Source organism: Periplaneta americana, chromosome 1, assembly GCF_040183065.1.
Source record: "Periplaneta americana isolate PAMFEO1 chromosome 1, P.americana_PAMFEO1_priV1, whole genome shotgun sequence".
Lineage (NCBI taxonomy): Eukaryota > Metazoa > Arthropoda > Insecta > Blattodea > Blattidae > Periplaneta > Periplaneta americana.
This window is the reverse complement of record NC_091117.1, coordinates 209,593,298-209,647,070: the sequence shown is the minus strand read 5'-3', so window position 1 is coordinate 209,647,070 and position 53,773 is coordinate 209,593,298. Positions and strand designations below refer to the sequence as shown.

Sequence of the window (53,773 nt, the reverse complement as noted above, 5' to 3'; positions counted from 1 at the left end):
AAGTAATCAGGTGGTGAGAGATCAGGAGAGTATGGTGGGTGATCCAAAGCAGTTATGTTGTGCCTGGCAAGAAAATTCTTTACAATAATTGCGCGATGAGCAGGTGCATTGTCATGCATAAGGAACCAGTTGTTTTCTACCCACTTTTCTGGACGTTTCCTTCTCACTGCGTCCAGGAGGCGACGGAAGATTTCTACGTACAATTCTTTCGTTACAGTACGACCTTCTGGAATGAACTCATGGTGGATGAGACCCTGAGAGTCGAAAAAAACTTCCAACATAACTTTGCCTTTGGAAGTGTCCCTAGGAAATTTTTGCTTCCGAGGAGATGTTTTCGATTTCCACTCAGATGACTGTCGTTTAGGGACTGGGTCGTACAAGTAGTACCAAGTTTCATCACCAGCAATAATTTTGTTTAAGAAATCACCATCTTCATCAGCCATACTGATCATGTCCCCAGCAAGAGTCATTCTTGTTTCTTTCTGTTCTGCCAACAACATTTTCGGAACTAACTTCTGAGACACGTAATGCATGTTGAGATGCTTGTGAAGAACATTGTGTACACTTCCGACTGATATTCCGACCTTTGCTGCTATCTCTTTTATGGTTTTACGTCGGTCGTCCCTCACTACATTACGCACACGCTGAGCGATTGCTTCATTTGTTGCAGTTGTTGGTCGGCCGCTGCGTACGTCATCTTTGATGCTATCGCGGCCACCAGAAAAGCGTTTATGCCAGGCATACACTTGAGCTGCTTCGCCATATGCTTCTTCCAACAATCTTAATGTCTCTGCAGGAGTTTTGTGTATCAAAACACAGAACTTGATGTTTGTACGTTGCTCTGTGGACATAATTACAAAATGCGACGAACAAACAAAACACTATGATAAACAATTGCCTACAACTCAAAACCAACTATCGCCATTATCAACACACTTAAAGAAAATGACATCATGAATGTTACCAGCAAAACAAATGTATAATATCCCTTGTTATATATTAATACGAAAAATGGTAGTAAAATTCCGGGAACTTTTTGAACCTAGTAGTATATTTGAATAACAGTGACATTAAAAGGTATGCTAAACTGATCAGTAACTGCATTTCTAAGATCGCTGAGTGTGGAGAAACGTGTATTATTTGAAATCAAAGAAGAATAACATTTCCATAAGACTGGCTTTATTACTATTACACCACGAAATCAAATAGGTATCTGTACACAGGAAGGCGTGTACCTGTGTATACTATGCATCGTGTAAGTCAACAACGTGGGGCAAACAAACTGCAGTCACAAACCTGAACTATCCCCACTTGACTTACACCAAGAGTGTACACAAATCCTAACAGACCAATATATAAATACTTTATTTTATTCTGTGGATGTATATACATGGATGCATATGTACGAGTGTGTTAGTGTGTGCAATGTATAGATCATTTTTAGATTTTAAAGTTTCTAACCACCGTCTCAAAATGTGTGAGAGAAATACACGCATTTGTGTATATATATTATGTAGTAATATTTCACCTCTGAAAACTGCCATAGTTGTATTTAGCTGAATGATCAGTCTGTATGTTTGATGTGTACATTCCTGTAAATAACATTAAAGATCAGCCTGTGAACACTTTGTTACAACAAACAACAAACTGAATGTACAGTCAGTCGTCTGAGCAGCTAGAGTTATTGTACATACATAGACAATATACATATATATCTCTCTCGATGATGAGAATGGTTATTAACATAGATAATTTACTGAAAATTATGAATAATAAATACTTGTCTCTTATTTTTAGCGACGTCTAATATGTCGTGTAACTACCTACATCCATCCCAATTTCCCCTATGAATGGTAATTTAGAACATTAATTCTTACTCAATCAAACCATTTATTTTCAGATCAGATACATTCATGATGTAAGCACAAAGTACGAAGCCAAGATAATTCCCGACAATCCAACGAACACCATCCAGTAGCGAGCAAGAAATGAACGAGTCTCTTGCTCTTCATGTTGCCGTCTTTCGCGATGTTTCTTGCGGGCTTGGAACTTTTTCTGGAACTTCTCCACTTCTTCCTGATTTCGTCTTTCCTCTTCTAACTGTTTCTTTAACCGCTCTTGCTCCTTTATCTGGAGGAGAATGAAAAATCACTTTCTCTTAAACAGTCGTCGTATCAAAGATAACAGCATTATTGTACAACTTCTATTAAACAATGTATAGCTAATATTATGGTGCTATTTATATTTTAACTAGTGGCTTGTAGCAGCAACTGCTGCTTGATAGAGATTGAAAGCCACAATAAAATACTGGTACTTATGATGATGGTGGTGGTAATAAATAAATAACCCATGTACCTTTAATACGAAGTTACAATAGTCTCTAGTTTCTCTCAGTTACAAACAATATTATTCCTACATAGTCGTTTATGAGTTCTTGATGCAGTTACATGTCTTAAAGTTCTATCACGTTTTCTTGGTCGATCAGCTACACTCATAATAATGAACTATTAAAGAAGAACTAAATTCACAACGTCACAACACTATTACTTTCTTAGTAACACCAGATAAAAACACACATGTATATTGAAACACGAAAAAAATACGCGACAGTTGAAAGATGAACAAACCATTATTATCGAGGCCTCGAAAAGCACGATATTGTGACGTCAACATCTCGCATGTACAAAAAGCTTCGATAAATATATTTCTGATCATTTTAGGGAAACTCAATGTTTTATTGTTTGAAATTTCATTATTTGAACCGTAGCCTTTCTTATTACACAAAGTCCACATTATTGACACCATTCATGACCTTCAAAAAACCTAACACAGCTGTATTAATAACTCAAATGAAGATAAAATACATTTAAAACCAGTATGTGAACCATGGCCATCTGCACAACACTACGAAATGAAATGCAGGATGTCCTATCATATGGTATACGCATTGCTGCGACGGATGCACATATATATTTTTTTTAATTTAAAGCTTTTTGTGACCTTCGCTACAAAACATTTAGATTTTCCCGTAATATTAATATTAGCTTTCGATTGAGACATCACACAACCTCACAGGATGTATAGTTTTCATAAAATTTTCCACCACAGTTCAAATTAAAGAGATAGATTTTTGTGTTATTAATTAATTTTATCTTTCCACATATCAGATAGAATTATATGCAGCTATAAGTATGTTTCAGTATTAATAAACAATTGAAAACAATATTCAAATCATTACGTTAGTACTTTATACATTAATTAAAAGGTAAAAAAAGGTAAAGGTATCCCCGTAACATGCCATGAAGGCACTTGGGGGGCCCTGGAGGTAGAGCCCCATGCTTTCCATGACCTCGGCACTAGAATGATATTAATTAGATAATTAATAGGAATAATATTAATAATAATTAATTAGATAACATAAGTCCAAACATATTTGTGTATTAGAAATAAGTTAAATAGTTGTGTATCATTCCTTTCCCAATTTAATTTCATTTATTGTAGTTGTCGTGCGCCAGTCCCCGTTGACATCCCTCTGTTGTATGCTGTGGTCACAGGTGTAGAGAGAGGAAACTGTGACGGGACAAGAGAGGTGATGATGGAACGATGCTAGTCCCACATTGGGAGCCAGTTGTTGTGTGCCGGTCTCCATTGATGTCCCTCTGCTGAATACTGTGGTCACAGGTGTAGAGAGGGGAAATGGGAGTGACGAGACAAGATAGGCCGAAGTGTGTGTGGGGGTAATGTTGCGTTGTTGAAAGGAAAAACTCTGGTTACAGATACAGATATTTATTTCAACAATTAGTTTCTCCACTGGGTCGGGGGCAGGGGAAATGGGAGTGTCTCGAATATTGAAATATTTGTTCCTATGACTCTGATTGAGGCAAATTGAAGATGTGACGAAGCTAGGACGGGAGATATAAGAAGTGAGGGGTAATGGGAGTGCCTGGAAAGAGGTGAAAGGAAAGGGCGACTATGGCGAGTAAGAGGGAGGTGTGAACTAGGTACCTTCACCTATCGAGCTCGCAAACATGGCCCACGATTCCGACCAATGAATGGGGGATGCAATTATCGAGCTCAAACTTCACTGTTATTAATTTATTCAGTAGGTAATTACTACTGATCTATTTAACAGGCCTACCTGTAAAGAAGAAAGTAAAATGCATTCCAAATGATCTAAAAGAGCTGTGTATTTTTTTTTTTTTTTGGCAACGAGGAATTCTATCATGGGACAAAGTTTATGAGAAATATCACTGACATGTTACCTGGAGGAATGAGCTGTCTCTGTTTATAAACACAGGAAACTTCAAATTTCCTATATCTAAAATTTCACAATCTTAACACTGTTGTGAACCAAGGAAAAAAAATGCTGATGTGCATTATTTTCCAGGAAATCTTTGTATGAAAACCATATTAAAAGATTTAAATACGCAGTTGAGCTAATGTTCCTAAAATTAATACAACAAGAAATAGTCTAAAATTTTGTATAACAGCGAGTGGTACCATTATATAAATTCCAATTATATTTGTGCTGTACACTCACCATAAATTCCTCTTCTTTCTTTTGCTTGCAGACGTCGTCACATTCTACTACAGTCTGGCTGGCTCTCACTATATCACATGGAAATTCTTTCTTCAGTCGACGACATGGACAGGTAAGCTTCACTTTCTTACGACACTTATCAGGATCAGGGCACTCCCCAGGGTGACATGTTGCACGACAGCGATGTCCACATGGAAACTGTGCAATAGATAAACAATTCCAGAGTTAAACTTTTTTTTTTTTTTTTTCACGAATGCAAGGACCATCGGATCTGTGCCCCCGTAAGATATGCGAACTGAACCCTAATTCCTTCTCAGCCTCGGTAATTCATTTCTCTCCCTGCATTCCTATCTCTCTCTTTTCTATCTCTCTCCCTTTCTGTCCCCCACTACTCACAATTTCGGCCTTCTTGCGGGACAGTTTATAATATTTGCACTTGCAGTCCAGTGTTGTCAACTCAACATGAATATTATAGCACGGAGTGGCGAAAGAAATATTACAGTATTAAGCAAGTACGTAATAGCATTTTGCGATGAAGAGAAACAAACAGGTTAATATCTGTTTCCTATAAAGCAGGCAACGAAAAGAGCAGCTGCTATCACAGGTGAGGCTTATTTTATTTCAATTGATTACATATTAAAATTACTTACTTAACTAATACTAATAATTCAACATTTTATGTAATTTATATAGACAGGTCAGAACTCCTAATGAAGAAAATCAGGAGAGAGGGAGTCTGTGCAGGAGATGAAAAGCTAGAATCACTAGAGAAGAACAGACCAAGGGAACTTTTAATTATTGTAGATGATATGAACCGATGTATTTTAAGAAGAAAAATACAAGAATATTATACCGTTCAGAAAGAAGTTTCAACATTGAAGAAATTACTGGAGAGAAAAACTACGGAAAGTGATTCGAGACATGAGATTTAGTTTTAAAAAATGTAGAAATACAAGATGTATTTTGATCGAAAGAAATAATATTTTAGCATGGAGGACCAGTTATTTATGACACTGTTTGACGGAAGTTTGGCAACATCCCTATTCGGCAAGATTCGTGGCCTGCTGTTTAATGTGGTGGGAGGAAAGCGGGTGGAATGGAGTGAGTACAGGCGTTAACTTTTCCAAGAACGATGACAGCGCTGAAGGGGCACAGATCCGATGGTCCAACAATAGTGTATTTTGTTTGCAGATGAGACGAAATCAAGAACTAACAACGAGATTGGTTACAACATTTCAACAGATGACCAGAAAATTGAATACCAATATTCTAGCCTTCAAATATAAACCAAAGACGGAGCAAAAGCATCTGAGTTTCGAGGGACAGGTTTGGGTTCTAACACATGTGAAGCTGATGACAATTAATATAACTGAATACCTTCCCAGAATAATGTTGCATAATCCATTTGAGCTACTTTACAGGAGTTAGTACCGTATAAATAATATCATTCAGTATATACTCACAAATAATTTTAGGTTGTTTAATTACTGCTGTTTTAGTGATATAGCAAGTCAACAGCTCACATTAACATTCACTATGCACCTATACTACACTTCAAAATGATAAGAATGTTGCATATCCAAATCCAGTGTTTCAAGTGTAGTAAAATATCGGTACTTACTTACTTACAAATAGCTTTTAAAGAACCCGGAGATTCATTGCCGCCCTCACATAAGCCCGCCATCGGTCCCTATCCTGTGTAAGATTAATCCAGTCCCTACCATCATATTCCACCTCCCTCAAATCCATTTTTATATTATCCTCCCATTTACGCACATTTCGGCCTCCCAACTAACACTCTATATGCATTTCTGGATTCGGCCATATGTGCTACATGCCCTGCCCATCTCAAACGTCTGGATTATGTCAGGTGAAGAATACAATGCGTGCAGTTCTGCGTTGTGTAACTTTCTCCATTCTCCTATCCCTCTTACTTACTTACTGACTTTTAAGGAACCCGAAAGTTCATTGCCGCCCTCACACAAGCCCGCCATTGGTCCCTATCCTGAGCAAGATTAAGCCATTCTCTATCATCATATCCCACCTCCCTCAAATCCATTTTAATATTATCTTCCCATCTACGTCTCGGCCTCCCTAAAGGTCTTTTTCCCTCCAGCCTCCCAACTAACACTCTATATGCATTTCTGGATTCGCCCATACGTGCTACATGCCCTGCCCAACTCAAACATCTGGATTTAATGTTCCTAATTATGTCAGATGAAGAATACAATGCGTGCAGTTCTGTGTTGTGTAACTTTCTCCATTCTCCTGTAACTTGATTTCTCTTAGCCCCAAATATTTTCCTAAGCATATCAGTACTGTGACACTATGTACCTAAACGAAATAAACATATTATTAATATTCTGTCACTTAATAAATAATAACTGCTTTACTGTGTTAATACTATGGTAAATCATCTGGCTGACTAGTTTCGGCGTGGTTTCTGTCATTCTTCGAAGTGTTAAAAGAGTGTATCCAAGGATGAATGGTATTCTGTATTGAGTAATATAAAATAACGTTACAAATACTTTCGTTTGTCCGATGTTTGTTCCTTTTTTGACTAGGAAGTCAGCCTTCTCATTACCTACTATTCCACATTGTGAGGGTATCCATTGCAAAACTACCTCTTTATGAAGCCCCTGTAGCATTTTAAGAGCAGAAAGAATTTCTCTTACTCGTCTGTTTTCTGGAGGACTTGATGTTTGTGCTTGGAGTCCAGATTTACAATCACTAAGTATAACCACTTTGTTAAATTTATGTATGTGATGAAAAAACTGTTTCAGGCCTGTAATGATTGCTTCTAATTCACCATCATAATGAGAGAACAGTGTTCCAAGAGATATGTAAAAGCTACAAATGTCACTGTAGATACCTGCTCCAGCATTACTGTGTTTATCAAGCAGAGATCCAACTGTATAAATATGAAGCCATTCAGATTTTGGGCATCTTGTACATATGGTTTCAATAACTAATGATTTTAATAGTGAGTGGTAGATGTCAGTTCGTATAGGCATTTCCAATTCACTGTGGACTAAAGCAAGATGCACTGTCACTACTTTTTAACTTTGCTCTAGAGTATGCTATTAGGAAAGTCCAGGATAACAGAGAGGGTTTGGAATTGAACAGGTTACATCAGCTGCTTGTCTATACGGATGATGTGAATATGTTAGGAGAAAATCCACAAACCATTAGGGAAAACACGGGGATTTTACTGGAAGCAAGTAAAGAGATACGTTTGGAAGTAAAACCTGAAAAGACAAAGTATATGATTATGTCTCGTGACGAGAATATTGTACGAAATGGAAATATAAAAATTGGAAATTTATCTTTCGAAGAGGTGGTGAAGTTCAAATATCTGGGAGCAACAGTAACAAATATAAATGACACACGGGAGGAAATTAAACACAGAATAAATATGGGAAATGCCTGTTATTATTCAGTTGAGAAGCTTTTATCATCCAGTCTGCTGTCAAAAAATCTGAAAGTTAGAATTTATAAAACAGTTATATTACTGGTTGTTCTTTATGGTTGTGAAACTTGGACTCTCACTTTGAGAGAGGAACATAGGTTAAGGGTTTTTGAGAATAAGGTTCTCAGGAAAATATTTGGGGCTACGAGGGATGAAATTACAGGAGAATGGAGAAAGTTACACAACACAGAACTGCACGCATTGTATTCTTCACCTGACATAATTAGGAACATTAAATCCAGACGTTTGAGATGGGCAGGGCATGCAGCACGTATGGGCGAATCCAGAAATGCATATAGAGTGTTAGTTGGGAGGCCGGAGGGAAAAAGACCTCTAGCGAGGCCGAGACGTAGATGGGAAGATATTAAAATGGATTTAAGGGAGGTGGGATATGATGATAGAGAATGGATTAATCTTGCTCAGGATAGGAACCGATGGCGGGCTTATTTGAGGGCGGTAATGAACCTCTGGGTTCCTTAAAAGCCAGTAAGTAAGTAAGTAAGTGGTCGATGTCATGTTTTGCAGCGATGTATTGTATCACATCATTTTCACATTTAATTTCAGGCTGAGAGAGTGGGTGTACTGGGAATAGAAGCTTTTCTATATTATCAGTTGTTTGTACATTATATTTACTGAGCTAAATATAGAATCTTACATTTTTGGGACACTGATTCCCACAGCTCTGCAAAGTCAGTTTCTTTTCAGCATCGGGAGATGTCCATTCACTACAGCACACATACAGCTGGTTTAGATTGCAGTGGCAGTGTACACGCAGCATCTGGCTGCAAGGCAGGCAGTCTCCAGGATGACACGGCTTCAAGCAGGTGTGTGTGCAGCCCACTGGACGCGGTTTGGTACATCCAGACTCACACTGCTCACAGTTCTTGCCAGCCTGCAAGGTAACGAAACATGCTTTTGTACATGTTAAGTTAAGCTGATAATATAAAGTCAGCATTTCTTATCTAAGTTTAAGATCCACTGAGGAAAATACATTGATGCTATGAAATGAATACAGTAGAACTTGGTTATAGCGACCTCGGTTTGTGCGACACCTCGCCTATAATGTCAAATATTCTGTGGTCCCAACTAATTCCCCATAAGACATAAGCTTTCCTACCTTGCTTAATATGACAAACGTGTATGCGTCTACCTCGCATATAACGTCATTTTCAACCTCAGTTTGGAATAAGATTTTCTAAGATCCCAAGTATTTTAAGAAATATTTTGTTGAAATCTGACCCTGACAAATTTCTTTACAGTTTCCTTCTGTCATAGACCTCTGGAATGCAGGCGGATTCCCCACCCCATTGTAACCTGCCTGAATTCATGCGGTATTTGATCAGTTTCGACGGGAAGTTTTCACTAAGTGCACGCATTTTAAAGCAGTATGACCACTAAAAGAAGTGAGTGACGCTTTAGAAGTCATTAGAATTATGAACAAGTTCTATGAAGCTAGGGAAGGGAGCAGTGAAATTGCAACTGAAATTATGAACATAGAACATAATTTAGTCCTAGAAAGTGTGTATTGGGCAAGTAGAAGACAACAGAGTAAAATGACTGATTATTTCACTTCTAAGTAAAGTAGTTTTGTGAGTACTGAAGAAACTGTTTTAATACAGAATACTGTATTTATAATTGTAGGCCTACGTGTATTTTGTTATGTTCATGATAGACTTTACATAAATCTAAAATAAGCCTAATCAAGTTTGTTATTTTTAATTTTCCACCAAACTAGATTGATAATGTGAATCTCGGTTACTACGACACTCGTTTATAACAACATAATTTTTAAGGTCCCTTGGATGTCGTTATAACCAAGTTCTAATGTACTTTTATATTAACTGTAATATTTATTCCAGAAAAGCAAGAGCGAAAGGTTGGTTGCCTGCCATTAAATGAGATTCATGGGTTGAAACCCTGCCAAAGATATGAATTTTTAAAGAAGCTAGAAGTCCTTAGCAAGGTTTTTTTTTTTTTTTTCGGAAAAGAATTAAAACAGCAAAGCCAATGTTATAGATCTGTCAGTAGTATCAAAATCTTGTCCTTGAATGAAAGAACTTGTAAAATTTACTGGTCACTTCTTGCTTGCCAACCAACAGTCATCATTGTGAGTAAAGAATTCAACTTTTCAGGTGCCCCCACCTCAGAAATGCAAGTGAACTCTGCCAGATTAAAAGAATCCAAGAGGGTATAGTTGGCTACATTTAGCAGACAATTGAACGCAACCAATCATTGTCAAAGTTATGAATAAAGAGTGTGAAATGAAAAGACGCGCACTTTCTTATATATTTTACACAGAAACTAAAACAGCAGTTTTTAAGTAAAATTCAATCACGTTTATGCCTTCATTGCAGATTATGAATAAATAGGAAAATCATTACCAACACTGACAATATACTTTTAAAATCTTACCTTTCAATGAGAAACTGCTGCAACATCTTAAATTCAAAACAAGCTTTAAAGTCACAATTTCTTACAACACGTATTCATAACTAGGAGGCAGTCATCTTAAATCAATGCTGCCAAGCTAAAAATGACAATGTACCAACATGTTAACTTCATACTCAAGCTAAAGATTTACTGTAATTCTGTCATTCGTAAAGGTATGTTTGAATTAAGCAAATTGCCCTGATTTTCGTGGAATACCCCATCCAATCCCCATCCATCCATGCAAGCCCTTTCCATCCATCAATGCACTTCTCATCCATCCATTCTCTTCCATATCTATCAATCCAATCAATATATATCCATCCCCATACCCATCGATTCAACTGAAGAGGTTATTCCATACCATTTAGGTGGTAGCCTAGATCATATATGTAACAGATAGGTTGGCCTTATAGGCTTTGACGTTAACAACTTTTGTCAGGTTTACTGCGCTGCCATCTAGTTGTTACATAAGGAGTCACGTCATAATTCCCATTTGAATTGCATTAGCGACTGTACTGCCATCTTGTGTTCATTTACGGCAGACTGGTGGCGATCCTGGCGGTTATTCTCTTCAAAGTGCTGCCGATTTTAACATAGCGATGAGTTATCTGTTACATATATATGATCTAGGGTGTTAGTAAGATTCATTCATAATGTTCAGCCCAAGGATAGGTCTTTCACTGCAAAGCCAGCATTCTTCAATTTCTATTTTCCGGCTTCCTTTTAGTCTCTGCATACGATGTACCTTAATGTTAATAAGGTTATAGAATAGAAATGTGAAGGGATATCAAAGAAAGTGATCATATAGCTTAGGGGTTATGAGCCAAGGGAACTTTAGTACACTTATCGTAGAACCTTCCAAATATTAAGATAGCTCTTGCTATTGCTACTGCATGGGAACAAGTTACTTACTTTTACTTCATCAGGAGCTCCCTCGACTGTGTGGCATGCCAAAGTACAAGTATGGTTGCCACATAACAACAGACGTCCACATTCACGTTGACATGACGATGGTTTTGCAACACAGCATGGCCAGTTGCATGTCTCGTGGCCTCCAAGGCACGTTACTGGCATGGGAACCTGTAATGATAAATTAATTAATGATTATGATAACAGCAGAAGAATAAATGCCTGGAAATAGGTATTGCTTAATACTGTGCCGTTCAAAAAGTGACATGGGCAAGTGAAGTTAGAAACTGAACATACATGCATAGCAAATCATTTCTGTATTATTTGCTTGATTAGTCATCAATCAACTGGAGGTGACATTGATTTTGAAAATACGAATCAAGCAGCTACAAATAGTCAGATTTCATCACCAGATTGCGTCACTTAAAATATATTATTATACATAAACAGAGTAGTCATGATTACAAGAAATTAAGTTAGTTTTGAGCATTTGCAAAAATATACACTGCTGTGCTAAACAATATTTTAAATTGATGTCAATTTAACAATTATTTTTGTCTACAAAGAAAGAGAAACAGACACCCTAAATTTAATTTCAAATTTTTCATTGTTTTACCACTTGTTCCTCTGCCCCTATCGGCAAATAAGTGTAACTAAAATTCTAGTAGGTATTGAAACTTCTGTTAGAGACTCTGGAACTATGGGTTCAAAAACTTGAATATCACAGCTCGAATATTTTACAGCAAGTAAATAGGATTGTCCATCCTGAACATTGTTTTGTTGATAAAAAAAAAGGAGAGAGGAAATATTAAGTACCTATTAAAAATGAAAACTGCAGAAAAAATGAATTTATAATTACACAAATGTGTTCTCACTAGGGTTTCCAACCCTCCTGTATTTCCCGTGATCTCCTGTATTTGCCCCTAATTTTTAAGTCTCCCAGCTCCCGTATTTTTCTTCTCTTCCAGCATTTTTCTCCCTCTTTTTGCAGTGTAAAAATCATTATTCTAAACATTTGATTTTGCCGTGAATGATGACTGTTTACGTGATGAATTTTGTTGTTCAATAGATGCATTGAAAGGTGCAGTCTTTTCGGAAGGTGATGCTGCCAGAAATGGGTTTTAGTGTTCACCTGTTTAAAATTAAACAATATTAATATTATAATTTTGGAAAAAATGGCTAGTTTTATTCCATGTATAACAAGTAGTAATGCACATACAAAGAGTTTTTTTTATCTCGTGAACAATGGACAGATGTTCGAAACAAGAGTACAACACATCTAATCAAATCAGAGCTCAAATTGCAATTGACTTCAACAATTATGCGAGACAGGATTTAATTTAAGCCTAGCCGTCAAAGTGTAGAATAAAGTTGCTTTTTAGTAACTGAAATGAATAATTTGCTAATTATATACGTGAAATTTGTCGATTTCTTAATTTCCCATATTTTCTTTAAAAAAAGTTGGCAACCCTACAGCTTGTCCAAGTCAAGTCTGCGAGTGGGAATATCGGGATGGAATGTAGAGGAACGTAGAGGCAAAACACAGTTGCCACATAGGTCATTTGACGCTCAGATTTCAACGTGTGCACATCGTTTAAAATACACTACGGAGCGCACGCATTTGTTGTCCTTGTCTTCAGATAAAGGCAACAGTTATGCTGTCTCCCAGCCTCCCCCGTCATGCAACTTTCTCTCCTACGCCCACGCTTGCCAATCAGAACGCCAAACTTCACTGTCAAGCAGAAGTAGAAGTACAGTCTATTTCAAAGCGTCTTAAATTGTTACCGCTCTATGAACTGGAGCGCAGTAGGAAAACTTTGCTGTCATATGAGACTGTACTGGTCTCCTCTCGTTACCGCCTCTTTTCACTACAGAACTACCTCCAACTTCCCCTCTCGGCTCGCAGACTTAACTTGGTCGAGCTGTAGTTCTCATCCCCCTCGTCAGAGATGCCCATGACAAATCTTCTGCAAGGAGATTTGCAGTCAAGTAGAGTGCAATCCTTATTTCATTCATATAGCCTCCTAACATTATTTTGGTACATGATACATTGCTATAAAGTAATTAGTAGAAAAATGCCCAATAATATACTGAAGCAGGTTTTCAGGGAGTGTCTAGATTTCTTGTGCTGCAAAGGTGCTTTTCCAGCGAAAGACACACCTGATTATGACTAATTTTGTGTATAGCAATTTAATCATCATCATCCTTCACGAATTAGGCCTCTGTAGACCTGTTTCGGCCCCATCTAGCAGTCTTCTAAAAGGTCTTCCTGGTCGAAGATGTCCTCTAGGTTTATACTGCATCATAATTTTTGGGATTCTTGAATTTTCCATTCTTCTTACAGATCTAGCCAATTGAATTTGTATCTGCTGATTTTTTCTTCTACTGACTCTACTTCTAATTGTTCTAAAATTTCTTCATTCCTTTTTCGGTCTAAAAGAGTATATCCTGCTGTCCTCCTGAAAAATTTCATTTCTGTTGCAGCAATTTAATAATATTATATAACCAAACCTATGATCGTTGGAAAATAGACACGCAATAACAATCAAAACAATGTATTCATTAGGGTACCACTTATCTGACGTGAGCTATTTGGGACCGAAAATGCCATATAATGCAGACTCTGGTGTGAGTACATACTAAACCTAATACAAAAAAAAACTTAATCTTGATTATATGTAAGGCATAAATAGTGAAGTAATTACTTGGCCTATATTGTTTGAAGTAGCAATAACGTGCGCTTTCACTGCTATTTATCTTCACAGGCTTGAACTATCTGGACTAATTATGAGGAAAGGATTTTCTTGCTACCAGTGAGAACTTGTTTATATTTTACGTTTATACACACAACCTGAAGTCTGAACAGAATAATTATTTGAACTAACCTGGCAGTTAGGACATGGCAGAGCTTTCATTTCCAACTGAGGCTGTACAACATCCCATGGACCTACTGGCTTTCGATCCTCTTCCACTTTAACCCACACAGCAGAATGACATGGTGCTGGGCAACTGTGCTTACAGGGCTCCAGAGCCTTAGCACAAATCTGACGACAAGGTGGACATTCGCCAAAATGACAGTTATGACGCTCTCGATTTGGGTGGTGACAATCAGGCTCTATTCTGTAAGTATTGAAAGAAAGTTAAAAAATTGCTAAGGAACTGCAACTCTAGAAAATCACTTTTTTGGCTATCAGTTCTGTGGCGGCCCTGGCCTTCTTCCTTCCAATTCCTCTCATTAAGAATTTTAGCACAATGTTCCCATTGTCCATCTGTCTTCACACACCCCACTTGCCCTCTGGTTTGACAATAGTTTTTTTAGTTGTTTGATCACCATTCAATAACATCAGTACCATCATAGTGCATTCTCCCACCTTCTTACAATGATTACCATTACTACCGTCGTTCCTATCAAAACTACCATTTAGTGAATAGTGCCAATAGTCTAAGAAGAGGACAAGGCACCTTATTCTCCATTCGGGCTATTCCATATGAAATCGATCAGTAAAAAACCTTGCAATTTTTATACTCTAATTTTTTCCCTACTTATACAAGGTGCTGAGGGGAGTGCATTTTCAAAAATATACTATCGAAAGTCAAACTGTTTTCGTATTATTGAGCGACAAATTTAGCGTATTTTATAAAAACAAGCCTCTTTCAGCGCTCAGAACTCTGGAACCATTTACTGCAGAACATTGAACGAGAGCTTATTTTGAAGCTGACATTTGGTAGAAGTAATCCTTATTTTTATTGTACACAGAGAGACAGATAATCTGATTTTACTTGCTTTTAGGCTTTTTGGCCATTTGTAAAAATGTAAAAAAATATTGAGAAAAAACTTTGCATTATTAAGAGGGATTCGGCATTGTTTGCTTAGTGGCTCGGCAATAAGTTTCGAGGGTATTAAATAAATTATTTTCACATGCCTAGACTTGAACGGTGCAGTACCGCACCAAGACCACACTGGCCGAGAGCTGAAGATAAGCGAGCATTGGGCGTCATTTTACTCCTGTGTTTATGAAAACCTGTGATAAAGCTGGCACAGCCACTACTGCTAGAGGAAACATCACGTGTTTGTCTCCTGGCCTTGCTTGTCTCGGCTAGCTCCCGTCTCACAGTCAGCTGGTTAGTTCACGCGCGTACTATTTATTTTCTTTATTTGATACTTTCAATACTTTCTTATCAACGTACCACCAGTAAAAAATATGCGTTTATTTGTACTTTCAATGCGGAATCTAATCATATATTTTTAAAATATTTTTTCGTGGCCAAAGGCGTCTTCATGAAGAAAAATCTAAATTTCTCCATTTCCATAAACAGTAAGAAAAACTGTTTACATGTCAATATAAACTTTAACTTCTCAGCATCAAAATAAACCATGATTTTGATCATTGGGTGAAAGTTTAAAGTTGCTAATTTTATGAAAATACGATAAATTTAAATATTATTAATTTAAACACTATTAAGTTCTGATGCCTCAAACTTTGCACAAAGCATTATATCACAGTTGTCTACGGACAGAAAAAGTTTCATTGTATTTAAAAATTGCAAGGTCAATTTTCTCTATATTTCGGTCGATTTGAGATGGAATAGCCCATTCATTCTCCTTCAATGGGTAACCTGCTTCTGTATTTTAAACCTTTGCAAAACCCGTTTACCTGCCTAGGAGCAAATGTATCTAATAACATCGAAACTTGACTGAAATTTGTTTACAGAAAATGTAGAAAAATTGAGCTCTGATATGGGTTTATGATTTTTCACAAATATTTCAGGATATGGCACACATTTTAGATATGATACGAGAAAAGCATACATTTTAAAACTCCCACCACTATAACAACCGTAATGTCATAACAACGTGAAAGCGGACACACATTTCTTAAAGAAAAATATTTGATTTAGAGCACACTATCCACCATATTCTTCTGTCACACAAGCTTCGAATCATCATGTATATTTATATTACAAGGAATGTCTAATTTTCATCCTCTCCTCACTGAGAACAACTCCTAGCTTCATAATGTATTCATACCTGCATGGTTTGTTGCACCGTGGAGGTCTGGTCTGCTTCTTGCGTCCACATGGCACAGTGAGCACAGTCAGCCCACAGTGACACTTCACCTCTGCCGTTAAGGGACAGGGGTAGCATGGCCCAAGATGACACACAGACGAACACTTGTGATTCCCACAGCGTAGTGTTCTGCCACATGGCTTCTCGCATGGTGGACAATTCCCATCACAGCACTGAAGTGTTTAGCACATTAACATTTAAATAACTTTTATGCTCGACCATGCCGAAATGTAGTAATTATACACCTGGTAGCAGTCCTTTAATGCATGTCATTAAAGTACACCTACTAATTAAAGTACAGGTGTTATCAGCCAATGACAACTCAGCTTACAGGTGTTCAGCCAATGACAAGTCAGCTTTGTACCGTTATAAAACCGCAAGTATAGATTATTCTCGGATATGCAATCGAAAGAGAATTAGCGAAAAGTCACGGAGGCTGGAAATCCAATACTGTCGCAGAAGGTTATGTTCTGTTACTATAATAATTAGCGTTAATTGTAAATAATATTCAAATAAATTCAATTTGTCATCTCGTTTTTCAATGTCTAATTTAATTTCAATGTTATCTCTGTAGGTTCTTATGGCCTAGCAAGGTCAATGTCGACATCTGTTCCTCGGAAAAAAATCAATACTTTCGCGTCTGCGCACATCTCACAACATACGGAACATTGCTCCAGGTCAGATACAATAAAATTAATAATATCAAGTTAGAAATATGGTCGAGCATAAAAAGTCGTATGAAACTCGCCTATAATGGTAATTAAGAAGCTTGTATGAAAATTATGAAACTCGCTTGCGCTCGTTTCATAAACATCCATACTCGCTTCTTAATTACTATCATTATAGGCTCGTTGCATAATGTACTATTATGCTCGACCATGCCAAAATGTAATAATTATACGCTTGGTAGTAGCCCTTTAATGCACCTCATTAAAGTACAACTATTCATTATAATTCAGTTGTTCAGCCAATCACAAATCACCTTTGTACCGTTATAAACCCGCCAGTATAGATTATTCTCGGATATGCAATCGAAAGACAATTAGCGAAAAGTCACGGAGGCTGGAAATCCAATACTGTCGCAGAAGGTTATGTTCTGTTACTATAATAATTAGCGTTAATTGTAAATAATATTCAAATAAATTCAATCTGTCATCTCGTTTTTCAATTCTAAATCAATTTCCAGGTTATATCAAGACTAATGTTCTCTAGATTATATCAAGGTCAATGACATTCGTGCCTCGGAAAAAATCAATACTTTCGCGTCTGCGCACATCTCACAATTCAGGTCAGTTCTGTTCATCACTCACATAACCATAACATGAAAACTTATGAATAATTTCAAGTTAGAAATATGGTCGAGCATAAAAAGTCGTATGAAACTTGCCTATAATGGTAATTAAGATGCTCGTATGAAAATTATGAAACTTGCTTGTGCTCGTTTCATAAACAAACATACTCGCGTCTTAATTACTGCCATTATAGGCTCGTTGCATAATGTACTATTTTCAGACACCACACAGAATTACTGCATTACAAATGGTTTTAAACTGAATTCCAGAAGACAAGTTGCTGAGACTTAGTTGTTTTTATTTATGTCACTAAACAAAAGTAACATAAAAATATTGAGACTAGTAATCACCTGGAATTATTTAGATCATAATACCTCTTTTACAAAAATGGAACACACGATAACATTAACTATACTGAAATTAACACAGGAATTTACCTTTCGATTACAGGGATGTCGCATACATTCTTTCATACGTTTACACTTGGTTTCACAAAGGAACTCTTTCTGACAAGGTAACTCCTTGCTATGAAGACCACATCGGCACTTCTTTGTCACCATCGCCAAACACTGTTGCAAAAGTATACAATTATTAGAATATAGAACAAAAGATAGAGGCAATATTTATACTGGTACTTATTAAATAGCATATGCATTGATAAAAAGTTATAAAAATAACAATCAGATTAATTTGTTACTAAAATAAGTTTAATAAAATTATGGATTGCACAAAACATACTCAGCTATATCATCTCAGCTTGAAAAGACGATTCTACACAAGAATCTTGCAAAATGCTGATATATGATTATATAAAACCAATAAGGGAATGTAATATATGTAAACTCTAACAATACTGCAGCCTAGAGAAATGTCGTTAAAGTATATAAAATTTTCACATCTAAACAGTTTTGCTATTCTTAGAATTTCAACATTATTTTCATAGATTAGAGTGAAATTTTCAATATATTTGTAAAATGGCAGAAAGTTGTGAAATGGAAGAGAAGTTTTATTTGACTGACTTTATTATTAGATTGTAAAAATATTATTGTTTGCTCATATTTACATTATTTATATTGATGGCAATAGCCCTTCTATTCGTCTATACTTCCCTTGAGGTAGCCTAGTTTATATAGTACTGTCTTCCTCCGATGAGTTTAGCGCTGGGACCTGAGGTATTCTTGCCATCGGTGAGGGGGGTTGCAGGTAGATTCTTTTGTTGCTATAGACAAGCCGAGCCGAGCGGAGTGGGAAGTATTAATCATACAAAAATATGCAGTCTTCAGTTTGTAGTAGTGTGTGAATGTCATATACATATTGTTTACCTAGGCCTATATGGTTTTGTTATTAATATATTAAATATATTGTTGCAATTTTTGCTCAAACATCTCCCTGATGTTAGCTATGTTAATATTATATGAATTACTCATATTAAATATTTCACCATTACAAGTCATTTCTAAAGAAACATGCTGTGGAAAAGTTTTTGGTTTTATTCTATTGGAATTTTAGAATATGTGTGATTGGTATCGTGGAAAACAGATTCCTATAATGTCATGCGAAAATCATTTGTTGGTGATATCTTAAAATACAAATCAAGTAGCCTAGTTATACTTCTCAAGTGAGTTCAGCAGTACAATATATTTAAATTGATTACTTTACAAATTTAATTCAATTCTACTAATCACTAAATTTTATAGTATGATTCTTCTTTTCATTTATATTATTGTAATTGTATTATGATTTTAAAGCAAACCATTTCGTGTCAGAGATTTCCAGTGGCGGCTCGTGGGTACTGAATTAAGGGGGGCTGCATACAATAATATACCAAGCAACTTACTTTATTTAAAGATTAGTTCCATGCGCCTTATCTTGTAAATTGTGTTTAAATGAGATTGGCTCATGTCAGTAGATTTACTGGCATTTAAAAGAATCCTGCGGACAAAATTCCGGCACACCGGCGACGCTGATATAACCCCTGCAGTTGCGAGTGTCGTTAAATAAGCCATAATTTAATTTTTTATATGCAGATTTGAACCTCAGAAATATCTAACTGGCGATGTTGTAGTTGGTTGTATAATATACATACATGATACATCAATAAATGAAAAAAATAACTGAGCCAGAAATTGAATTCAGGATATTCAAGAGTACGCACCAGAGCGCTTGCCTCATTTATTGTGATGTTAGATGTTTCAGATTCCATTATGGTTTGAAAACATTCTAGCAATGGCTCCTTCTTCTCATGAACAACATTTACTGTTCTTATTTTAAACCCATCTTGTTGCCCCAGCTGATGGAATTGTCTTTGAAACACATTAATCTAATACAGACTGTGTGGAGATCGAGAGAAGAAAGCAGGGATACTGGATAAATTAGCAAAAAATATGCGAGCCTTTGTATTTTGTTTAGCGGCTCTTTCCATTATGAGATTCAACTGACGGGCACTTAATTTCACATTTCTCCTGAATTGTTAATGTACTGAACTGAATAGACTGTAAATATTGTACAGAATTAAACATTGTTGCACTTGTTATACTCACAACATTAAAGAAAATGTATTTAAAACTGCGCGCTACTGACAAACTGCTGCAAAATTTGCAGCTCCTGGAAACCCTGGATTCACGGCCAGAGGCAGCAGGGGGAGGGATAAAACTAACGCGCAAAGCATCTGAGACGAGACTGGCAGCTCCAGGGGAGGAAGTGGCTTCACCCTGTAGTCCTTGTCTCTGGTTTCGCTCTGGCAGTACCAGGGGAGGAAGTGACTTCACTAACGATTGCGTGCATGTCGAGAGTGAAATTTTTTTAAAAATTCGAGTCGCTAAATAGAGACTGTATAATAAATGTATTTGACAACATAAAACGAGACAAGAGCCACAAATGTCTGGGGGTGCTGCAGCCCCTCTTTGAAAGCCGCCCCTGGAGATTTCTATGGCACATAAAAAAAACCTCTCCTTGAAATAAAGATAACAAAGCAGAATTTATTAGCCATTTTCTCCCCTAGTCAGAATTCAAATCTCCTAGTCATTATTCTCATCTATTATCCTACCTTCATGAAGTCTGCCTTACAAATGCCCCCAAAAAAGACCAAGTGAGCGCAATAAGGCCTAGTTGAGCATACGTAAAGGGATTAGAAATCAACTTGCTAAAAATTCTGTTATACTGGCATTTCACTGCGTAATTTCTTCTCACCTATGAACAGGGAATGATACTCACACTGCCACATTTGTCACGATGACAGCTACGTGAACAGACGTGTGCACCGCACTCCAGTAGGCGGTTACATGTGTCTCCGCAAGTGGGAGTCTCCTGAGTGCAGGGAAGAATATATGACGTCTTTCCACAGGGACAAGTGCGCGCATCTGTCAATGGACATGGTCCACAGGAACCAGCATGACATATTCGTTCACATTTGTGATGGCCACAACTCAAGGACTGTCCACATTTCTACAACATAATAAATTTACTGATTTTTAGTGCCTACCCTCAGGGAACACATGCACATGATGGAATTCTGTGATAGAAATCTTACATGCAGACTTTATGAGCTAGACAGACGAGCTTACCAATATACAAGACTTCTTGCACACACGCGCGTGCGCGCGCCCACACACGCACGCACACACACACACACACACACACACATACATACATACATACAAAGGCTGCAAAAGGGTATCTGTCGGATACAGGGGGAAGAGCCATTAATCCTTCCCATTGAAGGCTTTAAGGAACCAACCTGGACAAATACCCAATGTCCCATCCCTACCTTCCCGTGGTGCAGCTATTAGTAAGCATAATTTTACGAGCTGAACTAAAGGGAGGGGCTACTCATCAATTAGCACTGGTCAGCTTGATGAGTTAATGACTGAATTTGGTATAATTTTCCTCTATTCAATACCTAATTCCCTCTTTACCCTTTCCTATCCAGTCCTCTGACTGAACTCTTACTTTCTTCAACCCTGATGGCATTAGAGCATTCGAGGCCTAGGGGTTCATTTCACTTTCCTTCCTCCTCTTTCTGCTTTTCTGTTCCTAATGCTGACCTGCTATGGCACTAAAATCGTCCTCCAGTGGCTTAAGGAGGGAAAGCTGGTGATCTCCCAGCTAGGTCCAGTGGACCCGTCGACCAACAGCAAGTGTGGTCCTCCAGACATTCTGGGGGTTGTGTGTGAATGAAGTAGCCACCAAAACGTTAAAATACGGTGTTAACTTAAATCGGCTACAATTTGCCATTTTGACTCCAATATGAAATGAGTACCATTAAGGTAAAATTATCTGGAGGTAAAATAGTCCCTCAATCGGATCTCCGGGCGAGGACTACTTTAATGGTACAGAATCAACTAAACATCTTACAATGGAATGCTGGTAGTATAACCAAGAAATGGATTCGGAACACCTCAAAATCTGTGCTTCAGTGGCTGGCCATGATAATATCTTTGAAAAATATTGGAGTGCAAGAGGTGAAATGACTTTATTGTCAAACACCTGGCATTAGAAAACAACAACAACACACACACACACACAAAAGCGCGCGCGAGAGAGTCATTTCATAAGTCATGGCATCATAGCCAATAAAGCTGCAGGAATCGAAATTCACTATATGCAATTGAAGGTTGCTGGAATATGCTTCGTAATGCTAGTACAAAATTGGGTCCATGTACAGGAGGCAATGGGTAAGGGAAATTGTAAAGGTAAAGGTAACCCCGTAACATGCCATGAAGGCACTTGGGGGACATGGAGATAGAGCCCCATGCTTTCCATGACCTCGGCACTAGAATGAGGTGGTGTGGTCGGCACCACCTTTTACCCCCGGGAAAGACCCGGTACTCAATTTTATAGGAGGCTGAGTGAACCTCGGGGCTGTTCTGAAAGTTTGGCAACGAGAAAAAATCCTGTCACCACCTGGGATCGAACCCCGGACCTTCCAGTCCGTAGCCAGCTGCTCTACCAACTGAGCTACCCGGCCGCCAGGGAAATTGTAAGATGCGTAAATAGAAATCATTGTTATATTATGCACGAAACGAAACAAACGAGCACGTTACTCACAGCTAACACCCTTCAAAATAATCCCTCAAGGCTTCCACACATCTTTGCCAACACTCATGCAAGGGTTGAATACCATCGGCTGTGTGCGATTTATCTGTGTGTACCACCTGTCATCAAAATGCTGTTAAGATATCCTCCTTGTTTGCAAACCGTTTTCCACTCAGCGGCTTCCACCCATAGTGCAGCGCACTATCAACCAATGCTTCTCGTGGCTCAGAATGACACTGACGAGCATTTCTGCCACGAAGAACTGCAACTTTCACGTATGACCGTTGTTCAACTTTACTTACAGCCATCTTGGAGCACAGCCTCTAGCATACTAACTTTTGCATGTGCTGTCAACTAGCCACCAATACACACAGACGCAATCTGGCAGTGGCGTCTCGTACAGTGTACAACAGGTTTTCAAATGTATATACTGAACTCACCACATTTTCCGTTATTCGATAGTTGCCATGACTTATGAAATGACCCTTTATATATATTTTTTAACATCAGAATAATGGTTAAATTTTTTCCTAGCATTCCTAGCAGTCTCACCACTTCTTTTCAATCAAGTCTCCTTTACCGTTCCTGTTTCACTAAAGGGAGCTCTGGGGTCTCAAGACAAAATTTTTGGGCTGCAGAATGAGCAAAATTGTTAAATCTTCGAATAGCGACACTTCTTTATAATACAGTTTTAAAAATGGTCAAAATTATTTTCAAAGTGGCCATAAAACTTCCTGCATATAGAAGTATAGATGGCACCGAAAAATAACAGAATTACAGAATTACTGACAATGAAAATGAGTATGCTTATGAAACTTGTCGGCAATAACAGACAAAGCCAAAGCTATGTCACAGATAAAAAGGATTTATGATATGATCATACACTAGGAAATGTAGAGGTGGCAATTTTATTTTAGAGTTCGCTATTTTCAGTCATACTTCCATTATTACTTGTGAGTTTGTGAAGTCCATGGAGTTCAGAGTGTGAGTGAATGCTCAAGTACTAATTACTTCGTGTTCTGACAAGAAATACATGCAGCAGGTTAGTTATCAGTGTATTTTATTTTTTCTGTTCAAATTAATCAGTGACTGAAGATTTAATTGACCCATATCTCGTGTTTTTTTTCAGACGAGACATGATTCCACTTGACTGGTCATGTAAATAATCAAACCCTCGCTATTGGTGTTCTGAAAATCCACATCATGTACAAGAAATCCCTCTTCATGATATGAAAGTTGGAGTTTGGTGTGCTGTTAGCACAAGATGAATAATCAGACTGATTTTTTACGAGTAGGATACACTTTGTCTGTCCTGCGCCGTGGCATCGCCGTCTAAGGCATCCTGCCTAGGACTCGCGTTACGGAATGCGCGCTGATTCGAGTCCTCATGGGGGAAGAAATTTTCTCATGAAATTTCGGCTAGTGTATGGGACAGGTGCCCATCCAGCATCGTGATGCACTTGGGGAGCTACAATAGGTAACGAAATCCGGTTGCGAATACCAGCTATAACGGCTGGGGGGATCATCGTGCTAACCACACGATACCTCCATTCTGGTTGGATGATCGTCCACCTCTGCTTCGGCATGTGGGCGTGAGGCCAGCAGCCGGCTGGTTGGTCTAGGCCCTTCTCAGGCTGTAACGCCACAGATGATGATGATTATTATTATTATTATTATTATTATTATTATTATTATTATTATTATTATTATTATTATTATAGGACACACTTTGTCTACTCTTCATATTCTTAAATTGAGCAGACTTTGTGGTATGTACTTTATAAATATGAAGATACAAATTATATGTCATCACACGTTTGAGAACACCACCAAAAGGAACTGGGAGTGAGCTGAACAGATTAAGATTTCAGGACCATTTAATGTCACTCTTTCAACCGTTAATTGCTGCTCATTGGGCTGAATGGTTCAGGACTGATCAAACCAACCTAGATTTATTTTATATTACGTATTATCATATCTGAATAATTGAAGGTCAACCTTTCTGACTCATTCAGCTCTTACTAAATGCGATGAAAGAGTAATGGAACGGAGAAAAATTTCTCTCCGGCACCAGGATTTGAACCCGGGTTTTCATAGACATCTATGACATAGTGCAGAGGGCGGCCACTAGAGGGAACGCAAGAGTTGGAACTTAAACTGAGACGATTCTGTCCGACACCGGGATGGGTATCCGGTGTGGCTTAGTGGATAAAGCATCAGCAATTAGAGCTGAAAACCTGGGTTCAAATCCCGGTGCCGGAGATAATTTTTCTCCGTTCCATTACTCTTTCATCGTATGATGACGCAGAATATCTGCATGGAAATATCGTATGTACTTCGGTACATTAAAATAATATATATCTTACTAAATGGTTTAACAATATTCTTGAAATAAATATTTCACATCAATTAGACAACAGTTTACCTGTTTACACTGCCAGTTTGGAGTAGCACAGGGACGTAACTTCTTCTGCTGCCCACATTCACATTTCTGCAAACTCGTCTTTGGACAAGGTGGGCACTCCTCTGGATGGCACACTTCAGCACAGGCATGCCGTCCACATCCCAGCATGTGCCCACACTTTGAGCCACAAGACCACGTTTTGTTGCTACAGCGTTGCAGTTTTTGTGGTTGGTTACCACAGTGGCATGTAGTCTTAACCGTTTTGGGACATGGTGGACACGGACCTGACAAGAAAAATTTCCTTGTGAACTAGAGTCGACGGCAATTCGGAAGGCAGTTGTCTGCTAGCGTTTGCGTCGAGAGAGACAGATAGAGAGAGCAAGGCAGCGTACAACATTGCCACATCGTACTTCATGAGCACGTGCAATACAAATAGCGCAGGAGAGAATTTAAATTATCAAAAGACAATAATGACCTTAGCCGTTGATTACTGTAAGCATGACACCAAACAAACCCTCTTTCCTTCACTAACAATATTCTTTGCACGGTTCTCAATCCCACACCACATGCTTCTGCAGTCGTCTCTTGCATGTTGGCAACGTTGCTGCCAGCATCAAGATGGCCGGCAGCGTTCTGCTCGTTAACGTTTTTAAAATAATTATACACCTTAAACACTATTTTCCGCGCCTGCTTGTGTAATATTTGTCTTTTTACAGTCTCTTCTTCCATTTATTTACCTTACATACACACAGTAAGTGTTAGTTTTACTTATTCAATATATTGAAACACTCGCACGTGAACAAACGAACTTGGGAAGTGCTTGTTATAGACTGATTCTGATTGGTTCTACTGTACAAGCTTGTGACGTCACATACCAGAAATGCTACGGCGCATATAGAAGCTAACCGCCTTCCGAAATGCCATCTAGTCTAGCTGAACACTAATATAACTTCTTTGTTAGTATTGTCATTTTCTGAAATCAGTAATTTCATTTACTGTTACTATGTATAGTCAAACCCTACATTTATATTCTCACAATTTAAGTTTTTCCTCTTACATAATTTTTTATATGGTCACTATGCTCCCTTTGTTTACATTTTCCCTCAATTTACATCTTTTTTCCCCAATTCTCTGAAAAATAAGAAAAAATACAATATGGAGTGATACATATTATAAGAATGAAACTCATTTCCTCTGCAACAGTTATATTAATTTACAGTTACCATTATATATTCGTTCTCAGTACTTTATAGCTACATGTTTTATTCCAGGAAAATTATTTGGTGTTAAGAAAATATTAAGTACCAGTATGTATAATATAGTGTATCATGTCAGTTTCAGAACTGCGGAACATGCTCTACTCAAAGAATAAAAAAGACGAATCAATCAATTTATTCAGAAACATAATTTTACTAAGAATATACCGTATTTTCTCGAATACCACCCACTCTTTTTTTTTTTCCGAAATATAAAAGTAAAAAATACGGGCTTATTCAAAATGAAGTTGGCAGCATTGCACTATTTTTCTCCTGCGTAATTCTAAAGATGGTACGGTAGCACATGCCATTATCTTCCTGCATGAGTATTTCAATTGTTAACATTGTTAATGGAAAGAGGACATGGAGATGGAGCACCTGGCTAATTGTGAAACTCTTAGGACATTTGTGGATCTTCCATCAAAATATTGGGAAGCAAGAAGGATGATGACTTCATTGTTAAATCCAGAGCGCACGCACGCACGCACACACACACACACACACACACACACACACACACACACACACACACACACACATTGTTAATGGCATTTGGATTAGTACATATATCAGAATCAAATTCAAGTGTAGGCCTATAGTTTGTGTGTCTTATATTTCCAATAGATTTGTGTGCATGAGCATGCATATCTCTCTCTCCCTTGTTGAAGAGAACTTCAAAAAGTGTAGCATCTCCAATCAGCTGGACGGAACAGAGAATTATTAATAATAATAATAATAATAATAATGATTTATTTAACCTGGCAGAGTTAAGGCCATACGGCCTTCTCTAACACTCAACCAGGAGTAAAAACTGCGTTATAGAAACACTACAAATTTACAAAGTACACACAAAATTGAATAAGATAATAATAATAAAATGTAAACAACAAGTAAGAAGAAATCAGTGTATGGAGAAGTGAGGAAGACAGCCCAGGCGACGACAATGATGGTGATGATGAAAACATCCCAGAATGAAGTTAATAGTAGTGACAAGTATTTATTATAACAAACCATACAGTCTCATACAAAATAAAGGTAGTTAATTTACTGATATATTGCAGAATACCATGTAAATGGCCGATTGAGCAGGACAACTGACATGCATGCAGTGCGTGTGCATAGGGTAGGTTTGAAGTCTGAAATGCGTCCTGTTGCAGGATAAAATTTATTGTTAACTGAACTGTATTTGTATTTAATTGCTTTTAATTTATCGTGAATACTTTTGCTGAAAGTTTAATTTTTGTATTCTCCCCCCCCCCCCCCCACGCTCCATTATTTTCCAGTAATATTACATGCTTGGAATATGCATTTAAATCAGATTACAATTCATTTAAATAAGTGTAGTAATATTTTTACAGGATATTGTGTTCGTGTTTTGAACTATAGTTTATCAAGGTCTATGGCTTTTATAAATCTTATGAACAGTCTCAAATATTTGTTTATTAGTAATTGATTAACTAGCGGACTTACTCATGTTAATTATGTAAGTCTGTGCGGCTTACAGCTGTTTCGGTGCTCCATCGCACCACCCTCAGAGCCTACTAGATCTCGGCGTCATCTCGAGCTTCTCTGCCTGTTATGTGGGTGTGTTTGATTGTTGAAAGGTGTTGAAAAGTGGAGTCAAATAGTGTATGTGTACTGAAATTGATCTGTGTGTTGAGAATTTGATCTGGGTGTGTTTTAGTGTGTTTGTATATTTCGTATTGTTCTAGTGTGTTGAGGTTTTGGTTCTTGGGTTGTATGTGTAGGATTTCCATGTCCGCATTTATGTTATTGTCTGTATGGTTAGCATTGGTTGTGTGATCGGCGTATGTAGATGTATTGTGTCCTCTGGTTATTGCTTTAATGTGTTTTTTGTAGCGTGTTTGGAATGATCTGCCTGTCTGTCCAATATCTAGCAGGCTCTGAGGATGGTGTGATGAAGCACCGAAACAGCTGTAAGCCGCACAGACTTACATAATTAACACGAGTAAGTCCACTAGTTAATCAATTACTTATATTCAAGTGTTAAAAGTAGTGTGCGCAAGATTCAAAATGGATTTGTTTACTAGTTCATCTTTGATTAGAGGCCACATTCCTCCTTTGATAGTAATCCTATTACTCATAATGTCGCTTATCTTTTTAAGCATTTCCACTCGTAAATCAAATGGTCTATAGTTTAAGCTCCCTGGTTACAAACAGAAGATGGGTTGTGTAGATATGACTTGGTTTTCCCATGGCTTGTCATCAGTGCTGCTCTGGAGTAACTGGAAATTTCAGTTTTAACCGCTGCTTTGCGACAGGAAGAATGCTTTGCACTTTGCTGCTTTTGCAGTGTTACTCCATTCTGTCTGCCATCTGTCAATTCCTTTATTCCTTTGCTAGTTTGCAAGTTAATTTTCTTCAGCCAATAAAAGTGGGGCATGGGGTATTCGAGAAAATACGGTGTATAAAGTGGTGTTACCATACTGTAGAAACTAAATATTGTACATAATCAAATAAGCAGCAATTACCAGGATGACATAAAAGTAGACAATTATGCCCACAGAGTGGCTGGAGAGCTTTACCACAAGCTTCCCCACACGAATGTGGTACAAGCCAGGGATGGAATGGAGGATCTTGTGTCCGACCACAGAAACAGTAGTATCTCTGCGGAGTGTCATTCTGCTCATAATCGTGACGACATTTAGGACTGAAACCAGAATTACACATAGGAATTTTAGTTGAATATCTCACAACAAAGTTGTAATAAGTACATAATTTTTGTTTATTTTCTGATCATACTGCAGTCTGAATCATCTTTACACATTACAACAGGCTCTTGTTTGATGATGGTCTACTATGAATTTTCTATTTTGGACGAATCTCATTAGACTGTATGACATACACCAAAAGTGTCTTTACATGTTACAATTCGATTTTAACAGACAGCTGTTTGGACATGTTGTAACGTATCATACCGAAAAGTCGCATAGTGTAAAGTGATTGTATAGGGTAAAAAAATACATAGTGTTATTCTGTTTCTGTGAAAAGTGTGTGATTACCAGTTTGAACTTTTGTAGTTTTTTATAATTAAATTATTTCTAATCAACCATAAAATCTGCAAGGCACCTGGTTTTAATTTGTTTTCTTTTCATAAAAAGGAAATTAATAAGGACATTACTTAAAACAGAGTCCTAAGATGAGATGTGTAAAATTATCTGAAACATTTATTTTTATACAGTTAGCTGAAAACATTCACAAGACTTCAGCAAAAGGAATGATAACATGATATTTGATATAACTACTGAAGTTTTCCTGGCGACATGATAATTCAAAATTTTCTCGGGCTTCCAGCCAGGTCATAAGTTGGTGATCCACCGACGTTTCGAGGATGTTCATCTTCCTCATCATCAAATTAGGAGTAAGGTCAGATCAGTAAAAGACGATCTAGGCCTCAGAGTACCAGGGATCTACTGCATTCCGTATGAATGTGAGGCGGCTTACATTGGACAGATGGGACGCACAATAACTACGCGTCTTTCGGAACATCAAAGAAGCATCAGATTAATGCAGCCCGAAAAATCCAGATTGGCTGAACACTGTATTGAAAAAAGCCATAGGGCTAATTTTAATAACACCGAGGTCCTGGCGAAGTGTTCGGGCTACTGGGATAGAAGAGTAAAGGAAACCCTGGCCATAGTGGTGGAACATGGTAACCTGAATCGAGACTCGGGTCTCCAACTAAGTGCGGCATGGGCACCGGATATTAAATTTCTCAATGTCCAGATGACGGGCCATCATCAGCGGAGGACACATAAGAACTCGTCTGCCGAGCCCATTGTGAGACCCGCGGTCAATCAGCCGAAAAGCACAAAGCAAGACGACATGTCGGCCGCAGTCCACACTAATAAGAGCCAATCAGCACAGCTCCTCGGCTGACTCCTCCCTCTGACACTATAAATTAAGGAGCTGGGTACCCCTAGATATCATTTAACCCTGAAGATGAGGAAGATGAACATCCTCGGAACGTCGGTGGATCACCAACTTATGACCTGGCTGGAAGCCCGAGAAAATTTTGAGTTGTAGATGTTTGTTTTCATAGATGTCGTAAAGTGCGGTTTTCACATAATGTTTTTATGCAAGAAGACATTATAGTAAATTAAAGCCAATACAGTATTTTAGTACATTAAGTGAGATTCTTGAAGTGAAATAAAAGGTACTGTCTATCAAGTTTACATGAATCAATTTTATTGTTCTCTCTCTTTCAGTGTCCACAGCAGTCCAAAGTTTTCGTGACGAACTTAAAACTGTACCTAAAATGTAATCTTTCGATAATGTATAACAGTCATTGCTTTATATCAACTTCTCAGTGCTACAAAATCTGCAAACTGTAAATGAAAGCATACACTATATTTCAGCACTTATTCTTCTCCCTATCAGGAACAATATTTTCATCTGGTACCAAAATGACAGTATTTAATTTATTCCAAATGACCTTATATTATAAAAAGGTGCTTAATATACGAAATTAAAGTTTTACCAGGCCCATTTGAAGGTGGGCACTACTGTCCCTCGTGGCTGCTCCTCAAGAGCTTGCTTCTGGTGTGCCACACTGTCTTTTGCCCAGCGCTGGATGCAGGGTATATGGAAGAAGCAGTAACACTCCACACAGTTCCATATCTGCACAAAAAGAATCCTTGTTTAATCAATAGTTATTGTTTCAGAAAACTACAGTAGAACCCCTTCTTAACGAATATTTTTTTTTCTTAAATAGGGGTTTTCCTTAAAAGGAGGTTTGCATAAAATGGGAAGGAAAGGCTAAAGAAGTAGTACTAACGTGTGTGTTATATATCAAACTTTTTATAACCATTTAATTAGACCTACAATTATTATTTACAATAAATTTCATTATAATATTTTCTAAATTGTGTGACAGAAAGTTTTTCTCTTTGGTTAAACCTAAACCACACTGAAGCTCGGCACTGAAAATTTCTTCTTTCTTCTTCATTACTCTCCATAATGAAGTAGTTGGCAAAACATGCTTTTTTTTTTGCCACATGTGATAGTGTTATTTGAGGATTAATCTTGACATCCCTTACTATTTTCTCTTTGTCCCATAGTTAATTTTTTCCATTTAATCCCCATTATAACGATGCATAAACAACATAAACAAAAAAAAAAAAAAAACTTGGAAACAGGATTCATACTACTTGAGAGAACAAAGCAAGCAAAGCAACCACTCTGTGAAAGCAACGCAAAGCTAGACCATTAAGAATGATAAAGAATAATGCTGCCGCGTGGCGCCACATTGCTATCAATTGAAATGCGCTATCTAATATGCCGGTACTATTGATTATTGAAAGTCAAGTCGATATTTCGAGCTTCTTTATTACAAAAACGTTTGAAAAGTATTCTTAAACCAGGTTTCCTTAAAAGCGAGAATTAATTACATTATTCTTATGGCAATTTGCCTGAGACTTAACAGGTTATTCCTTAAAAACAGGAACATTAAAACGGAGTTTTACTGTATATTCCTGGTACCGGTATATAAAAATATATTGCCTAAAATTGTTCTTAACTGTTGTATAATATACTCTCAGATAATAATGTAGATATCTTCCTTATTCAAGAAGCAAACCTTAATGCTGACCAATTAAAATATCTTGATTTTAAAGGTTTTAATATGAAACTGTTACCCAAAGGTAGACAGATCTGTAGTGAAATTCTCGCAGATATATCAAAGAAATTAATTACAAATTTTCAAGTCATAAAAGAAATGGATAATGAAGATAAATTGGAACTAATAAGAATTGAAGTATGGAAAAATCAACAACATTTCAAAATCTACAGTGCCTATAACCCACCTAATAATCCTCTTGATCTAACTTTGTTTGATATACAACCTGAAACTATCATAATTGGTGACTTTAACGCCCACTCCCAACTTTGGGGCTACGACAATGTAAACCAACCTGGAAAAATGATCATGGACCTCCTAAATATTACAACTGCAGAACTTGTCTACAGAAAAGAAGATCCCCCTACTTTCATACATTATTCTGGTTCTGGTACAAATCCAGACTTATTACTAGTAACATCAGATATCCATCACGAAACCAAGAAAAAAATAATTGAAGACCCTGGATCTGGCCATAGAGTCATCATTGCTTCTATCCATCTCCACCAAAACCGAAGAAAATTGTTCTAACTACTCTGGAATTTATACCACAAATTTCGTCACAAGAACTTCTGGAAAATTGATAAGCTCTAATTTAGGAACTTAATTTAAAGAATTAAAGAACAATGCGAATATTCTGATACAAGATCATGCAATGATCATATTGTATTTAGGTACATAAAAGGCACGTAACTACGTTATAGAAAAAAGTTTAGAACAGCATTACACTCAGCGAATTTCAATAAATCAGTCAAAGTAAAAAGTACAGTTGCATTGTATTGACTTAGTTTTGCTTATATTGCATTCTTCTATATGCTAAATTATTCGTAGTAAGTGGAAAAATATTTGCAATGATGAAATTTCTCAAAGAAGACGAAGGAAGAGGGGAGAGAGGAGCATCGGTGAATTTTTTTTTTTATTATTTTACTAGGTTATTTTACGACGCTTTATCAACATCTTAGGTTATTTAGCGTCTGAATGATTTGAAGGTGATAATGCCAGTGAAATGAGTCCGGGGTCCAGCACCGAAAGTTACCCAGCATTTACTCATATTGGGTTGAGGGAAAACCCCGGAAAAAACCTCAACCAGGTAACTTGCCCCAACTGGGAATCGAACCTGGGCCACCTGATTTCGCGGCCAGATGCACTAATCGTTACTCCACAGATGTGGACCCGGTGAATGACCAAGAGAAGCAAAGAAAACACTTTCACTCCAGGAAGTATTGCATGCAGCATATAGGCCACTTGAAACAATAATACATTTTTAACAACCCAAATATTTTAAATAAAAAAGAAAATGTCTTTAAATCTATGCAAAAAAAAAAATTAATGAACACTACAAAGATTTATTTTGTGTATAAATATAATATATTCATCAGCACCCTATGTAAAAGCAATTACAATTTAAACACTCCTATATTAATAACGGTCTTAAATGTAATGTAATGCCTTATTGAACTGAATCATCTTATTTAAGCAGAAATTATAATATTTATTTTTAATTATTTCTTCTAAACTTTCAAATGCCTTAAAATACATCTATTTCACAAATTTAACATATTTCTAATCTAAGTTTTGGACTTTCCTCAGAATAGCTTTCTTTTCACTGTCTCATTAAACTTACCATATTCCTAAAATTAATTTTTAGATTTTGTTTCAGAATAGCTTCCTTTTCTCTGTCTATCATTTTGCACTCAACTATATCGGAATATCACTAACAATACCATAGCTTTCAAATTTACTGTTCTTTGTAAAAAAATAAAATAAGTGGGTAAAATATTTAAAATCGTTGTCAAAGGTGTATTTCATTTAAAACATTCTCTGCATAAAATTCTTACTTACAGCATCATTTCTCTTTACAGATGCAATGCAGATAAGGCAATTTGCTGCACCAGACTGAAATGCATCTTCTAAGAATCTTTGTGTGCGTCCCAAGTCTTCACTCTTGCCCCCAACTTGAGAATACAACTGAAGTACAGTGCCTAGAAAATACATTAAGTAACACGACTAAAATGCATTTCTTCTTTCAGTACCAAAACAGAACAGCAACTATAATGAATTGTGAGAGAAGGGGAAATGAGGTATGTAACAGTTACTGTTCGCTAATGCAAGATGGCAGAATGAATGATTCTTCTGTAATCTGTATGAATATTGGATGGAGTCGAGTTAAAGTTCTTGGGGAACAGCAGTGACGTCGCCAGGATCAGAGCAAGGGGGGTGCGAGCTGTAAAAATGTGGTACATAAAAAATCCAAAATGTTCTTTCATGCGCTTGCGCACATAGGTACTATACATCTGTTTATTATTATTATTATTTTTATTATTATTATTATTATTTTTATTATTATTATTATTATTTTTATTGCTCATCACATCCATTACGATACACTATAGGACGTAGTTTTTTCACATCCAAGAAATTGTTTGTTTTTGCTCTTCAAAATAATTTATGCCTAGTATTTTGTTAATAAGTTGTCCTTTGGGGTGCGGAAAGGGGTGCTCCGATTTTTTATGGGGTGCTTGCGCACCCTTTCGCACTCCCCTAGCGACGTCCCTAGGGAACAGTAACTGACTCTTGAGAATTTTACATAGATTAAATTAATCAACTTATGCTAGTCTTTTTTTATCGGTTATTTAATGATTCTGCATCAGTTATAAGGTTATCTATTCTCCACGGTAAACCTCCTGCATATGGCCTTCAGCGGCTTCACAGTTCCCATGAATCACAGGAGCGCAACATTGCCTAAGGAATACTGCTGTCAAAGGGGACGTTGGTGGTCAGACATTTAGTTAATTCTGAAATTCAGTAGCTTGCCACATATAAAGAGAACGCATTTATAAGTACGTCCGGGGGGGGAGGGGGGGAACGTAATTTTAGGTCACTGTTCCCTCTATACATTAAGAGACATTAAGATATATGGATCATATGCGGAGACTAAGAGGAAGGTGGAAAATAGGTAAGATTGGAGAATGCTGGATTTATAGTGAAGGACCTGCCCTTGAGCAGAAAACTATGAATGAATGAATGAATGCTCATTAATATTACCGAGAATGTTGTCACTCTCTAGTTCTTCTTCTTCTGATGAGGAATCATACTCATGCTTTATATGCTTCTGAACTGAAGCCTGGAGACGAGCCTGTGCTTCTTGAAACTTATTTTGAGCTCGCGTCTCTTGGCTTGGTTTCTTCTTTGTCACATTATTTTGATTAAATCCGCCCCTCCCTCCTCCTCGGTTCCAGGGATTACTGCCCCGATTCCAGGGATTATTTCCACGTCCACTTCCTCGATGTGAGTCATTCATTCTGGACTTTAGCAGAATGCTATAGGTTTACAAGGCCAAATTGTGTAACATCTGAAACAGTAACATATTGCATAAGTAAGAAAACATAACTAATTAGATAGCGTGCATCATTAACTTCACTGAATATTTCAGTTAACAAATATATTTCATGACTTATTTGGTTTTCATTTTTGAGTGGGAACTTGTATTTGTATCTGCCATTTCGGAATTCCGAAAGTAAAATGGAAAATAAAAAATTTCTGACTAATTTTTAGTGTATTACAGAATTAAATACTGTAGTCTACACCAATTACAGTTTCTCTGATTGTTGATAAAGTAAAGATTCCGAAAAACTTTATCTTTCCAACCTTTTGAAGTTCACGAATATTACATAAATTACAAAAAAAAAAATAAAATAAAAAAGGAGCAGTTTGTGGTTCGCATCATGTGGGACATCAAGTACCAGAACAGGTTCCCATTCCACATATGGGTAGTTCTGAAATTAAGTAGAAATTTGGGTTCGCGTTTTTGTTTCTTCTGTTTTTTATTCTATAAAAAGTATAGTTTTCTTTTTATTATACGTTCTCAAGTGAATTGCTATTATCAAGACCTAGAGAGTAATAATTTATAAATTTTTAACAGAATTTATTTAATATTAATTAAAACATATGGGGAATGTCCACTGCCCGATCTTACAAATAAAACTGGGTTACTGCATATCTTCCTGTAAAGGAAGTTAATATTTAACTATTGTAAATAAATCAAAATACCTTATCTATTATTATTTTAAATAGATCAGAAAGAAACATAAACCTATTTTATTTTTGCAAATCTATAAAACTGCATCCATGGAGGGAGCGTCACCTCCATGGTGGATGAAGTACGAATCTTCTGTTTTGTCTGAGGATCTTTGTGATAGAAAGTAACGAATTATTTATTCTTGTTTTTAACAAAAAGACCTAGGGAAAACAAGGCGTACTTTTATTGATTGTCACCTCCATGTTTTCAACAACTTTAATTTATTTGAAATTTCTTTAGGACTAAGTTTTATTTTATGTATTTTTCTTTATTTATTTAAAATCTCACGGTTAGGTTATTTATAGGTTAGAAATATTGCAGGGAAATAAAAGGTTTGTCACATTCCTGGAAATCACCCCCATGGATAACAGAGTTCCATGGATGGACACTGATGCCATGGAGGTGACAAATAAAGATACTGTCATTCATGTGTTCTGCTACAGACTCCTAGAATTAAACACTGCTCTAGTGGCGGAATTGGCGTTACGGGGAACCAGTTGAGAGCCCTATTTTAAGCGCTATGCGCCAGCTTGTATGTTACGTAAGCAGTGATTTATACTCTCGGTCTTCAATCAAGTGCAGTGTCTTTTATCTTGAATGTTACAGCGTCCCATTCTTTTTGGGGCAAGTTTACCTCAGTCTCTGTTATATATTACGTCACAGTCGATGAAGGAGATTAAAATGCCATGTCAAGTTGCTATGGTTAAAAATCTGTACAGTAGTTCAATAAGTGTGTGTGTGTGTGTGTGTCCAATGCCTACCCACTTCACTTTACGTGATTCAGTTTCCGCATACTACGGATAGATGGCAGGACTATAACCATTTTCAAATTGCATACCACTTCGGCAGGCCACGTTATGCATGATGTGTCTCTATGAAGAATTACGTCGTGCACTAGAGTGGTCATGTAAGTGTAATGTAGGGAATGAGTGAGGATGATGATGGTGAGGAAGAGAGAAGGGGAAACCCGGTGCCGGCAAGTATCCTAACTCCTGTCGAATAGCAAGGGGCCGCCAGGCTTAACATCCGCATCCGACAGACGAATCACTATCAACAGTGACATATGGCCCTCCCTTCATATGCACTGCGGAGATAGTTGGGATTAACCCACTGCGGAGAGATTTGGGATTTAACCCAGGCATATTGGTGCACAATTTAGTGATTAGAAGTTGTGCACCACCATCTCTCCTAGTCCCGAGGTATAAATTTTACAAGAAAATTTCTGACCCCGCCGGTAATCGAACCCGGGCCGGCTAGTCTGGAGGCAGACATGCATTGAATAAAGACTGTCACAAGAAGAACCACAATTCATATTTCGGTTAAACTAGCGCTGAGGTAGTTCTGGTGATTTCTAAAGTGAAAATCGAATTCATAAGGAATTTTGATCGTAGATGCAAGGCAAAAGCTTAAACTAATCAAACCTAACCTGTCACACATTCGTATATACACGAAGAGAACTACTTCAGCGCTAGTTTAGCCCATGTTTCTTACCAATGACCATCATTCCAGTTTATCATTCTGTACAGCTACACATGGTCACACAACACTTGTTTTTGAAATACTCATGAATTGTATGACTGACGTATGAGACCAATGACAATACATAGCAAACTCATTCGTGATGTGGATTATTTTCACACTCGATTGTTCTGTAATCGATCCTAGGTCTACAGCATACACCAAAGAGTATAGTACAATGGAAGTAGCATGAAATCACCGCCCGCTGGATCGCATCAAAGCTGGATGCGATCCAGCGTGCGGTGCATGAAATCAAGCTGCAAGGTTGACTACAGCGGCTCAGCTAGAGTTGACAGTCAGCTGGGATGGCAGGGAGCTTGTGGCGTTGAGGTTGTTGTAGAAGTGAGTGAAGCGGTGCTTATAAATATAAGAACATATAAAAACGATTGTATCTAACGCGAATGGGGGTCATATGAACAGAACTGGCGTTATTGAATTCCATTCTAAATCATGCTCTTTACTGTCAACTAAATGCTTGCAATCGATTGACTGAATTGGCTACAGGATGTGTAGATTCGCCGTTTTTTTTTTTTTTTTAATTTGCGATGCACCTTAATTTTTAATGGGTGAGGAAGTTCAAATCTAAAGGATTTATTTTCGTAATTATTCACTTTAGCGATACCGTTCGCATTCACTATTTCTCTTTTTCTTCCTGTGTGATTTCCATCCAGCTAGACTAGACTACCTCTCATTCTTGGGAAGATAGGTTAGGTTATATTCGCCCTGAAACCTTCCAAGCACACTTTCTCGACTTGCTTTTTACCGGTGTAAAACATTTGCCGCAATTAAAAGCCAAGCTAACCCAATCTTTTGTACAGGAGATAGCTATTCCCTCACCAAACCTTCTAACCTTATCTCAGAACTCGGGACGGTATTTATTTACAATTGCGTTACCGCGTTAAGGTGTAAATTTATTTACAGGTACTTAGCTTCTAGTCTGTAAACTGTAAGCAAAATAAAAATTGAATGCCGACACCAATTTCGCACCAAAATAAGGGTGGAAAGCTGCTGCGAAAGTGGGGGTAGCCGTATAGCTCCGTCGAGGTAGAAGGGGTAGATTGCAGGTAGATGCAGCACATACATCTCATTTCCCTGCATTGCCTTGCTGATCAGAGAGAAAAAGTGAGTTTTCATAAGGTCGAATCATTGACATGTTAGATTAGTTTAGACTTTTGGTATGCCTTGCATATACTCACAGTTGCCTAAGAAGTGCCATTTCTTCCAAGGCATACGAAAAACCCAAACTAACCTAACCTATTGCTGATTCGACTTTATGAAGACTCGCTATTTCATTGTTATCAGTAAGGAAGAAAATGAGATGTCTGTTCCACCTTGCTTCACAAACACACGCGCGCGCGCGCGCGAGAGAGAGAGGGGGAGGGGGAGAGAGTGAGAGAGAGTGTGTTTTTTTTTTCCATTCCCCCCTCGCCCTCCCCCTCTCCCCTCTCCCCATGAATATATTAACTGAAGTAGTTGTAACCTTCCCTTCAATATTCTTGGCAATATTTACAGAATTTTTTTTTTTTTTTTCATTTTTTTTCTTTCCTGGAAAACCTCTTAATTTAGACTTGCTTTTAAAAAATGAAGTGACAGAAAATTTCGGAAACTCTTATTTTCAGATATTTTTCACTTCACAAGCACCTAAAAAAAATGACACTTTTTTTTAATCTCAATTTTAAGCGTAGGTCAGGTTAGGTTATGCTGTGTTATGTTTTTGTTACCACAGTGACCTTGATATAATCTAGAGAGTAAAATGAACATTAATCTTGATATAACCTGGAAATTGATTTAGACTTTGAAAAACGAGATGACAAATTGAATTTATTTGAATATTATTTACAATTAACGCTAATTATTATAGTAACAGAACATAACCTTCTAGGGTGAAAATAGTTGTTGAAAACACGTGTTTCTGATAATTTTATTCTCTTTCTTTTTCAAAAACAGGCCTAAAATTCAGGTTTTTTTTTTTTAATATGAAAATCGTGGATATGTCGTTCTAAACAATAACCATATTTACATTTAAGAATGTTGTTTGATGTGTATTTGTGTATTTTTTTTCTAGGCAGAGGATCTTCATCATGTCTTCACCAGACGTTGAAACAGAGAGGAAAGAATCAGATGTTCCAGAAAAGGCAAAAGCTGCTGTTCTTGTAGAAAGTGTCCCATTACCTGTAGGAACACCCTCTGTAAAAGGTAAGTCTCACATGGGAACATTGTTAGTCATCATTCACGTCTAGATTTTGGCATTGACTGAAACAAATTCCGCTATGGGTGCTTATATCTCAGAAGTGGAATTCTTCACACTTTATAGTAGAAGATTTCTAATAAGTCTTCATTGAACAGATCCAAAGGTTTCAGACACAAACCAAACAACCCTTGTTCCATGTGTTAGTTTTGTTTGCATCTTCATTACATGAACTTTAGGGGAAACCATAGTATAAAATGAGTACATAGGTATTAATAACGTTCACAACAATGTGTGTTAATGAAGTTTGAACATATTATAATACCTAGTCAATCTGTCACATGCTTGTTACATTGCAGGATATGACTGGAACCAAGGAGTAAATTACAAAGCACTACTTGAGACCTATCGTTATTCAGGATTTCAAGCAACAAATTTTGGATTAGCCATTGAAGAAATTAATAAAATGGTATGTCACTTACTATATAAGCATGGATGAATATGTAATAGGATGCAAAACTCCACTAGAGGCACTAATGTACACATTGATCTTGCTGCCACCTATTGTTTTAAGGGGAGAGGATGGTATTTTTTAAACATTTTTCCTATTTGGTGTGAAATATTAATTTTTTGTATGTAGAGAGCTCATAGCTGTGGCAACTCAACCAAATATAAATGAGGGGCTTAGAACAAAAAGCAGGTAAGTGACATTATTAAAAAAAAATTAGGTAAGTGCGTGTTGTGATAGCCCAAAAGGATGTTTCTTTGGGATAAAATCAGGTAAGTGATCGCACTGTGCAGTGCTGCTATATGGGCATCATTTCACCAAACTAGTGTATAATATTTCATTGCATGTAGAACTTTAACTGTAATTTACTCAAAACTAGGTTTCCGTCACTTACCTGCTTTTTGTTCTAAGCCCCTCAAATACTTTGAAAAAAAATTATTTGGGGGCCCAAATTTGAAAAAAATATACCCAATGCAGGATTGTACTAAAACCGATATATCTAAACCGTTTTTAATGATAGATTCAAACAGTTTTCTGCAATATATTTGCAAAAGCATCTTCTACAAACTGTCTGTAACAGAATTTTGATATTAGTCCCTATGTTTGTAAAATAAACAATTAAAATTTAATAACAATTTTCTGATTTTCTTTCTTGCAAACAAACGGAGTATTTTTAAAATGCAATCAATTAACAAAATTCTGTTACAGAGAAAAGTTTCCTAATAGTCTAAAGAATGTGTGTTTTAAATTTTATGCATGCATCTTTAATAGTTCAGAAATTATATCCATTTTTGTCTGGCAATGTAGCAAAAAAAAATTAAGTTACTGGAAACCGATAAAAGCAGGCATGCAATTTAAAAATCCATAGCGCAGGAAGTTTAAAAATGACGTCTCAACATCCGATAAGGGCACAAATACCCACAAAATGTTATGCAATGCATTCCACACATATCAAAGGGTATTTTAAAGAAAAAAAAATTTTTGAAAATTTAATTTACTGGAAACAACAATAAAAGTGGGTGAATGATTTAAAAATCCATAACGCAGGAAGTTTAAAAATGGCGACTCAACATCCGATAAGGGCACAAATACCGACAAAATGTTATGCAATGCATTCCACACATATCAAAGGGTATTTTAAAGAAAAAAAAAATTTTGAAAATTTAATTTACTGGAAACAACAATAAAAGTGGGAGAGTGATTTAAAAATCCACAACGCAGGAAGTTTAAAAATGGCGACTCAACATCCGATAAGGGCACAAATACCCACAAAATGTTATGCAATGCATTCCACACATATCAAAGGGTATTTTAAAGAAAAAAAATTTTTTGAAAATTTAATTTACTGGAAACAACAATAAAAGTGGGCGAGTGATTTAAAAATCCATAACGCAGGAAGTTTAAAAATGGCGACTCAACATCCGATAAGGGCACAAATACCCACAAAATGTTATGCTATGCATTCCACACATATCCAGAGTATTTTAAAGATTTTTTTTTTAATTTATTCATTTTTCACCAAAAAATACCATCCTCTCCCCTTAAGGATAATACTCCATGCATCTAGCAGCACACCAAGTGGCGAAAAGCATAACTAATTACTCCATGCATCCAGCAATGCACCAGGTGGGGAAATGTTTAACTATGTGCATAGAATATATCTCATTCCCATTCTCATTCTGAAACCAGCAACCTGTATGGATAAAAATGCCATCTAATTTAAAATAAAGCATTTAAATTTTTATTCCTCAAATCATCTTCCACTGAAAATTCGTATTGAAACCAACAGGAATATGAAAGAGACTGTCTATTTTACACTACCTTCTAATACAACTAATTAAAATACAAACAAAAAGAGACAAAACAGAAAACGAAAAGTTATATAATTGAAATTTTTGTATTCTTTGGGTATTTAGTGCACAATGTACTGGAAAAGTCTGCAAAAACTATTTAGATAGTTGAAATTATTATATTACTATCTACTACTTTACAAAACATTCAACAGCACTATTTTTACAAGGTCCATAAACACCACTGGCGGCCGGGTAGCTCAGTTGGTAGAGCAGCTGGCTACGGACTGAAAGGTCCGGGGTTCGATCCCAGGTGGTGACAGGATTTTTTCTCGTTGCCAAACTTTCAGAACGGCCCCGAGGTTCACTCAGCCTCCTATAAAATTGAGTACCGGGTCTTTCCCGGGGGTAAAAGGCGGTCAGAGCGTGGTGCCGACCACACCACCTCATTCTAGTGCCGAGGTCATGGAAAGCATGGGGCTCTACCTCCATGCCCCTCAAGTGCCTTCATGGCATGTTACTGGGATACCTTTACCTTTTACCTTTTACCATAAACACCACTGTATAACATATACAGCTTATACACACACACGTCTCACTTACATCCACTTATTTGCAAGTTTCTGAATGCTTAAAATTAAGACAGGTTGTTAAAGAGTGGTTATTTTTTAAACATCCTTATTATTACCCTGTTGTGGGATATAGAAGACTTAGGATCGAATTCATAGTCGTCACTTATAAAATGAGGAAACAATTCAGATCATATTGCAGAGATGCTACTCTTCCTTATGCACTGAGCATTCCCTTGACATCGAAAGAAATATGACAACATGGCTGGACGTGAGCGCTTTCGTACATTCAGTTGTTTTCCAGCGCCTTCAAATTGATAAAACTGCATTATTATCGTACACAAATACAGAAGTAAATATTACAGAACTAAAAATTATACAAAATATCGAGAAACATTTTACAGAAGAAGAAAGAAGTGAGCTAAAAGAACTAGTTATGAAATATAGAGATATCGTCGAAAGTAAAAAATCCGATAATTGTTCTCTCCAAAAGAAGAAATTGACATGGGACAAAATTGCAATTGAGTTTAATACAAACTCCGGAAATGTTCCTGTAAGGAAATCATTTAAATTTATTTTTCAGCTATTTTGTGATAAACAAAGTGGAAGTTATATAATTACGCAAATTTTAACAGCTTATTCCTTGGGTAGAATACAAACAAAAATGCAAATAACACTTTGTTGGGACGTGAATACTTAAAAAAAAAAAATACCACTCAAACCTATCTGAAATGATGCTGTAGCATAAAATCTCAAAGCTACCAATATTTTCAGCAGTAGTGAAATCGTTAAGTCTCATGGTTGTATTGCAAATTTCAATGAGAGACACCAGAATATTCACAGCAGTGTTCTTGTCGAAACGGCATCTCCTATTAAACTGTTGGTCATTGTACGTCTCTAAAGGGTTTTCCATATCTCTGATATATGTTTTGTTTTGCAGAAACACATTTTCATTTTCATTATAGAACTCAATAAATATATCAAAATCATAATCATCATCCATTGTATATCGAATCAGCTGATTACAATGCATTTGAGGAAACACTTGAGTAAGCTGACAAGCTACCTTATTTGAATAAGTGTTCACTTCAGTGGGATTTATGAATTGGAAATGATTATAAGCAACTGCTTAAGGGTTTCCTTACAATAAGTATTGACTATGAATTCGGCGCTTAATTATTTTAAAACCTGAAAGAAAATTCCCTCTATATAAACAGAAGATCATGATCATTTAAATCAAGTTCAGATTGTCCTGAATTCTAAATAATATTGATTGTAATTACTGTGTTATTTTGTTTAAATGTTCCAGTTAACATGCAGAGCCAAGAAGTTGCCTGAAGATATGGAAGATAGTCTGGAGGAAGACGAATTCATCCGAAGAAATAGCAATTGTACAATTTTTTTAGGGTACACTTCGAATATGGTGTCAGCAGGTGTCCGTGACACTATTCGCTTCCTGGTGCAGCACCGTTTGGTTAGTATACTCGCTACCATGTGATTCGTAAAATACGAAGGGAGGTCCAATATAAATCGAACGTTTTTATCCTACTGCTGAATAGACAAACATACGTGGCTGAGACCAAGTGGCATGCCTAGACTCCCTTGCTGTGCACATCACCTTCCACAGTTGTTTTGTAGTGACAGAAATATAGTCAGATTAGTTGTGTATACATTAAAAAATTGTAAAGTATTTCCTGTAAATAGAGATGATGCTTTTATTCGTGATTCATGATATGGTTAAGAAACTGTGTAATTTTTATGAAATGCATTTCGAAGTATTTTTGAACACAATTCTTATATAAGGAATGAGTAATTGTAATATTAGTTACTGATATTTTTATTTTATTTTTTAATAGAGATTTTTCTTAATACAAAGGTTTCTCTTCACCCAGACTAATTTGCTACTTTAAATTGTCTCTCCAAGCATTTCTATATTGTGCAGCTTCTTCTGATAGATTAATAGTACATTATGCAACGAGCCTATAATGGTAGTAATTAAGACGCGAGTATGTTTATGAAACGAGCGCAAGCTCGTTTCATAATTTTCATACGAGCATCTTAATTACCATTATAGGCAAGTTTCATACGACTTTTTATGCTCGACCATATTTCTAACTTGAAATTATTCATAACTATTCATGTTATTCTTATCTGACTGGGGAGCGGAACTGACCTTGTCCAATATCTCGTAAATTGTGAGATGTGCGTAGACGCGAAAGTATTGATTTTTTCCGAGAAACAAATGTCATTGACCTTGATATAATCTAGAGAGTAAAATAAACATTAATCTTGATATGACCTTGAAATTGATTTAGACATTGAAAAACGAGATGACAAATTGAATTTATTTGAATATTATTTACAGTTAACGCTAATTATTATAGTAACAGAACATAACTTTCTGCGACAGTATTGGATTTCCAGCCTCCGTGACATTTCGCTAGTTGTCTTTTGATTGCATATCCGAGAATAATCGATACTTGCGCTTTCATATTGCTACAATGGTGTTTTCTGATTGGTGGAACACCTGAACTTTAATGAATAGGTGTACTTTGATGAGGTCCATTAAAGGGCTGCTACCAGGTGTATAATTACTACATTTCGGCATGGTCGAGCATAAAATTTTGTAGAGAATATTTAATGTTGTCTCTCCGAGTAGTCATTGGTCTTCCACGTCATCTTCTTCCTTCTTCTTAATAAAAGTGAGCCCGCGTCTAAAAAATGACTGTTCTGAGCCCAATTGTCTTCAACATAACTTAAACTAAGATAAATATTAGATATGCCGATGAATTGTATATGCTTTAAATTGAATAGTAATCTATATAGCTCTACTGATAAATTGTTTGTGTTTGTAATTTGAAGTAGTTTGCATGATATGTATTATCAATTTCTGTATATCACAACTGGTTGAATTGTTTATACCTTAAATTTAATTAAATTGTTTTGTATTATAATATAGCTCAACTTATGAATGATCGTTTGCGTTTGTAAATTTAATAATCTGATTGGCTATGTATTGTATACTTTTAGTAGAGCCATCGATGTAGCTCAGTCGGCAGACTCGCTGGGCTGCTGTTCCGGAGCTGCGTTCGGGCTTGGGTTGGATCCCCCTTTGGACTTTGGTTTCTTCCGAGGTTTTCCACAGCCGTGGGACTGAAGCCGGATGGTCTATGGCGAGTCCTTGGCATCAACACCTTTGATTGATAACCCCCTTTGATTTGATTACCTGGTTGGGTTTTTCCGAGGTTTCCCCCACCGAAAAGGCAAATGCCGGGTAATATTTTGGCGAATCCTCGGACCTCATTTCATCTCACTACATCTCGCCAAAATGTAAAAAAAAAAAAAAATTGTACAACATTGTAAAAATTTTAGAAAATTACTAAATTGTAAAACTATAAAACTTTGTAAAAACTGTAATTGTAATATTGTAAAATGTTGACATGTTCCACATCTTAAAGCTTCATTGCTCATGTAAGATCTATGGAATAAAATAAATGAATGAATGAATGAACTGCTTCTGTTTTGAAGGTAGACTGTATTGTGACAACAGCAGGAGGTGTGGAAGAAGATTTGATCAAATGTCTTGCTCCAACTTACATTGGCGATTTCCACTTAGAAGGACGTAAACTAAGGGAAAAGGGAATCAATCGAATAGGGAACCTACTGGTGCCCAATGATAATTACTGCCTTTTTGAAGATTGGGTGATGCCACATTTAGATGCCATGTTAAATGAACAGAAGGAAAAGGTAATTATTTGTGTGCGTTTTAAGTATTTTATTGTCTCTTGTTTAAGGTGTTTTATAGAAGATACAACATTTGTAACAATAAGAGATCAGATTCTCTTTGACTCTCGATAGTAGACATTGATGCAGACGTAAACATGTGATGTTGTGGAAATAACAGATGTTTATTATTTTGAATGCCAGCATGCACAGTGACTTCTTTTTTTATATTTATCTCTGAAAGTATATTATGTTCTTTGCTTCTTGGATGTTAATGATATTCGTTCTTTATGAAGTTAAAAGCATTAAGGCTGGTTCACAATAAACCGGGAACGAGAACCAGAATGAAAACGAGAAGCAGAGGACGTGAATATGAATATTTTTGATTCACAATAAACCGAGAACGTAAACGACTATGCATATCGATATGTATGTCAATAACGATATATAAAGTCGACATTACGCATTCTGATGTTATTTGTGTATAATTGACCAATGACGTTCTCTCATGAGTACAAGGCAGCCAACATAAACACAGGGTAACCAACTTCGAAATTTCAACTGAAACATTTCATTAGGTACGGTACTATAAATATGCCCATGCATCTTTATTATCACAACCTATTTTAAGTCTACCATAACGTAAAATAATTAGAGGAGAAACAGTAGTTATTGAATTGAAGCGTGAATATGTAGTGTGTAATACAACCAATACAATAATAAAATATGATTCGCTTCTGATCGGTGTTCAAAAATGCAGGTATTGAAAGCCACGTATTCTCCTTCATTTTCTCATCTTTATACGAGGCGCGCCGCTTATCGTAAATGTGAGGATTTCAATATTAGAATCTCATCAAATAAAATTTGCTCCGTGATTCACAGCACAGAACAAAATAATGCATAGGTTATGTCACGGTCTTCTTGCTACAAAATATACGACGACAAAATAGCTTTTAGTTGGCAATAGAATGAATCTAGTGGGCTGTGATCGGAAACGTGAACTCCAAAGTTGAAACTTGGCCAACTCTCCGTTCCCGATCTCGGGCTCCGCCAAGCTTTTCGTTGATTGTGAATGCTCACATTTAAATGTATACATTTTTACAATTTTACCGTTTTCGTTTTCGTTCCGATTCTCGTTTCCGGTTTATTGTGAACCAGCCTTTACCTCCTTCAGGGCACACTCTGGACTCCATCAAAAGTGATTGCTAAATTGGGAGAAGAAATTGGTGATCCAAGTTCCATCTATTATTGGGCTTCGAAAAATAAAATTCCAGTATTCAGTCCAGCGCTTACTGATGGCAGTTTAGGGGATATGATGTACTTCCACTCTTACCGCAACCCAGGGCTTGTGCTAGATATAATTCAAGGTAAGTAAACGACATAAAATAATGTGCTCTTCTTAATTTCCTAGGACCCTAAGATTCACTTTGCCCCCTAAGAAGCTTGGTGGTTTACTCCAGCGAGTCAATGATAAGACTTCTGTAAATTATTCGCATGATTCTCAGAAGCAAACAAATTATGTTCTTATGATCGAGTAGACAGAACTAAATTACACTAAATTTCACTGAAGATATGAAAGTAGACTATTCATGTAAATTCACATTTTGTTCATAGATTTGCGTCGTCTAAACACAATGGCAGTGAAAGCTGCAAATACTGGAATGGTCATAATTGGTGGCGGAGTAATTAAACATCACATTTGTAATGCAAATCTAATGGTAAGAAATTGATTTTTGTACCCATTTTGATTACATCCTTTTTTGATGAAGTAGATTTCATTGTAAAATTAAGAAGTTAAAAATGATTTATTTTCAAATTAAAAGTTTATATTTTTCTTATTATTATTATTAAATGGAATATTTAGTGTTCTTGTATTCTCGTCACAGAGAAATGGAGCTGATTATGCAGTCTTCCTCAATACAGCATCAGAATTTGATGGAAGTGACAGTGGAGCCCGTCCAGATGAAGCTATTTCCTGGGGAAAAATCAAGAAAGATGCAACTCCAGTTAAGGTGTGTGATAGTGTGGCTACTATAATGTTGTTGTTGTTGTTTTTTAATGCCAGGCGTTTAACAATAAAGTCATTTGACCTCTTGCACTCCAATATTTTTCAAAGATATTATCATGACCAGCCACTGAAGCACAGATTTTGAGGTGTTCCGAATCCATTTCTTGGTTTGAGTTGCACAATGGACAATTAGGGGACTGCTATATTCCAATTCTATGCAGGTGTTTGGCCAAACAATCATGGCCTGTTGCAGCTACAGACGATTTTCGTGGTAAATCGGGAATTAATTGTGGATTTTGATGCAGAGAGTTCCATTTTTTCCCTTGGGATTGTGTTATCAAATTTTGTTTGTTGAAGTCTAAGTATGTAGATTTAATAAATCTTTTCATAGAGTAATACGTAGATTTAGTAACAGGTCTGTAAGTAGCAGTGCTGCCCTTCTTTGCTAAAGCATCCGCATTCTCGATCCCAGGATTCCACAATGGAATGGTATCCATTGGAATACAATTCTTTTATTGAGTGATATTAATTGAGAGAGCATTTTAGTTATTTCTGCTGTTTGAGATGAAGGTGTGTGTTTAGAGACTATTGATAGAATAGCTGCTTTGGAGTCTGACAATATAACTGCATTCCTAAATTTACTGATGTGGCATAGAAGATTCCTGAGACTTTCACTTATTGCAATGATTTCTCCATCAAAACTTGTTGTTCCATACCCAAGAGATCTATAAAGTGAGAAGAGACAGCACATAACACCTGCACCGGCACCTTGTTCTCTGGAGATCAAGGATCCGTCAGTGTATAAATGAAGCCAGTTTTGTGGAGGGTATCTAATATTAATTGTCTCTAAAGACAATTGTTTTAGTATTTCAGTGTTTACTTCTGATTTCAGTATTTCTTCTGTTAAATTTAGATTATATTCCATATTTAATAGAGTTAAAGGGTTTGGTTTAATTTGTAGGTTTTCTTTTAAATTCTGGATATTGATTTTCTGTTTTAATTCTTGAACAATGGATATGAAACTTTTTTGAGTTTTCAATCTACAGAGAGGACTGTATGAATGCCAATTGTTTCCTGGTAATCTAATAAGTTTTTCATATTGAATCAGTGCTTTTTCTTCTATTGTCATTTTGATGCTGTTAATATTAGTGAGGAATCTCATAGAATCTATTGGAGTTGTTTTGATTCCACCAGTAATAAGTCTGAGAGCATGGTTTTGAACATATTCTATTTCGTTTATGAAAGGTGAAGTAATTAAAATTTCTCCGCAGTATGTCAGCACTGGCTGTATAAACATTTTGTATGTAGTGTTCAAAGTATTCCTAGAGCAAGGTTACTATAATGTAGGATACATGGATCTAAAGATTATTTATCGACATTGTATTTGTTGTATCTGCTAGTAGAACTTACCTACAATACATCACTCTTCAATATAGTCGCCTTGCTTTTGAACGCACTTGTTCCACTTTTACATAATATTATGTATGCCCACAAAAAAAAAATAGCATCGATCCATGCATGCACTGCTATCTTCAGTTCTTGGCCCAAGGTGGATTAATGGGCCTCTTAGTATCTCTTTCAGTGGACCTAGCCGGTGATAGTCTGAAGGTGCAAAATTATATTATAATTATAGCTTAATAATAAAGTAATGTCAATTTCTAAATGCTAGTTAGGATAGAAAAATAAATAAGAAACCTAATTGAACCGAGAGAGCGCTTATGGAATTTTCAAATGCCAATTCCCAACAAAAAGTTGTTGTTTTCTAATCCCAGGCATTTGACAATAAAGTCATTTGACCTCTTGCACTCCAATATTTTTCAAAGATATTATCATGACCAGCCACTGAAGCACAGATTCCCATTATGGAATCCTGGGAAACGAGAATGCGGATGCTTTAGCAAAGAAGGGCAGCATTGCTACTTACAGACCTGTTACTAAATCTACGTATTACTCTGTGAAAAGATTTATTAAATCTTCATACTTAGACTCCAACAATAAAAAATTTGATAACACAATCTCATGGGAAAAAATGGAACTCTCTGCATCATAATCCACAGTTGATTCCCGATTTACCACGCAAATCGTCTGTAGCTGCATTTAGATTGGCAACATGACTGTTTGACCAAGCATCTGCATAGAATTGGAATATATCAGTCTCCTAACTGTCCATTGTGCAACTCAAATCAAAAAAATGGATTCAGAACATCTCAAAATCTGTGCGTCAGTGCTAACCATGACAATATCTTTGAAAAATATTGGAGTGCAAGAGGTCAAATGACTTTATTGTCAAACGCCTGGCATTAGAAAACAACAACAACATTCCCAGGTGATTTTGTTCCTAATTTTGAGCCATCAGTTTCATTTTTTTTTAGCAGACTTTTATTTCTCTGTAGCATAGAAGAATCTTAATGTGTTAATTTGTCTGCTTTTGAAAGAGATTATCGTCAGAACAAAGGAGGGCCTCTTTTATCAGTGATTATTCAGTTGCACATGTGCGTTTCCATTCATCATCACAAGAAGGTGTGGTTAGATATATTCTTCCATTGACAAATAAAACACCGTAGGTATTTCATATTCTCTCCATTACCCTGTGAACTTCACTCTAAGAAATAAAAAAATTATCATTTCATGATATATAGTTAAGTGAAAGAATTTCTATTTTCTTCTTTCAGATTTATGCTGAAGCAAGTTTGGTGTTCCCCCTGTTGGTGGGAGAAACATTTGCAAAACGTTATCATGCAACGAAGGCAAAAGCAGAGTCGGATGTATGAACTTCCTGGCATATGTGCACATATGAAAATAAAGTGTTGTCATATTTTAAGTACACATGGAATTTGGTCAGTGATTCCTTCCATAATATGAATACTGGTACTTTGAAATTCAATTGTTAACATTCTCCATAGCCCATAAACTACACTTTACATACTTACATCCTCTTTCATCTTCCTTTAATAGCAGAGAAGCATAAGTACTTTGCTCGTGGTCATACAAAGCAGGGGCGAATGCTAGTCACAAAAGTTACGCTTGCTCTTTCATTCATAGGGGAAGATGGGAGGATGTAATAATTCATAATTAATAAAAATAATCAGACCCACATAGCCTAAATAATTGATTTTATAATTATGAAATCATTATGAGTCATGGATCATATTCTCTTATCAGATGTAGAAGTTCGATATAATATAACAAACATGGCCAACAAAACAGTTTATTTAGTTTTTTTTTCGACCCTGCCAACCAATGCAAATTGCTGTGTTGAGATGCACTGAACGAGTGCACATATTCTCTATAATGTCTGTCTTCTCTTGAATAGTCCTTCGGGAAAATGGATTTAATAATAAGGTTTCAATAACACACAATTCCGAACTCATTGCAATACTTCAAATTAATGTTTAAGAATTAATAATACGTGCAGCAGCTAAAACATGCAGTCCGCTCATACAATTACATTGCACTCGCAAATCACAGCACATTCCCGCTGTCAATACTGCTCTGTGTAACGTTAAATAGTCGTTGGTGTAGCTCTCGGACCAGAGCTTCAAACAACACATAGCGCACTTAGGACAGAGGAGGAAGGCACTTGCGCGCACATCATATTCTCGCTATTTCTACATCTTTCCTGTAGCTCCGAGAAACGAGCAAGCGTTGCGGTACTTGCGGTGTGCAATCTGCGGATGGTATTACGCCTATACAGTATTCCAAAAATCAAAATAAATTTTAATGTACATAATCCCATTTTGAGAAATACACATTCTACGAAAATATTGGGCTTGCACAGCAAGCATAGCATGCCCTAAGAAATCACCCCTGATACAAAGCGTCTCTTTACTTAGTAGTCAGGATACTTAACAAAATCTGTTGACAGACTGCTGACACTTTGACTTACGGAGGTAATGTAGTGAAAATGGTTTGCTTCAGAACTACTTTAATAAAGACTTCCATTATACAGAATATGCTGAGGATGTAGTTCCCTGTTTTTGAAGATAAACCTTGAATCTTTTCAGCAGTGCCCTGAATATTGTTTTCCAGCTCTTCTAGTATGTGAGGATTGTTCGTATACACTTTCCTCTCAGTAAGTACTTTTTACCTTGTAGTATTTTATCTAAAACAATCTCGTTTCGCCCACTTTCTATAATTACTTTACAGGGAACTGTAACACTATAAAGTTTTTCCTGAATTTACTGCAGCTCTTCTCTATTAACGTTCATTAATATAAGTATTGTACAGGAACAATCTTTGTTTTAAACTCTACTAAACCTGTCACTCTAATTTTCTTTTGTAGATTGATTGACATCACTGTAAGATGAAAAAAAAAAGCATTAAATTACTGTATTTGCTTATGTTTTAAGAATGTCACAAACACCACTGAAACAGATTATAATATATTGTCGTCTATTCCTCCACGTCTGTTTTGTCAAATGACTGCACGAACGTAGAATTAAAGGCTGAGAAAACACTGTATTTGTTGTTGCTCTCTAACAGTTACTTTCATTGGCATTGCCTTACTGTTGTTGGAAAGTGATTGGTTGGTTTCCACGTGAGAAACCAATCACAAATGAATGAAGGAGGCACTTAGGACAGTATTCATAAACGAGACTTTGAATGAAGACTTCCCAAAGTCGAGTTTCGTAGTAAAGTTTAACTTTGTTAAAAGTCCTATTCATAGACAATACTTCTGAGACTTTGACTTTGGTAAGTCGAGATCTGACGATCGTGTTCTAATGTTGGCAATCAAAATCACTGCTGTCTAAACGATTTAAATTTATAGATAGTGTTTGGATCATGGTGTAGTGAAGCCAAAGCTATCATCTCCACAATAGGCAGAAGTTTAGTGCAGCTTTCTGGGGACCCTCGAAGCAGTCAATATCTACGTCAGCACATTGGTATCGCCATTCAGCACAGTAATGCTACAAGTATTCTTGCATCCTTCCCCGAGTCCTCTTATTTAGATGAGATTTTCTTCCTTTAATTATTCAATTTATTTGTATTTTATTATAGTATACATATCAATGTGAATACAATTTCACTAGAATAATAAATTTGGTAGTTATTTTAGATAGTTGAAATAGAGTAGGTATTGCCACAATCAAAGCCTCTTTTGAGTCACAAATGAGTGAAACAATTGAACATTGGTACGTGTTAAGCGATTGTTAACTGTTCTTGCAGCTTTACATGAGAATAATAAATTATTCGAGGGCTTATTGTGAAACTAACATAAGTACAGAAATTGACATTTTTAGATCTTTACACCAATTTATAATAATTTGTTCTTCTACTTGGCCACAAAAAATCGTAACTCAGTTCGAACAGTCTTGTATATAACACAATTCGTAACTACAAAACATGATGGT

General features: G+C 36.6%; 2 protein-coding genes across 3 annotated transcripts; one reads left to right on the top strand and one right to left on the bottom strand.

Moving 5' to 3' along the window:
* Positions 1–1,870: 1,870 nt before the first annotated feature.
* On the bottom strand, positions 1,871–37,778 carry LOC138707200 (NF-X1-type zinc finger protein NFXL1). Its single transcript, XM_069836591.1, has 14 exons — positions 37,610–37,778; positions 35,086–35,392; positions 33,883–34,022; positions 30,904–31,043; positions 28,895–29,073; positions 25,168–25,430; positions 20,922–21,152; positions 18,146–18,277; positions 16,378–16,589; positions 14,234–14,468; positions 11,352–11,519; positions 8,665–8,901; positions 4,541–4,738; positions 1,871–2,130 (listed from the first exon to the last, which is right to left on the bottom strand). The coding sequence occupies exons 2-14, from the start codon at positions 35,339–35,341 to the stop codon at positions 1,912–1,914; spliced, it is 2,610 nt and encodes an 869-aa protein (XP_069692692.1). The 5' UTR covers positions 35,342–35,392; positions 37,610–37,778; the 3' UTR covers positions 1,871–1,911.
* Dhps (Deoxyhypusine synthase) lies at positions 37,007–53,461 on the top strand. 2 transcript variants are annotated; one of them, XM_069836592.1, is made up of 9 exons: positions 37,007–37,025; positions 39,702–39,832; positions 40,184–40,293; positions 44,001–44,165; positions 46,220–46,438; positions 47,589–47,781; positions 48,029–48,132; positions 48,301–48,426; positions 51,095–53,461. In XM_069836592.1, coding segments are annotated over exons 1-9 (1,149 nt in total). In that variant the 5' UTR covers positions 37,007–37,023; the 3' UTR covers positions 51,194–53,461. The 2 variants fall into 2 exon arrangements, with proteins under 2 accessions (XP_069692693.1, XP_069692694.1); XM_069836593.1 differs by lacking the exon at positions 37,007–37,025 and adding an exon at positions 37,884–37,978.
* The last annotated feature ends 312 nt before the right edge of the window (positions 53,462–53,773 follow it).

Excerpts from the sequence above, each read along its gene's own strand:
- LOC138707200 (XM_069836591.1), bottom strand. The coding sequence starts at position 35,341 with ATGAATGACTCACATCGAGGAAGTGGACGTGGAAATAATCCCTGGAAT. Across the intron at positions 34,023-35,085 it reads AGAGAGTGACAACATTCTCG|GCACTGTACTTCAGTTGTAT; the intron begins GTAATATTAATG and ends TGTATTTTCTAG. Across the intron at positions 21,153-25,167 it reads CAAACTGGCAGTGTAAACAG|AAATGTGGACAGTCCTTGAG; the intron begins GTAAACTGTTGT and ends ATTATGTTGTAG.
- Dhps (XM_069836592.1), top strand. Across the intron at positions 40,294-44,000 it reads TTGAAGAAATTAATAAAATG|TTAACATGCAGAGCCAAGAA; the intron begins GTATGTCACTTA and ends TAAATGTTCCAG. Across the intron at positions 48,133-48,300 it reads TTTGTAATGCAAATCTAATG|AGAAATGGAGCTGATTATGC; the intron begins GTAAGAAATTGA and ends TTCTCGTCACAG.